This window comes from Petaurus breviceps, unplaced genomic scaffold (genome assembly GCF_028583685.1).
Source record: "Petaurus breviceps papuanus isolate PSGF00001 unplaced genomic scaffold, PetGlider_PUasm1.0 90845, whole genome shotgun sequence".
Lineage (NCBI taxonomy): Eukaryota > Metazoa > Chordata > Mammalia > Diprotodontia > Petauridae > Petaurus > Petaurus breviceps.
Window position 1 is genome coordinate 9,350,695 of NW_027187359.1, and position 71,486 is coordinate 9,422,180.

The window sequence follows — 71,486 nt, forward strand, 5'->3', positions numbered from 1 at the left end:
AAATTAAGGCAGTGAGGGGAGGGAAGGAACCGAAAGCAGCTGAGGATAGAAAGGACTTCACCTTTAAGCTGCCTTAGAGGCTCTTAGTATAGTGGGAAAGAACTCTGGTTAGGGACTTGAGGGACCTGGGTTCTAATCCTATCTTTGTCTCTTACTACGTATGTGACCTTATGTAAGTCACTTACCCTCTTTGGCCAGTTTCCTCAGCTGAAAAAATGAGGTGGCTGTGGTGGTTGGACTATGTAGCCTGTGAGGTCCCGTCAAGCACTAGGGTTGTGAGACTCTGGGCCAGGTCCAGAAGAAGTTTACTTCACCAGACTTAGGAAAAACAAGACTCCAAACCAAAGTATTTACAAAACATCAAATGTTAATTTACAAAGGTATTTTCTGACTCTCGAACTAGGAAATCCCTCCCCCCCACCATAAAAAAAAACTATATATATATATATATATATATATATTTGCTTCTTGGTTTCTCAAGAGTTGGGGGGTGGGGAGGCAATAAATAGTTACAGGCTCTGACTGCATTCCTGTCTCTGTTGGGCTCTTGCATAAGTGATTGCCTCCAGAGGCAAGCAGATGGGCCCATACCACCACCACGACCCAGCTGAGGCCTCAAGGGTTGGAGGGAGAGGGGGTGCAAAGCCCCAAGATTCTGGCAGCTGGGGCTTTGGCTTTTTTGTCAATTCTTACACGGATGGTACAAGATAAGGGTGTTTCTGTCCCTGGGCAGCTGAAGCCAGCCATGGCGGCCAATCTCCCCAAGACAGGTGATTGCAGGAGTTGGCTGCTGCTGCTGCCTGCTGCTGGCTTTCAGCTTTCCTGACAATCTGATGTATTTATCTATCTCTTTATTTTTGAACAAATGAAAGGGATGGCCAGAGTACTGGTTTGTCCAACTACATGCACATATTCTTCATGAAAGTTGAATAGGGAGAATCGTGAGTGAACTTTTAAAAATTCAGGGTGGAGTGGGTCAGGATTTGGGAAGTCTCACGAAGGAGGAGGGGTACCTCGTTTCAGAGCTCCCACCTACCCACCCCCCCAAAAAAGGCCTCTGAAAGGTACAGTCTCATTTTTCTGGTAATTGATGTTCTTTTGCCCTGCAACTTGGGCTGGTCCTAATTTGCCTGGGACTGAGGGCAAGAGTAGACGAGACAGGCAGGCATGTTATCTCTTGTCTTTCAACAGCTTCTAGGTTACAAAAGAGGGAGTTCGTGTAGAAGTGCACGCATGAACATTAGAGAGAGAACAACATGTGTGCATGTGTTTTGGTTGGACATGCTTATGTGCTTAAGGGGAAATGTGTGTGTGTGAGTGTGAGAGAAAGAGACAGAGAGAAAGAGAATGAAAGACAGACAGAGAGACAGACTGAGAAACCATTTCAGGAGTGAGCATTGAACCCCTTAGAGAAAACCCAAAAGACAGATAATTGAACCAAGCAAAAAGGTCTACAATACACTAGTGAGATGAATCAAAATGTGAATTGACCCTCTGGTGGTTGATGTCAAAGACAGACCTGACCCCTTTTCTAACCCACCATCTGGTGGAGAGCAAAGCCTGGACTTGAAAGCCAAAGAAACTGGTTTCAAATCTGTCACTCTCTGTGTGACCTTGGGCAAGTCACCAACCAAGCCCTTCTATGGGCCTCAGGTTCCTAGTCTCGTAAAATGAGAGAGTTAGACTTCAAAAGCTTGGGAGGTCTCTTCTAACCCTCAATCTCTGATCCAGTTGTCAGGTGGGGTTTGACCACCCAGTAACCTATAGTAGGTGGCAGGGATCTTCAGCTGGCAAAAACCTGGGCTGCACCAGCCTGGAGCCCAGTTACAAGTGTTCAGGACAGAACCATGAAAAGGAGGTGACCTTATGTTTCAAGAGACAGTAGTGCTAGCAGGATTCTGAGAAGTGATTCTTTTTCCCCATTGAGTTGCTTCCACCTGTCTTTCCAAGCATATGCTGCCTTGACCTTTCTGCATCCTGAGTAATATTCTTTCCAACCAGCAGGAGAGGAGAGACCTGAGCATGGGTCTCTTGATATCAAGTCAGAAAGTAAAGTGATGGGCCACTTCAGAGGGATGGTTTAAATAACCTTTTCTCATTCCCTTCCTAGTACAATTTAAATCCTTCCCCCCACCAAAAAAACAACAACAAACAAACAAAAAACCCAATAGCCCAAACTAATCAAAGGCAGAAAGCCTAACAGTAAATTTCTTTTATTAAATTATTTTTCCCCAAAGACCTGTCTCTCCCTCCCACCTCCCCATCCCTGTAAAGAAATCAAGAAAAGTAAAATCCCTTGTTTCAAACATGTATAGTCAAGCAAAACAGATTCCAGCCTTAGCAATGTCCAAAAAAAGTGTCAGTCTGCATTCTGAGTGTAATACCTTTCTATTCAGAGATAGGGAAGCCCATTTCATCATGAGTCCCCTGACATGTCACTGTGTTGATCAGAGTTCCTAAGACTTTCAAATTGATTGTCTTTACCATATTGTTGGGGACAGCTAGGTGGCAATAATAGAAAGAGGCCAGGCCTGGAGTCAGGAAGACTCATCTTCCTGAATTCAAATATGGCCTCAGACATTTACTAGTTGTGTGACCCTGGGCAAGTAACTTAACCCTGTTTGCCTAGTATCTTTGCCAAGAAAACACCAAAAATGGGGTCATGAAGAGTTGGACATGACTGAATAACAATAACCAAATTGGTGTTATTGTACAAATTGTACTCTTGGTTCTACTCATTTCACTCTTCATCAATTTATACAAGTCTTCCTGGGTTTCTCTGAAACCATTCTCTTCATCATTTCTTAGATCACAATAGTATTCCATCACATTCAGACGCTATAATTTGTTTAGCCATTCCCAATAGATGGACACCACCATCAGTTTCTAGTGCTTTTCCATTGCAAACAAAATTGCTAAAATTATTGTTGTACATATAGGACCTTTTCCTCTTTTGTTCACCTCCCTAAAAGAATTTCTGCTAGCTTGTGTGTTCTTGGGCAAATCATAGGAATGTCGATCCAAACTGGAAGGAAACTCTGAGGTCACCTAGCCCAATCCTCTTCTTTTACAGATGGGGAAACTGAGCCCCAATGAGGTGAGATGATTTGCCCAGGTCATAATTAATAGTACAAGGGTTCCAATCTCAGGACTCCTGAGTTCTTTCCTCTTCTCTGGACCTTTAGTTTCCTTACTTGTAAAACAAAGGGATTGGAGTAAGTGATCTCCAAAGTCCTTTTTTAGCTCTGAAATTCTAGAGTAAATTCTTTGTGGTAGAACTTCCCTTATTAGAATTCAGCAAGGCTAGGGCGTGGTTAGGTGGCACAGTGAATAGAGGACTGGCACTGGAGTCAGGAGGACCTGAGCTCAAATCTAGCCTCAGACACTTAACACTAGCCATGTGACCTTGGGCAAGTCACTTAACCCCAACTGCCCTGCCTTCCCCCTCCAAAAAAACCCCAAAAGCAAGAATTCAGTAGAATAGAGTAGAAAGAGTCCTTGCTCCAGAATCATTCAAATCCTGCCTCTGATATTTACTGCCTGTGTGATTTTGGTCAAGTATTTATGGGGCGGCCAGGTAGCACAGCAAGTAAGAGCACCAGCTCCAGTGTTGAGAAGACCTGGAGATCGAATCCTGGGCTCAGATACTTAGCACCCACCCAGAAACACCTGGCCGTGTAACCTTGAGCAAGTTACTTAACCTCAATTGCTTAGGGGTGGCCAGGTGGCTCAGCGAGTAAGAGCACCGGCTCCAGTGTTGGGATGACCTGGAGATCGAATCCCCAGCTCAGACACTCAGCACCACACCCAGAAATAACTGGCCGTGTAACCTTGAGCAAGTTACTTAACCCTGATTGCTCAAAAAAAAAAAAAAAAAGTAATTTCATTTATGTGGTTCTTATTTTCCTCATCTGTAAAATGGGGGGGGGTCGGAGAATTTGACCTCTGAAGTCATATCCGGCTCTAAACTGAGGTACACACAGTAGGAACTTAATAAATCCTTTTCAAGTAGAATTGAAGTGAACTGGCTCTGTTCTTTTTTTGGTGAGGGGGGGGGTCCCATTTTTAGCCCCATCCCTTAGTTATTTACTATGGGGGAAAAGACAGGCAGATTTGGAAGGTGAGTTTCTGTTTCCTGGCAAAAGAAACAGCCCCAAATTGACAGCCATATCTGCAAGGAGTTGGTTGGACTAATTACCTCCAGAGAGGGCCTGTTCTCTTCCTGGAGGCAGGGACACAGTCACAGGGATTAGGTCAGGCGATGCACCTGGGGCCCACAGGGACTGTAGGAGGAAGGAAGAAGAGGAAGGTAGAGTTTCCGCTGGGAGGCTCATGGCAGAACATGGCAAGAGCTGGGACTCTTGGGATTTAGACGTCTTCATCTGAACAAGTGGCTAAGCAGAGCTCAGGTCTGATTCCCCTGGGCCATCTGGGATTAGGGATGGGATAGGAAGTACTTTGAAGAATCGGAAAGGAAAGTGAGGTTGGATTCAATTCTCTGTGTGAAGAGAGGGAAAGTGATATTTAGATGTGAAATTTAATTTGCATCTTGAAGATGGGAGGTACCTAACAAAGCAGCCAGTCCATCCCTTTGCCTTCAGGTAGGACTGAACCCTACAGAAAATTATCTTGGGGCAGCATGATGGTTCTATGGCCTAGAGTCAGGAAGATCAGAGTTCAAATCCAGTCTCAGAAACCTACTAGCTGTGTGACCCTGGTCTAGTCACTTAACTACTGGTTGCCTTAATCCATTGGAGAAAGAAATGACTCCAGTATTCTTGCCAAGAAAACCCCATAGACAGCATGGTCCACGAGGTCATCGAGTCAAACACAACTGACCAACAACAATGGAGTCTTTCTCAGACAATCAATCAATCAATCAATCAGCAAGCATTTATCAAATGCTTTTGCTGTGCCTAGGATGTAGGTGCTGGGAGATAAAAAGATAAAAATGAAATAATCCCTGTCCTTAAGAAGCTTCCATTCTACTACTCAGTGGCAGAGCCTCTAAATTATTTCTGCACAGGAAGTTTTTCCTTATGTCTAACCCGAGGCCCCTCCTGTTCCAGGCTGAAAACATTCTAGGGTAGTTGGCTTCTGGGGCAGAATCATTCCACCCCAGCCTCAGCCTTTCCCTGTGATAAGCTACACAACAGTAAGGGAGTGGACTCCTAATTGCTGGGGTGGGAATGTTTGCCTTTTGCTAATGAAAATAAGTGAAGGAGATACTACTGGAATGCCCAACCCAGTCCAGCAGTTCAGGCAATAATCAGTGTCCCCAACAATAAGACCTTGTATTTGCCCATATTTGTGCCCTACTTAGAAGCACACCTCTAGGCACCAGCACATGGATAGGAGGCCAGGGTAATGTCTACCTTCTGCTCTGGCTTAAAATCTAATAAGCAACTTGGAGAGGAAGATCTGTTTTTGAAATTCAATTCCAATTCAATTCAATCCAATCCAACAAATATATATTAACTGCCTACCTTATACAAGGTACTATACTTAAACCTAGGGAATACAATAATGAAATTCAGTTCCTGGCTTCATGGAGCTTCCATTCTATTGGGTGTAAACATGAGTTATGAAGAAGCAAGAAAAATGGAAAGAGTGAAAAAAATATGCTTCAATCTGCATTCAGAACATATTTTTTCACTTTGTCTTGCCTTTTTTTTTTTTTTTGCAATATGGCCAATATGGAAATATGTTTTGCATGACTTCACAAGTATAATGGGTATCATATTGCTTGCCATCTCAATGTGGGGGGCAGGGCCTGAAGGAGGGAGGAAATTTGGAGCTAAAAATACAAAAAAATTTTAAAACTGCATGAGCTATGACTATTATTTGGCTCTGACACAGGGTACAAAGGCCCCTCCAAGGGTCCTTATTGCCTGAGAAGTTCTTTCTTCTCCTTTTCCCAATTCTAAGGCGTAGCATCCCTGGGCTTCTTCATGCTCCTAGGCCTATGATATCTAAAATATATAGGAAGCCTGGACAAAGATAGGACCAAGAGTCGTTCCCGAAAGATGGTCGAAGGGTATAGCATCTGAAATTCATAGACCTAGAATTACAAGGGACCACATAGCCCTACTCCTTCATATACAAACAAGGAAACAGAGGCTCACTGAATTTAAGTGATCACACAGGTAGTAAAAAGGAAAGATAAGACTTGAACCCGGGGTTCCCTGACTCCAAATGTAGCGTCTTCCCAGTCTACTATACTGTCTCTCCACAGGAACATTTCTCAAAAGAATTGCAAACTTTTTTTTTTTTAAGAATTGCAAACTTTAGGGGCAGCCAGGTAGCACAGCGAGTAAGAGCACTGGCCCCAGAATCGAGATGACCTGGGATGGAATCCGGGCTCAGACACTTAGCACCCACCCAGAAACACCTGGCCATGTAACCTTGAGCAAGTTACTTAACCCCGATTGCTTAAAAAAAAAAAAAAAGAATTGCAAATTTTAACAACCTTATCATATTATACAGCCACTGGGGCTTAGAGATCTACTGTGCCCTACTGGAAAGTCAGAGAGGGTATGGGGGAAGATATGGGATAGAGCAGATTGGGGGAGGGGATATTCAGTGGGATCGCTGTTTTGGGGTGGTGGGTAGGAGAAAAATGAGAAAATTTGTAACTCAAAATCTTGTGGAAATGAATGATGTAAACTGAAAATAAACATAAAGTTTAATTTTAAAAAAACAACCTTATCATAGATTGCTCCAAATCATAAATAACAGGAGAAATGCAAATTTAAAAACAAAAGCAACAAACCTCAGAGGGTTTTCCCCACCCCAGAAAATGGGCAAAGATTCCCTTAAACAAAGGAAGAGTCAGTGTTGGAGAGGCTGTCACTGGGAAAGACTGGCATGCTACTCTACTATTGGTGGAATAATGAATTCATCCAACCATTTGGAAAATCAGAAATGCCCACACCCTTTGATCTAGAGCTCTCTCTGCTCAGCACCTACCTAACACAAGGAGGTCAATAATAAAATGAAATATCTTTTATATATCAAAGGAGAAAAGAACATGCCCCTAGGCCTTGTCAGAAGAGAATTGAGGGGACAAGGTGGGATCTCTCCCACCATTCTCTACTGGGAAGACATTGACCAGAGAAAGAAAAGCTGAAACCTACCCAGATTAGCCCAGCCCATGGGGGCAGAGTCCAGAGCACTGGGCAGCCAGGCTGCTTTCCCATAGACACACAAAGAAGCAATAAATCCTCATAGCACTTTCTCTGGACCTTTTCTTAGCCCCAATCATAGTTATTTACAGATATTTCTTATTCCCTAGATTTTAAGCTTCTTGAAGGCAGGAACCTTTTTTAAAAAATCTTTTTATCACTAGAGCCTAGCATAGTCACTTTTCCATAGTAGATGGTTAATAAAAGCTGATTGGATTGAATTGGATTTCCTATTTCATCATCTAAGAACATTTGTGAGCTATTTGTCTTCCTGCTTAACTTCCTTCCTTCCTTCCTTCCTTCCTCGAACAGCTCATACTCTGCAAGTACTAAAGAATCACTGGCAGGAAATGGTGAGATTTAGTCATTTCTGAGGACAAGGAAACCAATGTACCAGAGTTGCTATATTTGCCTGGGGGTGGAGGGGAGCATGTGGGGTGGTGAGAGGAGGAAATGACGATTGGCCGCTGGTTCTAATGAGGATAGCTCACTGACCCACAACTGTAAACTCACCACTCCAGAACTCTATTCCCTGCAGGTGTCAAATCCCAGGGGAGCCAATGCAATCAAAGTAATCCTGTATGTGTGTGTGTGTGTGTGTGTGTGTGTGTGTGTGCATGTGCCTGTGTTAAAAGCTCATAGATTTCTATAGCTGGAAAAGGTCTTAAAGCTCACAGATTCACAACCAGAAGGTGCCTAAGAGGCCATCTGGTCTGACCTCTTCATTTTACATACAGAGAAATGGAGACCCAGAAAAGTTAAGTAATTTGCCCAAGGTCACACGGCTATTAAGTGCACAATGTGATAGCTGAATACAGATGCACAGAATCACAGATCCAGAGCTGGAAGGGTCCTCACAGGCTACCTGGTCCAGCCCTTTCTCCCTGCCTCCATTTTACAGATGACTGAAAAGGTTAAGCACCTTGTGAAAGGACTGAAGTGTAAGCGTCAGGAGGTAGGATTTTAACTCTGGACCTCTCCTGACTCCAAAAGCACCCTTCTAGCCACTTGCGCATGATTGGGAGCCCAGGGAAATGCCAACCTTCTGTTCTGACTTTAACTCTAACCAGCAACTTGGTGAACATTTAAAGATGTAAATTAGAGAGCAGGCCAGCACAGGTGTGGCTGGCTCATTCTAGCAGCTAGCACAGTGTCATAGACCAAAGGGTGAGGTGTCTAGTGATGGGGCCAGAGGGAGAAGGCTGACATTCAGCCATCCTTTCTATTCTTGGCCCTTCTCTGAGCCACTCACTACTGATTTTGCTGTTGTTCACTTGTTTTCAATCCTTTTCAACTCTTCATGACCCCATTTGTGGTTTTCTTGACAAAGATACCGGAGTGGTTTGCCATTTCCTTCTCCAGCTCATTTTTACAGCGGAGGAAACTGAGGCTCAGTATTTTAAGTGACTTGTCAGAAAGTTTGCCAATAATAAGAGGTAGAAATAGGATCTGGTCACAAAGTTCTCCAAAGCCAGGGTGTAAGGGTTATGGGATTTAAAGATCTTCCATGCCCCATTGGACTTGCTGACGTAGCAGGAAGGGGCGGAGCAAGAGAAAGCGGAAGCCAAGCTAGAGTTCCTGCGGTGGCTGGCGGTGGTGGCGACCGCAGCAGCAGCAGCAGAGGCAGCGGCAGTGCAAAGCCCTTTTTGAGTTTGCCAGAATTTCTGCTAAGGACTCCTGCTGAGGACTGCTGGGGGCCGGAGCTGCTGGGAGTGCGCTTCCCGGACGCTGGGTGGTTGCTGTGAGTGAGGAGAGGAGGACCTTTGCCTGAGCTAGCCTGTTCTGTTTTAAAGGCTTGAAAATGTGGGTGCTTTCTACTTTATTTACCTGTGCCAATGTCATAACTACTCTGATGGCTTTCACTTTCTGGTTTTGGGACTCAGTCTTTTGGTATCTTAATAAATTTTCTAGCTTATTCCCCCATATGGCAAGCATGATGTATTTTGTGATGGATAATTATATCAGCATATCTGTAATCTCCATAGGCATTGTGAATATGGCATTGCTGATACACAGGGACAATGCTTTTGACTTGTGCCATGCCCATCAAAGAACTTTCCCTTATTTTATTCTTTCTAAGGCCCTTAGTAATTCTGTGACATGGGCATGGCAGGTATTATTATCTCCATTTCACATGAGAGGGAGGGTGCTGTCAGATAAAAACAGGGGCCACTAAATCATATGGAAGGATCCCATGGGAGGTATATTGACTCAGAAAACCACTGGTTTATATGTTCCTTTTTAAAAAAATTAATATATCAACACATTAAAATCAGATAGGAATCACATTTTCATCTGGTTTGGGCCACACTCCGTAGTGTTGTGGGCCTCAACTGGTCTCCCCATGTATGACACATCTACTAAAATGGATAGAGAGATGTCCTCAGAGCTGAGCTATGATTTCCTGGGTTAACCACTTATGATATATAGTAGCTGTGTTATCCATAGACAACTTCTTAGACAACCTCTCAGTGCTTTAGGAAATTAGGACCAGGAGGGCTGCTAGGTGGAGCCAAAGTGCACTGAGTTCCAGGCCTAGTCAGGAAGACTCATCTTCCAGAATTCAAAGCTGGCTTCACACACTTACTGGTTGTGTGACCCTAGGTAAATCACTTAACTCTTCCTCAGTTTCCCCATCTGTAAAATAAACTGGAGAAAGAAATAACAAACCACTCCAGTATCTTTGCCAAGAAAACCCCAAATGGGATCGCAAGCCAGACATGAATGATCATCTAAGGCTGTGAGTTGCAGAGAATATACTTGGTAGCAGGGGGAATTTCCACACCTGAGAGTTAGTGTCAGTGAAATCACAGGTCTTTAAAGGTGAGGAAACTAAGAGACTCCAGAGGGGTTGGGGAATGTGCTGAAGCTGAGGTTGGAGCTCAGGGCTCCTGCCTCCTAATCTGCTGTCCTTCCCCTCTGTACACTGGTCTATCTCTAGAAAGGGAACTGAGAGGAATTTTTTCCCTGTTCCTCTTCTCTGGACACGGCAAACATTCCAACCACGAGTAATTTTTTTTTCCTGACTCATAAAGATATTTCTGGATATGGTTGCTGTTTATCACAGAGATGCATCAGGCATAAAAAAAATCTTCGTAAAGAAATCCCCTCTTCCCACCCTAAGTCCATCTATTGACAGAGTCAAGTGGATTCTTGGAGGAGTTGAATGGGCCCAAGTCTGGCTGTTCAGTAGTAAGGACTTAGTTTGCATATGGTTTGTGGGAGATTTTGCATCTAATTTAAATATGTTTGTATCAATTTCACCATCTGATCTTAGGAAAATTTCACTGCTTTAATGTTATTGTTGCCTTTAAAGTTATCTTTTTTCTTTTAAATTTTCTCCTTATCTAGATTCCTGGAAAGAGCACTTACATTTGAAGTCACTAACCTCTTTGAGCCTCTGACACCTTATTTGGGATCCTGACTTGGCCATTTAACTACCCATGTGACCTTTAGCTAATCATAGTATCTCAGAGCTGGAAAGAACCTCTAGTTCTCATGGGAATGAGAACATACTTGACAATTGGTCATTTAGCCTTTGCTTGAAAATTTCTGGGGACTGGAAGCTCAAGACATTCCTTTCTGCTTCTGGATAATCCTAATTGTTTGAGACAGCTAGATGCTTCAGTGGATAGAGCACTGGGCCTTGAGGCAGGAAGACCTGAGTTCAAATCCAGCCTCTGATACTTATTAGCTGTTTGACCCTGGACAAGTCACTTAACCTCTCTTTACCTTAATCCACTAGAAAAGGAAATAGCAAACCACTCCAGTATCTTTGCAAAGAAAACCCCATACCAGTCATGAGTCTGACCAGAACTCACAACCACTGTTTGATGAGAAGTTTTTGCAATCCACTCTAAATTTGCCTTCTAGGCAAATTCTGTCTATTGTTTGTTGTTCTGCCCTCAGGCAGAGATAGCTCTCCAAGATTTGGAAGGCAGCTATCATGTCTTCATTGTCATAAAATCATGTTTCCTGCTAGAAGGGACCTGAGAGGTCATTTAAGGAAACCTATTCATTTTCAGATAAAGAAACTGAATTGTATAGAGAAGTAAAATGACTTGCTCACAAAAATATAGGAAATAAAAGATCAGAGCTGGAATTTGAATTGAATCCTTTGATTCAAAATCCAGTATTGCCCCAACTCTTTAGAACAAGGGAAACAATATATACAACGATTTCAACAATGCAAATGGAAAGAATTTTTAAAATTAAAAAGAATTTTGTGTAATTAAAATGACCTAGCTGGGGTCAGAAGAAGAGATGAAAAAAGAACCTCAGTCCCTTTTTTTGTAGAAGTGGGGGCCTATGGGTGTGGAACATTATATACACTTATCAGACTTGGTTGATGTGTTGATTTGTTTTGCTGAGCTTTTTTTCCTCTTTCTCTGGGTAAAATGGCTCTCAGGGTAAGGGGGAGGAAATATTTGTAAATGAAGGAAATATCAAAAAAAGATTTCAATAACATTTAAAATTTTTTTTATTTAACCTCTTAACTTTTATTTAACCACTTAAAGTGACTCTCTGAGTTTCTTTCTTCATCTGTAAAATGAGACTTAAGTTGGATTAGGTGATTTCTAAGTTCCCTCCTAGTTTTAAATCCTAATATGATACTTAAATTCCACACATCAAATAAGGAATGAACTTGGGGTAAAAGCCATGTGTGTTAAACCTGGAGCATCAGCTTTTTGTGAAGCCCTACCCTTTTCCTTAGAACTTGAAGGCTTAGGACAGATTAAGGTAGTCCTCAGTAATTTATGAAAACTTTCTCTGAGAGAAACCTTTCCCTTTTGGTAGAAAACAAAAAAAAATGTGGGATTTCAAGAAGAATGGAGAGAAATTCAGGGATCATAAATGAATGAGAATTTATCATTAGGAAGATGTGGAGATGTTTAGGGCATATTTCTGAGATCCACATCATGGAAAGCAACTACCATGCTCCCTCACAGACCATTCCTTGGTGTTTCTGCCAGAGACCAAATTTTTTGGGTTGACAATTGAGTTATCTTAGTCTGGGCAGTGAGAATGATAGGAGCCAGTAAAAGTCAACAGAAATCTGGAGACCTGGATTCCAGTTCCAGCTCTGCTACTGACTTACTGTGTTATATAAGACAAATCACCTCCTTCCTCTGGACCTCAGTTTTCCCATTTGTAAAGTGTGGAGAGCAAACTGATCTCCAAAGGACCTTCAGGTCTACCATTCTATGATTTCCATGACTTTAGGTCAGTTTGAAAAAAAATTGATGAGAAGTCATCCTTTCCCAGTTCCTTTTCCTCCTTACCCCATACATTCCTTCAGCTGGGATTTAGTTAAAGAAGGAGGGTACATTCATTTATTCATTCACTCAACAAATTTCTTGAATACCTTCTTTGAGCTAGTCTGACTAGAAGTTGTCTAGAATTTTTTTTTTTAAGGAATCTCTACCATAAGGATTTTAAAATCTATCAAAGCAGAAAGCTATACTCACACCTAAGGTGCTTAATTGATTCTAGAAACATATAATGTTCAGTGAAACAATGCTATTGGGATCATGTATTCCATGAAAGGAAGTGTGGAATAGTGAATAGAGTATTGAACTTGAAGGCAAGAAAATCTGAGTTCAAATCCTACTTTTGGTACTTTCTAGCTGTTGTGACTTTGGGCAAGTTACTTAAACTCTTTGAACCTCAGTTGTTTGTAAAATGGAGATAATAACGTCTGTAATAAGTACCTCCCAGGGTTATTGAAAGGCTCAAATGTAATAACATTTGTACGTCAATATGGTTATGAGAACGACGTTCTAATAATAGCTGATGTTTACATAACCCTTTAAAGTTTGTGGCTCTATTGTCTTTTAAGTTTCACAACAACCTTCTAAATGATGAGCAATCTGTGGAATTAAAGTATGATTTGCTTATAATGTATTAATTAGGTCGTGTCGAATTTAGGTAGCATGTTCCTTTACTGTATAATACATAAGTAAAATGCAAGGCACCCTTCCCTAAGTAGCAGAAAGATGATACAAGCAAACTTCTAGGAGGGTTCTGAGCTGCGATGGGATCCCTTATGGTTGGAATGATCAGTCCTCGAAGGAAGAAAATAGTAGGGAAAGAAGGGACCAGCAAAAACAAAACAAAACAGGTGTGGTAAAGTGCAAGATGACTATGGAGGCTAAAGAGTAATCCAGTACGTCTGCTGTGCCAAAGTAGTGTGGGGTAGCAGAGGGATGGTAGTCTGAAAACAGACGATAGCCATACCAAGGCTACGGGGAGTATGGGTTTTACTTAATGAGCACTGATGAGCCATGGAAGGCTTCTCTTCTGAGCTATACCTGGAGGGACAAGGGGGCTGCAGGTTGCATCAGCACCGGTTCCATGATGCCCTGTAGACGTGTCTGGGACTCCCCAGCTTTACCGGAACACACAAGAAAGAAAAAGGACCAGGGCGGTGGTGTGCGATGAAAGCAGAGGGTGGGCATTAGAGACAACGTCTGGGAGGGAATGGTTAGAGTCAGGGGGCGCAGCACCCAGCTCAAGTACTCGGTCAAGGTCTCCAGTGGCAGCCTAAAAAGCAGCTTTCCCCTTCGCAGGTATGACTGGAAAGGGTGTGTGGGTGAGACCACGCAACATCAGGCTTTTTGAAGGTGGAGGTGGGGGCGAGGATCCCACGGGGAAGCAGCGTCTATCTCGAAGAATCGGAAAACTAAAGCAAAACTAAAAGTGATCGTGGTCTGCCGGCTCACGCGCGGCACAGGGGAGGGGATCAGACAAGTGCTTGGGCCAAAGGACAGCCTCAGTCCCAAGCCCTTCCTTCACTCTCCTCCTCCGTCCCCCTACCCCCCATGAATTTGGTAGGGTCTGGGTGGGAAGTCAGTTTCTGCCGCTGCTGCTACCAGGGACTAGGCTAAGGCTTTGGTGGCAGAAGGGGAACGAAGGCGGGGAGATGAGTGGAAAAATCGCGATTTTTTTCTCCGTTCCCCCCCGCCCTGAGCTTTCGGGGGTTTGCTGCCGGTGAAGGAGCTGATCCGTTTTGCGTCAAAGATCTGCATTTACTCATCCTTCTGGGAAAGTTACATAAATAAGCCAGCGAGGCCAAAAAGCCAAACCAAACACAAGCAAGAAACAAAACACAAGCAAACCCCTAAACCTTTGTTTCCACTGCCGCTGACATCTCTCCTCCTCCCCTGCAAGCTCTGAGACCTGGCTTGCCTCCTTCCAAGCGTGCTATAGCCTGGGTAGGAGGAGACGAAAAGCACTCTCTCAGAGCTGGCTGGGTTAGGGACAGAGGCACGGCCCGGCCGGGGCCCGCCCCAAACTGGCCTGGGTTGGGACTAAATGGGCGTTAGAAATGTAAACAACAGCCCCGAGGGAGCGCTGGGCCGCATTCCTAGGTTTCCGCGGCTGGGGAAGGGCTTAAAATGCTCCCGACCTCGCGTCCAGGAGAATGCTCGGGACAGAGAGTCCAAAAGGCCCAAGCTCTATTAAGACTGAAGACACTTTCCCCTCTCCCCGACCCCCATCACACACCTTGCACAAATAAAGAAAACTAGCTACGAAAAGACAATCACAGATTAAGAAATCATTTATATAGCGCCTATTTGTGCCAGGCACCGAGCTGAACCCTTTACAAATATTATCTCATCTGATTAGCGTCTGAAAGGGATCTTAAATGGGGAAACTGAGACTCAGAAAAGTTAAGTGACATGTCCAAGGCCACACAGCCAAGCAGCGGCGGATCTGGGATTTGAATGACTACAGATGCTGACTACAAATGTTCCCATTGCACAAAAGATTGTCAGGCCCAAGGAATCAGTGAGAATTTTGGCTCAAGAGCCCAGGCTCCCAATGTCTAGTTCTTTGGAGGAAAGAGACGAGGACATGACCTAGTCTACATCCCTCCTTTTACTCTCCCCCCCCCCCATCAATTATAGTTTGGGATTTGCTTATGACGTATTATTAGCACGTATCAGATGCGTTCTAATTGTACTGCATTGAAGCAACAGGGATGTCATTAGAATCATTCATTCCATCTCTGAGGATCCTAGGAAGCAGTCAATCCAGCTGCAAGCAGCTGGCATCACTCAACCCCGCACCCAGGTTCTACTGCGTTCCGCCGGAGCCAAGAACAGCACTCTGGGAGCGCCCGAGTGAACCAGTCCCCGGCCCCACCCAGGACTGCAAAATGCTTTGGTCTTTGGACCTCCACCTCTCAGTGGCCCTGAACACAGCAGGCAGCCAGGCACCAGACAGCTCTCTCGGCCGCGCCTCACTACGTTCCCTAAGTGTCCTTTGTCACTGTAATTAAAACAAGAAAAGAAAAGAAAGGCTAAGCCGAAACCTGGTCGGACGAGGCCCCTCTCTGTTCTCCCGCCCCAGTTCCCCTTTAAGTGGAGTTCTGAAGCCTCTGGTAAGCTGGGGAGCAAGGGAATCCCTCTCCCACCACGTCACCCTAACCAAGGAAACCCGCACTCACGTCCTGCAACGCAAATGACCATCTTTGGCAAAGTGCGCCAATGGAACAGACCAAAGCGAGCACGGGAGGAGGGGGGATGGGGGGGGGAGAAGTGCCACAAATCCACTCCGGTGCGGTACCCTCCCGGGGGGGGGAAAGAGAAGCTCGAGCTCCGGGCGTGCCCCTCCCCCCTTCAGCCCCTTTCTCCTGTCTCTACGCCCCCCGCCACCTCCTTCCGTCTTTCCTCACTCCGGGGTGTCCGAATGGTGTCAAGTGCCCTTTAGCTGAAGAGGGGATAGAAAGAAAGAAGCCTCTTCTTTCTTCCTCCTCTCTCTTCCTCCCTCCCCTTTCCTCTCCTCCTCCTCCTCCTCCTCCTCCTCTCTTTCTTTCCTCTCCTCTCCTCCCCTCACCCGCCCGCTCCTCCCCGCAAGGTGGGGTTTGGTGAGCTGGGGGTTGACGTGAGTGAAAGATCCACATGGTACAAGGGGCTGGATAATAAAGAGTGTGGAGTTGAACTAATGCCATTGCACTGAGTCATCCCAGGCAGGCAGAGCTCTGGGGCTCGGAGCGCAACATCGGAAGAGAGACAGAGAGAAAGAGAGAGAGAGACAGAGAGATTGAGAGAGAGAGAGAGAGAGAGAGAGAGAGAGAGAGAGAGAGAGAGAGAGAGAGAGAGAGAGAGAGAGAGAGAGAGACCCACTGAGACAGGGACGGGGCGAGGCAGGGAGGGGGAGCTGCAGTTGCAATCAGGAAAGAGAAAGACAAGAAAGGAGAGAGGGAGAGAGAAAAAAGAACCCCACCGCCACCTCTCGCATGCCGGGGAGAGGGCAGGGAAGCCTAGGTCAGGATCCGTAATTAAAGGAGAGCGCAGCTCTGCTCTAAAAGACCGAAGCTCCGCTCGCTCTTGGACTTGACACTAAGCAGCCGAGAGGACCCCTGGCAGGAGGGACTGAGCTTTTGCTCTGTGTCCATTCAAAGGAAAAAGATTTTCCCTCCCTTTGGGTGGTATTCGAGGGGAACCTTCGGACGAGTGGGGAAGGTTTTTGTTTTTTGAAAGCATTTTTTTTTTTCAGATTATTACCGTTTTGCTAAGTGTCAGAGCCTCTTTGAAACTCGGGCAGCTATTCGATCCACAGGAAGTTTATTCTCAGCCTCTTTTTTTTTTTAAAGGAGGAAATAGCCGCAGAAGTTTCTCAAAGCGAGCTTTCTTAGCTGAATGTCTACGGCTCCCACTGACAGGGCTCGCTAGTTTGGTTTCCAGTCTTATTTTTTCTCTTTACTCCCCCTGCCCCATTTTTCTTTGCGGACATAGATTCCGTTCCCCTTCCCCAAGGATCCAGGTTCCCCCCGCCCCCAACCACCCGCTCTCCGGTTGAGAGGGGGAGGGCGAGTGGGAGGGCCCGAAGGGAGGGTCAGACTTTGGGGAGAGAGAGAAAGGGCCAGGCGGCCAGCTGGTGCCCGGCAGAAGTTCTGAGCGCGCCACTCCAGGGCTCGTCGCAGTCGACTTCAGGCTTCTCGCCTCTTCGTCCCCCCCCCGGGAGCGTTTGGAAGCACTCGGCCTGGGGGTGGGGGGTGGGAAGGGTTTAAAAATACTGAGACTACCCCGAGAGGAGATCGTCGGGGGCGAGAGCGCTCCAGCAAGTGCGAGGCGGGGAGGAGGAGAAGGAGGAGGAGGAAGAGGAGGGTGGGGGAAAACAAACACCCTGTTTCCTCTCGGGCTCCCACCGCGGATCATGTACCAGGATTATCCCGGGAACTTTGACACCTCGTCCCGGGGCAGCAGCGGCTCTCCAGCGCACGCCGAGTCTTATTCCAGCGGCGGCGGCGGCCAGCAGGTAAGCAGGAGAGGTCGCTGGCTTCCTGGATGCACCTGGCGGGGAGCGAGCCCTTCCTTTTCCTCTTTCCCTCCCTCCCCTCTGCCAGACAGCCTTTTTAGTGCCTTTCTTTTTTCTCTTTTGTCTTTGGGCCAAGAACCTCAACCCAGTGCGTTTCTCGGGGTCTCGTTTCTTCGAATCTCTCCCACCCCCTTGCCTTTTTTTCTCCTGGGGAAAAAGGGGAGCATGTAGATGTGAAGCGCTGACAATGACTTACCACCTACTCCATCATCCCAACTCTTTCCCTAGATGGATATGTATGTTCCTCCAAGACCCCATCCCTTTGCATAAAATAAGGTTAACCCAGGGCTAGCTTGCTGACTTCTTGGTGTTTCCCCCGTCTTCACGGTAGAATCCCCACAGATGGACAGAGGAAGGAAAACATCCACCTTCCCCAGAAGCCATAGCTTGATACCCGTAGGGATACCCCTCCCTCCCTTCAGCCATGTTTGTAGGGAGACCCCCTTGATGGAAGAGGTTGGGATCCAGGGGATATTCTTTGGACTACTAGTTGGGGAGCAGCATACTACAGAGGAAAGAGTGAGGGGTTGGGAGCTGGGTTCAAATCCCAGGTTGCTACTTTGTGCTTTTGTGACATGAGGCACATAACTTTAGCCCACTGGCTCTTGGTTTCTTCAGATCTAAAATGCAGAGGCGGGACTAGATGACCCGGAAGGCTCCTTTTAGCTTTAGATGGAGGATCTATTCAGTTATGTGCTGAGGTGAGTGAGGGTAAGTGGTTAGAGGTCCAGGGCATGGCAGGAGTGAAAGGCTCATCATCAAAGAGTCTGACCCATGCTGAACTAACTAGCCTTTCCCTAAGGCAGTGTGCACCAAAGGGATTCAGCCTGTGTCATGCCCACTGTGAGAGGGGTCCACCTTTACCTTCAGCCTCTCTCACTTCTCACCTCCTCTGTAGAGTCTTCTCCATACCAGAAAAGCCCTGGAAGTGGACCTTTTTGTGGGCAACAAAGCTTTATTGAAGGGAGAATGGAGAGAAAAGTGGGGGAAAGGGGCAGTTGTACCAGAGCCCTCTCTGGTTTTTTGGGTGGTGCTCAGTGCTGAAAAAGCACGTAGTTGGTATATTTTTAAAGTAGCTCAACTGGTTTGAAGTCGAACAATTGTGTATATGAAGCTGTGCTTGCCTATAAAAACCAGAAAGATAGTGGTGGTGGGGGGCCCCCATGGAATATTATCTTCACATAGACCTTTACATGTGTGGGCTTGCCTTATGCATTGCATTAAGTCATGAGGAGGCCCACCAAAATTCAGAGTAGCCTCTTCTTCTCTGGGTTTCCATGTCTTCCTGAAGAGTTGTGGAATACAGACCAGAGGTTGTCATCCTTCTGATCTGAGATATATATGGAAGGGGTTGTGGGAAGAACCATAAAAAGAGGGTTAGGAGAACTCTGTCTTGGACTTTGGGGGGAAGAGTGGAAACATAATGATGTTTTTGTACCTATGAAAGGATACTTTATTCCAAAGTGATATTCAAACTGGTGACATTCCACCCCTTAGTAGACCTATGCATGGTCTCTAATTCTACTTTCCCTCCTCTTCAAAACAACAGCCAAACACACACACACACACACACACACACACACACCCCTCTACCCCTTCCATAGACTGTATAGTACAGTCTTATGAATACTGTGAACATTCAATTGTTTTACTTACTTAAATCCAGTAAAATTAAACTAAAATTTCACCTGAAATAATTACATACCTTGTCAAAAAGGTACCATTGATTTCATACCCATTTCTACCCATGGGCTGGAATAATTTGCTCTCTCTGCCTTCCCTCTCCTTCCCTCCAATATCAAATTTGCCCAGCTCTAGAGCCGACCACCTTGTGATCCTACCCATTTAGTTTCTCCTCATTTCTTCCCTATCTACTTTTGCGTTGTTTGAGTGGGGACGATCATCTTCAGTTTTACAGTCATTTTGCTAAACCTATTTCTGACCTAGTTGGGATGGGATGAGAAGTTAGAGCAGTCAAAGAATCATTTCCAGTTGGATAATGTGTGTCACTGAGGCCTTGGAGCCCATGATATAAATTGAAGCAATGCCTTGCTGTGGATCAAAATCCAACAGAGAAACAGCAATAGGAAGGAGGAAGAGAAATTACTCCAACCGAGCATAATGGAGACTCATTAGCTAAACAGCAAGCAAGTGTTGGCTAATTCCTAGCATGCTGTAACACATGAAGGTTTTGCAATTGATAATAACCTGGTATACTGCTTCTCTCATATGGCCTGCCAGTTCTGCTCAGCCATCCGAAGTCTGAGGCGCCTTTCAAACCAGAGAGATTTTCAAGGTAATTCGGGCATTAGACAAGCTCTGGAGCCACCCTCTCCTTTTATAGTTCTGGAAGATTTTTTTTTTTTTGGTTTGGTCACTAGGGTTTTTTCCATCATGGTTGCAACTTCTGTGCAAAACCATATTGAAGGTAGGGAGTGGTTGCTGGGCTGGCCTTAGTTACTTCACAAGTAGGTGCTAGGGCCCTCTCAGAGACACAGGCTGGCAAGGCTCATGGTAAATTACTGTAGGCCAGAGAACCCGCCATCACTTTATTTCCCCTAGTTTACTTTAGTCTGGGACATGAATGGTGGGAAAAGGATGGACAGCTGCCTCCTTTCTGGAAGCCTCAAAAGACTAGGTCAACTGAGTTGGGTGGTTCCTTTCCAAGTAAGTCTCCCCTCAGCCGAATTTTCCTAGCCTCTTGCTTCTTGGGGTACAAACCTTCCTGGTAGCACAAACATGTTTCCCTAATACAAATAGCAATCCTTTTCCACCCATCTCCTTCAAAGGACTTGGGCTGACTTAGCACAGGACCATGCAGGAGAGTGACATTTTCTCCAGAGAACTTTTTTTTTCAAGTTTCTCATCTTGAATGTGGCTGGAACTTGAAGCATGAAAAATATTTCCTGCTCCAGTTCTGATTTTATCCCCCAAGATTGCTTGTCTATCATTCTTTATCTCTCCCCCCCCACTCTGTTTTCTTTTTATATGTATTTAGGGAATTTTATTTTTCTTCTTCTTCCTCCCTTTCCTAGGAAAACACCTCCCAGATCTGTATGCCTTCTCTGCCTCACTTCTCAACACTTACGGTCTCTGGGAGGGAGCATTACGCAATCTAGCCAGTTACACAAACATAGGTTATTTCATAACTTGTTTTCATCAGCTGGGCCCCCTCTTTATTAAAAAAAAATGAGCGCACTCGAGAGCACACACATACACACACACACGCACACACACATAAAAGACAACAAAAACAAAAGCCAGAACTTTTCCAAGGTTGACCATTTCTCAGACAACTTAGGATAATAAATCAAGGGCACAAGAATCCTGTTTTCCTATCAAGGAATACTAGAATCAATCTCCTCTCCTCACAAACTCCCCTTCTCCTCCTCCCCCTCAGTCCCCTCACCCCATGCATACACGCACACACACAATATTTCCCTGGGAGTGAACTTTACCAACAGTACCAGGCTGGGACATTCCTAAGTTCAAACAACTTTACCAGAAATGACTGAGATTCCCAAGGCATCGCCAGCCATACTTCTTGAGTGCCCCCTAGGGGGCACTCTTAAGAATGTCCCTGGAAATGTCTTCCTTGGAATTCCAAGCTTTAACTTGATTCTCAGAGCTCTCCTGGACTAGTTTTTAGAGGGAGATAAATACCAATATGCTCAATCTGTCCTTAATTGGGAAACTGTTTTCTATTTGAACTGTATCTCCCAATGAAAAATGTATTCATTAGGTTGGATGTACCTGGTTGAAACAGATATTTTCTCGTTTGGGTTACCAAAATGTATATGGGTACTATCACTCATTTTCCACTGTTACTTTTCTAATGACATTGAAATAGGGACACAGAAAGTTTTTTCCCCTGAATTTGGCGATGGTGGTAGTGAAGGTGCATTTTTTTGTGCCCTGATCTGAAAAAATGTTATAAATTAGGATCAGATAACAATGTTGTCCAAGGAATTTGGTCTGTTCTGTTGATTCTTGGTGGAAGTCAGCTTCACTTTATCATCAAAGTGAATGGATGTTTTTTTTTCTCCTCCTCTCAGAAGATAAATGTAGTTCTCTAGAGTGGGGGCTTCAGTCCTCCAAACTGAAATTTTAATTAATTTCTATTACTTGACTCCCCTCCTGTTGAGGACCAACTTGCTGGCATAAAAGGCATGATTGTAAAGCAAGGAGATTGCTTCTCTAAGTAGTAAATCAAAACTTTGACCTCCCAGAGTGGTTTTCAGAGCAGTCCTCTGGAGAGGCCTTAATCTACTGATGCCACCTTGTTTCTATAGTATTCAGCACATTCTTTTGGATGACCTTCATGGGGGGAAAGAGGGTAGCAGAGAAGGGAAGCAGCAGTAAATTCTTAACCTTTGAGGGTGGTCTCAAACCATTGGAAGCTGGTGAAGAAGGAGAGTGCAAGATATAACTGGCAGTCTCTGGTCAAAACATGAACTATGGCTTAAAAAGTGATATGTCTGAGCAGTGGCAACATTGTGAAGCTAAGTATATAACCTCCCAAAGTTATTGCTTTAGGAGATAGCCTGTTATAGTGGAAAGGGCTCTAGGGGTTCACTTCCCAGCTTCTTCAGTTAATACTTGTATGCCCTTGGGCAAGTAATTTAATCTCTCTGCGCCTCAGTTTCCTTGTCTGTTAAAATGTGGGCGTTGGACTAGCTGAACTCTAAGGTTCTGTTCAACTCCAAGTCAACCATACTACTTTAAAAGGGAATGCTCATTTGCATGTGTACATGCTAATTCTAGTGGAATGTTAGCTCTTGAAGGGCAGGTACCCTGAATTATTTGTCTCTGTTTTGCCCCTTAACCCCAGCCCCCTAGCATGGACCTTGGACATGGATGGCACCTAATAAATGCTTGGCATTGAAATGCCCCCTTTCTTGATAGTCTTGCCGTATATGTCTCTTGTGTGGTATATTCTGGAGGCTGTAGCCTTTGTGAATGGTGGCAGTAACCATACATTCTGTAACCCTATACTTCTTTGACTGGCTGGCAATTTTAATTTGTTGGGTTTGGAGAGGGAAAATGCAGTATACAGCTTTTCTTGGTCCTCCCCACTCTTTCTGAGACCTACAACGTGGCAGAATTTGCCTCTGTGCTCAAGAGAGAAGAAAAGATGGGCGTTTTGTCAGTTTGTCAGCTTTAGGATAAGTGAGACGAATAATAGATGCTTAGTTCATTCTTACTGACTTGATTGGAGTAGAGAATATAGTCTCTGCCCTGAGCTAGCCTAGGCTCAGTGCCTTCTCTAAATGATAGAGAATTCAATCACTCATGACTAGGTTTTGTTTTCAGAAAGTTTTTGATCCAATGGGTCTTCTTATGGTTTTCTTTTCAAAGAATCTTTGGGACAAAGGGACCCTAAAAGAAGGGCTATGCAAATTACCACAGTGGTCATTAGCTTACTCAATAACTGTTCTTAATGTAAGTGGTAGTAATGTAACGTAAGCTATAGACCTAGTATTAGGAAACTTCTTCCCAGATAATTTCTTAGTCTCTTCAAAAGGTCATAGAAAAGAAGTGAAATACAGTGGAAAGTGTGTGTGTGTGTGTGTGTGTGTAAGGGTGTCTGTGAGTGTGTATGTGTGTGTGTGTGTGTGTGTGTGTGTGTGTGTGTGTGTGTGTGATTTGGGGCAAGTCAGTCATTTAACTTCCCTAGACTTTGTTTCCTTATTTGTAAAATGAAGGGGTTGAACCCAATGACTTCTAGGCTTTATTCCAACTTGAAATCGATGATTCTATGATCCTTCATTCTGATAACTATGCACAGAATTAACTTACCACCAAATATGTCAGCCCTGAAATTGGGAAGAAGTAATTTATGGGGGTAGCTAGGTGGTGAAGTGAGTAGAGCATCGGGCCCTAGAGTCAGGAGGACTTGCATTCAAATCTGGCCTCAGACACTTAACACATTTAACTAGCTGTGTGACCTTGGGTGAGTCACTTAACCCCAACTGCCTTTAAAAAAAAATAAAGAAGTAATTTACAAATCCCTGCATCCTGGCATGGTGGAAAAAACCCTGGTTTTAGAGTAAAATTTGAGATCCAAATCCTGGCTCTGCAAATTCCTACGTGTCACCTTAGGAAAACTAATTCACTTTTCTGGACCTTGGTTTCTTGATCTGTAAAATGAGAGGATTGGACTAGATGTGCCTCATCCCTTCCAGCTCTAAATTTATGCTTTTATAATTTTAAATGATTGTAGGTTTCCTTTCTTCTTTTCCCTGCCTTGCCAAGATGGCAAAGAGTACAAAGGAAATCAATAATATGGCATACAAAACATTTTTTTTAAGTCCATAGACCCCAATTTTAGAAATTTCAGAGGAATTTTAGAGGAAAGATGGAATAACTTTTCCTAAAATGACGTTTACTTGTTAATTTAAGTAGGATGATTTAGTTCAATTTTATTTAATATAAATTTAATGAAATACCTACTATGTGCCAGGCACTGTGCTACCTGTGTGAACTTAGGTGCCTGGGATTCAGAGACAAAAATGAAACAGTCCCTGCCTTCAAAAGCTTACATTCCACTGTGGAGAAGAGACTGGTAAGAGGCAAAATATAATTCCTTGTAAGAAAAAAAGAACTTCAGATATATGAGACTCTAATGGAGGATTGAGATACAGGGTAGGATATTCCAATTATTCTATCAATAAGCATTTATTAAATAACTACTATGTTCCAGGTACTATACTAAATGCTGGGGAACCAGAGACAAAAATGAAATAGTCCCTGCCCTCAAGCAGCTTATATTCTATCAGGGATGAATGGATGGAATTTTATCTAGCTACTATGTAGATAGTGTAATTTACCACTTGAGGGAAAGAAAAGAAACTAGAAAACATTTGGATCTGGATTTACCCAGAACCTTTCCTAGGGGTGGTTTTTTTTTTATAATAAAGCAAGGAAAATGAAAAGATACATGAGGAATTCATCCTCATCCTTCAGAACTGTGTGCTTACGTCACCCCATTCATTTCCCATGAAGATAGACATTTGCCCTGAACTTCTTAGGAAGCTGGAGAGGGGATTCATGGGGGAGGAAACACAATTCCTCACATACATCCGTGAGTCCCTCCCAGACCCATAACCTCAGGAAAAGACTGGGCAGCTTTGGTAAGAAAACACTTAGGGGCATTGCGGCATTAATGGAAAGAAGATGGAATTGAAATCAGATGACCTTTTTTTTTTTTCCCCAGAAATTGCCTCTATGAACACAGGTTCATATCCTGGCTCTGCTATCTACTACCTATGTGACTTGGGGCAATTTTATTTTCTAGGGTCTCAATGTTCTCATCTATAAAAGGAGGGGGGTTGAACTAAATGACCTTTAAGGTTTCTTCCAGCTCCAGATTTATGAGTTTATAATCCTTGGATTCCTGACTTTTTTTTTTTTTGTGAAATAGACCTCTTTGGCAGTCTGGTGAAACCTATAGACTCCTTCTCAGAGTAATGTTTTAAGTGCATAAAATGAAATAAAATACATAGGAAAAATACAAAGGAAATAAATTATACTAAAGTCCAAAATATTTTTTTAAAAGTCCACAGACCCCAATTTCAGAGTCCCTGCTGTAATTCTGTTTGGAAGCCTGGTCCAAGATGACATTCCAATTATGAAATGCCAAAAAATGGGTATGAACCAAGACCAGCTGTCCTGGATTTGCATCTCTGATGCCATTTTTTACCATCTCAGGTGACTTTATCTAGGACAAGTCATTTGTTTATTTCAAATAAGATTCCAAATCCCGACCCTTGATCAGTACTTGAATAAGGTGACAATAAAGGCATTCACCATCTAGAACAAACTCAGAATTTGAGAGCAAATTGACTAGTAAAATACAGGACTCCAAATCTTAGAATCCCTGAATCTTCCCAGTTGGGAAGGAACTCAGAGGTCATCTGGTCCAATCCATAGCTGATCTGGAGTCCCCTTTAGAACATCTCCAAGTGATGACCCAACTTCTTCTTAAAGACTTTATAGTCACCTGGAAGCACACTGGAAGACAGCTCTAGTTGGTAGGAAGTTCCTTCCTGAAACTTGCAGCTTTCATCCACAGCCTTCCAGGGCCAAGCTGGACAAGTCTAATCTCTTTCACATGACAGTGTTCCAGATACTTAGAGACAGCTATCACGTCTGTCTTCCTGTGGTAGTGGGGGGGGGGGGTCTGAGCGAAGCCGGCGGGGGGGGAAGGGGGAGAGGGAGAGAAAAAGGAGAGAGGAGAGAGAGAAAAGCAGAGATGGATGGAGGAGAGGGAGAAAAGGAGGGGGAGAGGAGGAAAAAAGAGAGAGAGATGGAGGGAGAAAAAAGAAGGGAGAAGAAAGCAGGGAGGGAAGATAGTGAGAAAAAGAGGGAGGGAGGGAAGGGGACAAGAGAGACAAAGACAGAGAGAGAGCGCTATAGATATGGATATCTGGATCCAAGACAGTAGTGTGAGTTCTCAAGAAAGGTAGCTTTCCCTAAGGCTCAGACTTACTCTTCATCCTTTGGACTGCAGTGACCTGTCTGGCAGCTCCACTGCATGCATCCTCAGGTGCTGACAATAGGCCCAGTGATGTCATTTCCATACACAGTTTGGGTGGAGGTGGAGGTGGGTCTGAGCCCAGTATTTTCAGCCAACACCCAGCCAGGGTATTTTTTGGATACTGGTCTATCCAGGAGTTTATTAGGGCCTCTGGAGCCTGAAGATGAAACAGCAGGAATAGGCCTGTTGACCACTGGATGCTTTAACTTCCTCCTCTTGGTCCAGAGTCTCAAGAAGCTTAGGGAAAGGAACCAGGATGCTGTGGCCTTTGGGACATGCTGACTCTTGTTTTTACTTCTTCCTTTTTTGTTTCTGAGGATGTTATTTCTCCAGAATTTCTCAGGGCCTTAATAGGTGCTATTTTATCTTTTTGCTGAAGCTTCTAAGCCACTTGGAGACTGTCAGAGTACCCCAGGGTATGTTGCCTACTGTATAGCATTTAACACAGTGACCAACACATAGTAGGTGTTGCAAATGATTCAGTCTTTGAGCTGGAAGATGACACATGTTTGGGCACATGTGGCACACTAGAGTTCCATGGCATCTTCAGGGCTGTCCAAAGAAGGAAAGTTCCCAAGTAATCAAAGGTACCCCCAGGAAATCAATTCAACTCAAATCAGTTCAATTCTCCAAACATTTTTTAAATGCCTCTGAGGTGCCAGGCACTGTACTAACCATTGAGGGTGCAGAGACAAAAATAAAATCAACCTTTCCTTCTACATTTATAGCAGCAGCACCTAGTACATAATCATGTCGATTCCACTGTTCTGCACCATTAAATCTTATTTTAGGTTCCCCCCGCCCCCATAGACTTCCCTGTTAGTGTAGCACAGTGCCTTGGCACATAGAGGGAATTTAATAAATGCTTTTTATAAATGTTGAATATGAAGGAACTTGACCTCCTGCTGAGTTAAGTTGCCCTCCTTAAGTGGTCTGTTGATGCTAACTCGTTCCTGGGGATGCATGATTTATTCTCAGTGTGGCATTATTGACCTGATTCTAGGGTCATGTTTGCACAGAAGGATGCCAGGATCATTTCAGGGACCACAAACTGCCAATCTCACCACTTCTCTCCTGCATCATCGTAACTTCCTGGCTAATGCTTTCAGAGTTGGGACAAGGCACATCTGCCAGATCTAATTTAGACTTTTGTGTGTCTCCCAGAAAAGCTCCTCAGAGACAAAAGCCTTCTTTATCAGGGCCCCAGGCCCCTCTGGGGATGGGACATGGCTTTTCTTGCAGTTCTGTGCCAGGGTGTTATCCAGATGGATTTACCTCCTGTCTGAAACAAGGTGTACAAGCATTTCAGAGGCCCTCATTACCTACAACCTTGTTTTTACTGCTGGCTTGTTTTGTCTAGACAGGACCAATTGCTGCAAGGAATCTGGCGGACAGGATCTCTGGAATACATTTAGTAGACCTGCTGTCTACAAAGCAAATCAAAATGCCGGTAGCAAGCCTAGCCTAACTTTTCTTGGGGGCCTTATGCCTCTTAGTCCCAATTTTCCAACCTCTGGTTTTCTCCCAGGAGTTCAATGTGTGGAGGTGGGGGTTCCATTCTATAAGAAAGTGGAATATACTTTCTTTGAGGAAGATGCTTTCCTCAAAGCCGATGGTTCTCCTGAGATCCAGAGGGATCAGAGGGATTGAACCACTTATCTCCAGATGACCCCAAGAATTGTTAGTTAAAAGTAAAGAAGTAGAATGTAAGTTTGGGGCACTTCCCCTCGAAAGGAGGAAGAGGAAGCAGTTTTCCCAGTAGTTGCTTGCAGCATGGCATGACCACTGATGTGATTTTGGGCAAGCCTTCTCTCCGTGCCTCAGTTTCCTCTTCTGTAAATTGAAGGGCTTGAATGAAATGACCTTTGAGGTTCCTTTCATCTCCTATGAGCTTAAGAAGGGTGGAGTCCTGGATGCTACAAGTTGAACACAGTCACCCATATACATATACACACAGACTCTCTAGCTCATCCTCCCGAACATCCTTTCTCCCGCTTCCTACTTGTTCTCGCAGGGGAGAATGATGCCCACTTGGCTTCCTGACCCTTCTTTTCCTTCTTCCTAGGCTCAGCTTGTGCCACTTCCTACATGAAGTCTTTTTGGATTCCTCCAGTAATTGCCTCTGCTGCCCTTTGAAATTTCTTTGTGTACATTTTGTACAGATTTTGCACGCATTTATATTTAGCTGTATTTGCATTATTTTCTCACAGTATTATGTAAGTTTCTCGAGGGCATGAGCAGTTTCATTTTTAGTTTGAATGCACAGTGCCTAGCACATAGTAGATACTTAATATATATCAGTTGAATAAATCATCTCTCAAACCTAGTCATCTTTGCCCTTAGTGTTCCTTGTGGAGTCCTAAAGGGTAGGATCTTTTGGCACTGGGTCCTTGGGGCAGTCACATTCTTCTCCAAGCCAACTAGTTCATAGGATCCTATCTATAGAAAAGGACCTTTAGGGGCCCCCACCTCCCTCATTTTACAGATGAAGTAACTGGGGTCAAAAAAGTTGAATGATTTGCCTAATGTCACACAGGTAGCAAGTAGCAGAGGAAGACTTTAACTGGGGTCCTCTGACTCCAAAGCCATTGCTCTTTCCTCTGAATCACATCACCTACCTTAACTGAGGCAGGATTCAAGCCCCCGTCTTTCTGAGCCCAGCCCTCCTCTGTCTGCTGTGTCAACCAGCCGCCTCTAGGTTGGCAGTCTTTAAGCCCTGCGGTTCCTTGGTTTGAAATGAAAACATTCTGTCTTTCCATCTCCTAGATCTCCATTTCTACTGAAGGAACCTAGGAAGAGTTGGTGGATGATTTTTCAGGGCATCCTTGGAAGGAGCTGTAGCAGTAGGTGATTCTGTCCACTCTGGGCAGACCAGAAAACACACACACACACACACACACACACACACACACACACACACACACACGGATGCTCTGGTCACCAGTGAATTACGGAGTCCTGAGATGGGTCATCTAGCTAAAAGGAGAGATGCTTCCAAGTTGTGGGCTGTCTGAATCCAACCCAGGAAATCTATGGAGATCTTTGGCAGGGTCAGGCTAGATGCCAGAGTGTGAGCTGATTCAAGGACAAAGCAGGATGTAGGTGTGTTGTATTTTGTTTATCCCCCAGGTGAATTGGTCAATCAATGAGCATTTATTATGTACTTATTAACATGCATGGTACTGTACTATAGATGGGGGAGTTGCAGACAAAGATGAAGTAATCTCTTCCTCCCTCAGCAAGCTTCTTTTCTGTCTGTTAAGAGATTCTATACGTTAGATATTAGAATATTTACAGAGGCTTAGGTGAAAACATCAGGAGCATGAGGTTTTCTGGTTATTTTTCACCCCTGAAGGCTAGAAATTTGGGCAAAAGATTCCAACCGCTTTAGGCCTCTGGTTATAAGTTGACCGGGTTGTTCGAGATGACTTCTAAGGTCTCTTCTAGGTACTAAATTCTGTGGTACTGTAATTTCTCCTTTCCCAATTGCATCCCTGAAGATGTTGAGTTCTTTCTGTAATGAAGAGCCATGTTGTTTCCCTTATTTTTAAAATAGATTTTTTCATAAACCATACCACACACACAAAAAAGTTTTATGGTGTGGTACAGCAGGGGCAAGGTAGAGACGAAAAGAGAGTGATCTTCAAAACATTCTGGCTACGGGACTTTGGACAGACAAGTCATTATACTTCTCTCAGGGGCCTCAGGAAACTCTCTAAGACTGTTAATTTCCAATTTGTATCAGTGGAAGAATTTTTCACACTGGGGTTTTCCCACGCTAATAAAAATGGAAAATTTGAATATTTTTATTATCATCTGCATTTTTTGGAGGATGAGATAGGAGACAAAGAACATTTTATACCTATAAAGTTTCTCAGGAGAAAGAATCTCCCAGGTAACCTCTATGAGGATGGATATATGGATAGATGAGTAGATGGATACATTACGTGTATTCTGGCACAGATGAACAGAAAGGTAACAAGTATGGAGTTTGTAAGTAGAAAGAGCTGCCCCAGGACCCTCTCCCACAATGCTGATCCTTCAGCCCAACAGCTCTCCATCCTTTTAGGAAAGTGGTACATTCTGAAGGCTTCTCTCATTGGTCACTGGCCACAGAGTTCCTGCACCTAGGGGAATGATTGACAGCTGTGAATCCCAAGCCTCTCTGAACAGCCAAGCAGGAGGCCCTTCTGCTGAATACCACGACAGCTTGCCTGGGTGAGGTGCAGAGAGTGCCTGGTTGTGTGCATACTGATGGGCTGCTGCATCTATTTTAAAAGTCAGCTTTGGATGTGTTGACAGCCTTATTTCTCTGTCACATTCCTATAGTTGGGCCGCAGACTGGAATGGAAAGACTCGTGCCCAGGCAGGATTCCTTTGCGTCATGGATGCAGCAGACTGTTTAAAGCCTCTGGGTCCGTCCCATCTTGGGTCCTGCCTCCTCCTGGTTTTCTCATCTTGGTCTCACTTTATTTTGTATGTCTTTTTTTTTCTTCCTCTTAGAAATTCCGGGTAGATATGCCAGGATCTGGCAGCGCCTTCATCCCCACGATCAATGCCATTACCACCAGCCAGGATCTCCAGTGGATGGTGCAGCCCACAGTCATCACCTCCATGTCGAATCCATACACCCGCTCCCACCCCTACAGCCCACTGCCAGGCCTAGCCTCGGTCCCAGGACACATGGCTCTTGCAAGACCTGGGGTGATCAAAACCATCGGCACTACTGTGGGCAGGAGAAGGAGAGATGAGCAGGTAAAACATGGACTTGTGAAAATGAACCAGGCAAAGGAGCTTGGAAAGCCTTGTCAGGGTGGGCATCTTTCTATGGAGATGGAGAAGATGGGACTGGGAGACCTACAGCTTGCTAGCACAGTTCTTGACTAGTGTGGATAGAGCATTGTACTTGGAGTCAGGAAACCTGGGTTCAAATCTAGCCTCAGTTACTTATTAGCTGTGAGACCCTGGACAAGTCACTTCATTTCAAACTAGCCATGATTTCTTAGTCTGTAAAATGGAGCAAAAATCACAGATTTGGATATCATCATCATTGTTATTGTTTCCATTATTATCCCATATTCATTTCTTGGAGGATGAGACAGGGGAAGAGCATTTTATATTTTTGAAGCTGTCAGTAGTGCCTTTGATAGAATGGAAAGAGAGCCAGATCTGTAGTCAGAGGACCTGGGTTCAAATTCTGTCTCTGAGGCTTCCTGTTTGTCCTTGGGTAATTTCCCTAGGCCTTACATTTCTCATTTATAAAATCAAGAGATTTGATTAGATGGCCTCTGAGGTCATAAGATCATAGACTTTGAGATGGAGGAGACCCCAGGGACTCACTAGACCAAACCATTAATTTTACCATTGAGGAAACTGAGGCCTGAGGAAGCTCTTAGAATTGCCCAAAGTTACACAGATGTTCATTGTCAGAGATGGGATTTGAACCCTCATCCTCTGACTAGTGGATATTGGTTCTGTGAGTCTGTAAACTGGTGCATAAAGTCAGGGAGCCAATGGTCATGCAGCTGGAAGTCGTCACAGCAGGCCCTCTTTCTGCTTTGAATGGCTTGACTTCAGCATCTCGGTAGGATGGCATCATCTATTTGAAGGAGGAGATAGAGGATGGGCCCTATGGCTATGCCTCTGAGGGGGATTCAGGGCTTGTTAACTGATGGACACATCCACCTATGGGAGCCCATGCTTTTTAGAGGGGCTGGCTGGCCTTCGAGTTTGGCCTCTCAATTGGACTGGGGTTGGTGAATATGCAGAGGGCAGAGCCCTACAGTGTCTCCACGCCCCTGAAGGATCCAGAAAATGGTCACTGTTTGAGCATTTATGGAGCTCCTAGAGAACTTTCAAAGTGTGTGTCAGGCTGATTTACAAGCTGCTTTCTAAGTATCCTTATGAATGGGATCAGCATCAAATTTTCCATGTTCCAAAGGAAAAGGAGGCACAGGTTGGAGATTTCAGTTGAACACATTGTTTACCAGGGTCTGGACTTGCATCTGCTTGTGACCAGTGGCTGGAAGGGGCCTGAGAGGTCATCCAATCTCCATCGCTATCATTTTATGGGTAAAGAAAGTGGTAGGCTCACTGCGGGGAAGTGTGACTCATCAGAGGAGATGCAGGTGGTATGAAAGCAGGGGTCTGACCCTTGTCCCCTGATTTCTCTCTTTCCACTGCTAAAGGTTCTGATAGTGCTCAGAGTAAACTATGGTTGAGAAGAATGCTGTCACTGGAGTGTGGGGACCCAAGTTTAAATTTTGCCTTTGACATTTACTACCCTTTTGACGAGGGGTGGGGAACCTATAGTCTCAAGACCACATGTGGCCTTCTAAGTCCTCAGGTGTGGCCTTTTGACTAAATCCAGGTTTTATAGAACAAATCCTTTATTAAGGGGATTTATTCTGTGAAGCTTAGATTCAGTCAAAGGGCTGCACTTGAGGACCTCGAGGGTCACATGTGGCCTTAAGGCTGAAGTGCCCTACCCCTGCTTTTGACTTTGAATATGTCACTTAACCTTAGGGGCCCTCAGTTTCCCCATTTGTAAAATGATGCCTTTGGATGAGCTGGTGTCTGAGGTACCTTCCAGCTCTGAATATAGGAGGTTATGACAAAAGAAAATAAAACTTTTTTTCAATTCAGTTCATTCCAGAGGCAATAAGGCATAGTGGATAGTATTAGACATGGCAATAGGGCTTGGAATTCAACCTAGCCTCCCACTAACTGTATGTAGCTCTGGCCAACTCTCTTAATCTTTTTGATCCCCAGTTTCCTCATTTCTAAAAAGGGGCAAAAATAGTGTCTACCTGACCTGGTTATTGTGAAGATCAGATGAGAAAATGTATATAAAAGGAATCAAGGAAACAAACCTTTATTCACACCTACTGTGTGCTAGGTGCCAGGCTGAGCACTTTACAGATATGATCTCTTTTGATTCTCACAACAACCCTGGGAGGTAGGTACTATTATTAAACTCATTTTACAGTTGAGGAAACTGAGGCAGATGGAGGGTCAGTGACACACAACTAGTAAGTATCAGAGGCCAGATTTGAACTCGGGTCTTTCTGACTCTAGGCCCCATGCTCTATTCACTGTGCCAGCTAGCTAGTTGTCTCTAAAATGCCAACTTTAAATTACTATATACCTATGAGGGAATATTATTATTAAACAAATATTTCTTAAGTACCAACAATGAGTAAGGTACTGTGCTAGATACTAGAGATATGAAGACAAAAATGAAACATTTGCTGCCTCCCTCAGGAAGCTTACAATCTTTGAGGGTAATATAACATTTTTGTTGTTCAGTCATTCAGTTATGTCTTACTCTTCATGACTCCATGGACTATACTGTCCATGGGGTTTTCTTGGCAAAGATACTGTAGTGGTTTGCCATTTACTGCCCTAGTGGATTAAGGCAAACAGAGGTTAAGTGACTTGCCCAGAGTCACACAGTTAGTAAGTGTCTGAGACTAGATTTGAACTTAGCTCTTCCTCACTCTAAGCCCAGTGCTCTGTCTGTTGAGCCACCTAATATAACATATACACAGATAAATAAATGCAAATTAATTAGAGTAGAGAGAGAAAGAGAGAGCATCTACAACTAGGGTGGGGTTCAGAAAGGCTCCACAGAGGAGGTGATATCTGAGTTAAACCCTGAAGGAAGAAAGGATCCATAAAGGCAGAGATGAGATGAAAGTTCCTTCCAGGCATGGGGGCCAGCTTGTGTAAACACTGCCCCAGGAGCCAATGGCTTGGAGGCATCTTGTCCTCAAAGCCTGGCCACATGGCTCCCAATTTGGTCCCCTGTCACATTGCATTGGCATTGCTAACTTGTACAGAGCACAGCAGACCAGGGCAGTCATCCCCATCTGGCAGACTAGTGTGCCTCCTTGGGATGCCCACTTTACTAATAACATCCTCTTGGAGAAGGATCAGCCCCAGGTCCTTCTTCACTCTGAACAGCTTAGGAATCTGTCCTTTCATTGAGAAAGGGATAGTGGTCATCTGGCCATTATCATTGATAGTTTCAGTGTTATTTGGAATTGTAGAGCTTGTTTCTCCCAAGAAACCAGTAGTTTCCTGGGAGACCATAGATGTATCCCAGTAGGGCTATAGGGAGGGAAGCTAGGTAGTGCAGCGGAGAGACCACCAGGCTTGGAGTCAGGAAGATGAGTCTCTGCGAGTTCAAATGTGACCTCAGACACTTACTAGCCATGTCAAGTTACTTAACCCTGCTTACCTCAGTTTCCTCACCTATAAAATGAGCTGGAAAAGGGAATGGAAAAACACTCTAGTATCTTTGCAAAGTAAACCCTAAAAGTCACATTTTAGAACGGACATTCCTAGGGTGGTCAAGGACCTCAGGATCGGGCTATGTGAGCATTGTTTGAACAAACTGGGGAGGGGTGAAAGGGAGAAGAGAAGACTTGACTGGGGGAGGTGGTATATGATAGCTGTCTTCAGTCATTTGTAGTGCGGAAAGAAAGTAGATTTGTTGGCCCCCAGTGGGAAGAATGAGGAGCAAAGAGGGGAAGTCCCAGTGAGAAAGGTCTTAATTTAGTGGAAGTAAATTAGAACTGGCTATTAGAGCTATCCAAAAGTGAATGGGTGGCTTTGAGAAGCAGCAGGTTCCCCTCACTTTTGGAGGTAGTGAGCTCTGCCTCACTAGATGTGTCTTAATCAAAGTCTTGGATGAAAACTTGGCTAGGGATATGGTAGCAGGCATTCCAGGACTTTGTGGTCCTGAGATCCTTTTGAGCTCTGAGCTCAGACTTTTTGTATTTCTGTGATCTATTACAGTGATTAAACACTGTGCAAGTCAGACAGGGCAGCTCATATTAATCAGGCTTCATTCACTAAGTGCCCTGATGTTTCCAGTGAGGTCTCTTGTAATTGAGCCACCCTTTAGGATCAGCAATCATAATAATGTCTCCTATTAATGTGCTTTTCTCCATGGACCTCAAAAGATTTTACAGACGTTGTTGAGCCAGACTCTCCCAGGACGTAAATGACCCCAGGGGTGAGTCAGGCGCCCTGGGAGACGCATTGACTCTTTAGGGCTGCAGGGGACCATGGCGGGAAGATGCTGAATAGCATTTGCTTCCTCTCTATGAGTGATGCCTAACTCACACTAACACCCTAATACAATCTGGCTGGAGGTTTTTATTTGTTTGTGAGAGGAAGGGAAGGAACGAGAGGCATTTTCTGATGTTCCGTCATGAGCCAGGAACTCAGAACCATCACTCAATGGGAAGAGTAGAAATATCACCAGACTGGTAGTTAGGAGACCGGAGTTCTGGTCCCAACTCTGTCCCTAACTGGGTGGGTGACATTGGACAAGCTGCTTTCACTTATTCAAGCATCAGTTTCCTCATCTGTAAAGTGAGGGGATTGTCTTTTAGCAGAAACTTGTAAAAATAATAATAATGATAAACAAACAAACAAAAGCATTTGTTAAATACTTGGTAGGTGCCAGGTGCTAGAGATATAAAGTAAAAAACAAAATGTTTCCTGCTCTCAAGGAGCTTACATTCTATTGGGGGAAACAACATGGTTGTGTTAGATGATCTCTAGCTTTGTGATTCTATTCTAGATCTAGGATCAGAGATCTAGAACCAGGAGAGATTCTAGAGGCCATATAATCCAAACTCCTCATTTTACAAATTAGAAAACAGGATTAGAAAGGTCAAATGACTTACCCAGGTTCACCCATATAGTGTGCAGTCCAAAGTGGGATTTGAACCCAGGTTCTCAGGCTCCAGAGTCCTCTATTTTCTCTATTTTTCTGTCCTAGCCTATGCTATTTTATCCTATCCTGCCTGTCCTTTCCCATACAGTTTTCCATTCCATTCCATCTCATAAGGCTCCCTTGCTTCAAAGTAAATGACTCTTACACTAGACCCAGTTTCCTCCTGATCACCCCAGGAAGCATGAGAAGGGATCCACAGCAGAGGAAATGCAGTTCCATCCTGGATATCAGTGAGTCTCTCTTTCCTCAAAACATAACAAACACCAGGAAGGAATGGATAAGTCAGCTTCATTAACAAAATCCCCAGGCCCTCCTGCCTGGCACCATGGAAGGAATGTTGAATCTGAAGTCAATTATTCCTTTGGTGACCTTGGACAAGTTACCTTTCTCTGACCCTCAGTCTCTTTATCTATAAAAGGGAAGGGTGGAACTATATGGTTAGACCAAAGTTCCTTCTGGTTCCACTGCCGGCGTCCTAGGATCCTATTGCCCGGTGGGAGGGGCGCTGCAGCAGGAGCTGGGGCTGGCACCTGCTTGTGTTTCAGGAGCTTGTTTTCTAGAGGCCTGGGGCTCCGAGGGGAGGGTTCGTGCAGTGTGTGGGTGGGTAGGGCCGTAGTGCTGACACACACACGCTCTGACAGTGTTGATCTCATGTTCCCTGGATACTTCCTATGTTGACAGCTCCCACAACTTGCCGCACACCTCCCAAGACTGGGGTTTTAGAAGGAGGGGGTGGGGAAGTTGGGAGCAGGCCTGGAGACCTCTAGGCCAGAACTCTTCTAGGATCTAGGGATTCAGGGAAGGGAAGAACTGAAATGGTAGTGAAGATGCTGCCAAGGTCATTGCTTTGTACTGCTTGTATTTGAACATTTCAGGGATGTAGTGTTTTGTTGGTGTGGGGGTAATCCCTTCACCAACGCAGATGACAGCTTCTCTCGTACTTAGTAGATGGTCTTTGAGCCTCATCCTACACCCGGCTTGGTGATGAGCCTGTCTAAGCTTAGCTAGGATGCTGCTCACACAGCACATAGAACATGATGCCTAGTCATAGTAATAAAAATAATAGTAATGATTTATTTGGGACCAGACCTGTGATTTCATTGGTATAGGGAACTCCCAGGAATTCTACTATACCACAATATATTGGCAATAGTTCTGTAGTTAATGGTCTCAGAGGGGCACGGAGAATTTAAATGATTTGCCCAGGGTCGCATGGCTAGTGTCAGAGGTAGGATTTGAAACCCTACCTTTCTGTCACTATCCACAATGCCATAATACCTCTCTAATAGTAATGATAATCACACACATATTTGTGTCATATATAAATAAGTATGTGTGTCTCTATACAGACGTATGCACACACACAGCTTAATAGTTTATAAAGGGCTTTTATATCCATGATCTCATTTGATGATGATATTCAAAAAGGTTGGCATTTGCAAGAACCTGAAGAGATGAACAGCTCTGAGTCTCTTTTAGGAAGCTTTGGGCCAACCCATGTTAGGGCCATGTGTCTATGTGATCTGGTGAGACTACTTTGCTACCTTCTGTATAATACCTAAATAAGACCAATATTGAAGAATTACAAACATAACAATAATGTTCTTGCTGCTACTAAACTTGTTTTAGCCTGGTTCCCCCCAAAAGTCGCCAACCTCACATAGAGGTGAAGACCAGGAGTGAATATTTTGAGACCTTGGTGTTGGCCCTCAAAGCCCCTTCCAGCCCAAACTCAGGTGCCAGAGGAGGATGCCAGTGGGTGATTAGAATTCTATTGTAACCTGGGCCCAGGTAGAAGGGACCTCAGAGGTCATCTGATCCCATCTAGAAAAGGTTTTGTTTAATGAATTAATCAACAAGCATTTATTAGGTGGCTGCTATGAGCCAAGTACTATGCTAGGTGCTGGGGAAACAAAGTCAAAACTCAAACAGTGCCTGCCTTCAGGGGAGAACTACTCTACTGTGGGGAAATAATACATCCATTAATAAATATATATTGAAGAAATGCCAGATACCTACCAGGTCGTGTAGAGACAGAGGGTGCTAGCAGTTGGATGATCTGAAAAGATTCTGTGTTGTCTGTAGTGAGCTGAGTGTACAAGGAAGTGAGGTGAGATGAGGAATTGCATTTACAGATGTGGGAGATGGTCAGTGCAAAGCATGGAGAGAGGCAATGGAGAGTCTTGTGGGAGGAGGAGCAAAAAGGCCATTTTGAATAGAGAGTACTCTTTGGAGGGCCAGGTTTGGGAGAACTTTAATTATTTTTAGCCCTGGAGCTTGCTGACTATAGAAGTATGACATGGTCAGATCTGCCCTTGAGGAAAATTACATTGGCAGCTTCATGGAGGTTGGAGGGGAGAGAGGAGAGGCATCCATTAAGGGGTTGTTGGAATAGTCCAGGTGAGAGGTCATGAAGGCCTGTACTAAGATGGCGGCTGTGTGCGTTGAGACTGGGGAGAAGAACAACAAACGTGAAGACAGAATCAACAAGATTTGGCAGCTGAGTGGGTGCGTAGGGGGACAGAGCGTGAGGAGGCTGGGATAACACTGAGGCTGTGAGCTTCAAAGACTTGTAGGATGGTGATGATTGAGGGAGTGCTCCAAATGGCTATCGTGTGTATGGAAAAGGCCCCCACCTGGCAGGTAGAAGACCTGCTTCTGAAGCTTTTCCCTGCCGCTTACTAATTGTGCCATCTTGACAAGTCACTTGACTTAACTTGGACCCAATGTCTTTGTCTATAAAATGGGGATAATAAGGCCTGCCATGCCTGCCCAACAGGGCTGGTGTGCCCTCAGATGAGATGATGGATATGACAGCCCTTTATAGTAAACTTTAAAGCACTCTATACAGAGGAGGCAGTGTGGTACAATGGAAAGAGCCTTGGTTTGGGAGTCATAGGATTTGAACTCGTATCCTGTCACTAGCTGAGTGACTGTGGACAAGTCCCTTTGCCTCTCTGGGTCTTAGTCTGGATCAGAATACTGAAGTTCCTTCTAGCTATAAATCTAGGAGCCCAGGGTCTGGTATATGTAAGGCATTATTACCATTACTATTACTATTGTGATTATCATTCTTGTTAGACACCATTGGCAGCTTATTTGGGGAGTCTCATCACCAGGTTGACTGCTAGGGGATGGATTTTTTGCTGTAAATATCTGCTGCTCTAGCAGAAAGCAAAAGTATATATGTGGAGAATAGGGGTGGGAACAGAGCTTAGCCAGAGAAAACCCTTAGGCAAAGCTTGTCATTGAGTCATTTCGGTCATGTCTGACTTTTGGTGACCCCATTTGGGGTTTTCTTGGCAAAGATCCTGGAGTGATTTGCCGTTTCCTTCTCCAGCTCATTTTACAGATGAGGAAACTGAGGCAAACAGGGTGAAGTGACTTGCCCAAGGTCACACAGCTAGTAAGTGTCTGAGGCTGAATGTGAACTCAGGTCTTCCTGACTCCAGGCCCCACACTCTATCCACTGCACCATCTAACTGCCCCTAAGGGTAATCAGAGAGCCAAATAGTCAAGTCAGTGAGCGTCTATTTAAGCTAGACAACTGAGGAGGCTGCAGTAGACAAGGGGTCCCAGATGCTCCTGGGTGATGTTAGTATTGTCTCTTCTCACCTCCTCACACTGTGTGCTTAACTCTTTTCACCTTCCTCTGTACCTGCAGAGTGCCTTCATGTCAAGGCAATGGCCTCACATATTTTCTTGGAGATATTTTTGCCTGATGGAGGAAGAGGGATGCAGTCTAGTACCATCAGTGCTGGGGTTTTGAGGGTCTCTACCTAAGTGAGAGTGATAAGGTCATGTACATAAATCATAGACTGCACAGGAGAATGTAAGCTTCTGGTGAACAGAGGCTGGATTGTCTTTGATTCTTCAAGGCCTACTGCAATGCTCAGCACATAGTAGGTGCTCATTAAATGTCTGCTAAATTGAATTTGTTGTATGGGGTCATCGTGTTTAGAGTTAGCTGGCCATATCCTCTGACTCATTGGTCAGTCTTGTTGCAGAGGATCATGAAATGAAGAATCCAGACAATTGTGGAGACTATAACATAGCTTTTTCTTTTTTATTCTCCTGAACTATCAAGGAATTGAGCCTTGAGTCAGATGTTCAATTCAGCATGTCAGTCAACAAGCATTTATGAATCGACAAGTATGTACAAAGCCCTGTACTAGGTAGATTCTGGAAACACCCTCAAGAAGCTTACATTCTTTTTTTTTTTCCCTTTTTTGGAGGGGGGAAGGCAGAGCAATTGGGATTAAGTGACTTGCCCAAGGTCACATAGCTAGTGTTAAATGTCTGAGGTCAGATTTGAACTTAGAGCCTCCTGATTCCAGGGCCAGTGCTGTATTTACTGTGCCACCTAGTTGCCCCAAGGGGCTTACATTCTTAACAAAAACAGCAACTGAAGAGCTACTGAATGCTTTTGTGTTTACATCATAGTCATTTCTAGAAATGTTTCTCCTTCCCTCCTCCCATTGAACCCTTTATCATAATGAAGAAAAACAGTTTGAATGTATGACAGTGTATACATGATTTTGCTTCTATGGTCCACCCACTTCTTTTTGGAAAGTGGAGGGATGCTTCATTAGCTGTCCAAGGAGTTTACGTTCTAATGGGACAGCTGTCATAATGGATGCTTTACTCCATCCTTTGACCAGAGCACCAGCTGCTCTCTGGGGGTGGGCAGCAGTCTCACACATCCAGTGCCCAGTGAGGATGATTCAGGCCCTGAGAGGTCACTCAATTGTGGCCATATTCCTTGAAAGCCATGTCCCCAACAGTGCCTGGCACCTTTAGCAGAGTGTTTTACTCAGTGAGTATTTGTTGATTAAGTGAAATCATGTATGCAAAGCATTTTATCTCCTTCAAAAAATATATAAATGTCAGCTATTATTATTAAAATCACCATTGTTATATTTTAATGAAAAAAGCTTTTGTTTAATCATGTCCAACTCTTTGTGACCCCATTTGGAATTTTCTTGGCAAGAGACACTGGAGTGGTTTTCCCCTTCTCCAGCTCATTTTTACAGATCAGGAAACTGAGGCAAGCAAGGTTTAGTGACTTTCCCAAGGTCACACAGCTAGTAAGTGTCTGAGGTCAAATTTGAACTCAAGACATGAGTCTTCTTGACTCCAGGCCCAGTGTCCTATCTACTTCATCACATAGCTGCACTGGGAACAATAATAGAATCGTGGATCTAGTCCTGGAAAGGACTGCTGAGACCTTGAACTCCAACTCCATTTTACACTTGAGGAAATTGAGGCCTAGACAGGTTGTGGATTTCCCAGTGTCAGAGGTAGTAAGGGACAAAGGTGAGAATTGGAACCCATTGCCTCTGACTGACTCCAGGTCCAGTCCTCTTTTCCCACTGTCCGATGTAGCCTCATTTGAGTTGAATCACACATATCTAGGACTTTCTCCCAGAGCATGTGACAGATCCTCTCAGGTGAGGGTCTAAGGAAGGTTTAAGTGTAGATAGTGTCACAAGGTCCTTTCTGACTGTCCTGATACATCTCCTATGTGCTGGACCCCAGTGGAACCAGGAAAGATTCCTTATGTTTTTCTTTCAGGATAGGGCTAGGTTCCTCATCTACCAAATGGGGATAATGAACCTGGCAGGGGTGACATGGGGGCTGGGAGGGATAATTAGTTAGAGTTTGGAAGAAGCTGCTTATGCAGGTGGGGTCAGACTAGGCAATGAGTGGAAATCTCTCCAGTGTGCATTCGCAGCTTTTACTCTTTGCTCTTGGCAAAGCATCAGGGGCTGACATGACAAAATATGTCATCTCAACACATCTGGTGAATCCCAGGGTCCATTTCTGCCTCATAGAGAACAGACCCTGTTCTCTTCTTCAGTATTGAACATCTCTCTCTTCACGTGTCTTTGCTTGGTGAGTTACTTGCTCCTAGCTGTGAAAGAGCCTTGAACTGTGGTCTCAAGTTAAACATCTCTCCCTGTTGAACCCCAGTCTAGCTTCCTTCCTATGCAATTTCTCCTGATTTCTAACTAATTTCAAATATTGGCTTCTGAAAAAACCATCTAGAGATTGGCTCAATTCTTATGGTTTTTCATTTCTAAGTTGTCTCCTCTCCTTTCTGTCCACACATCTAGCTGTCTCCCGAAGAAGAAGAGAAGCGAAGAATTCGGAGAGAGCGCAACAAGCTTGCTGCGGCCAAGTGCCGTAACCGCCGCCGGGAGCTGACTGAGAAGCTGCAAGCGGTAAGAAGTGTTGCTTGTGGTGAAGGGCACTAGGCTCCCTGCTCTAACACCTTGTCCTCTTTAGACCTCTGGAATTCATCAATCCTAAAAGCAAGTGATGGCGTGGACCTACACTAATATAAAAATTTCCAGCCTTTAAGAGCCAGTGTAAGCCTGGTTCTACCCATGGTCAGCCCACTATCCTGAATTTAGTCCCCTGCATTTCTTTTTTTCTTTTTCTTTTTGCCTTTTGGAGGGCATTTGGGGTTAAGTAACTTGCCCACGGTTACACGGCTATTTGTGTGTGTGTGTGTGTGTGTGTGTGTGTGTTAAGTGTCTGAGGCCAGACCCGAACTCAGGTCCTCCTGACTCCGGGGCTGGCGCTTTACTCACTGCACCACCTAGCCGCCCCAGGCCCCTGCATTTCTAAACACCTCCGACATTAGGGGCTAAATCTAGTAGAGCTTCTCTCCCCGTCTAAGATCGGTAAAAAGATATTTTGCCTAAACTCCATAGTTTGGGTTCCATTTTTGACAAAGATGAGTCATATTCCATGACTGTGCACCTTAAATTCTTCATGTCCTTTGTTGGCATAAACATCCTAACCTCACCCCACACCATGTCAAATGAGCCTTTCTCTGTGGTCTTGGCACTTCCATTCTGACCTTGTGAGTCACTCTCTCTAGCTCCTTAGTCACCCAAGCTCTTGGGTGTCCATGACCTTCCCCCCCTGACCCTTGATCTGACCAATCTCAACATCATCCTAGTTAAAGAGTCTATAGTTCCTAAGAAGAGAGAATAGAAGATCTGGATTGGTCCAAATCCTTCTAGCCTCATTCAAAGATGTCTATGGGAAGGAGAGTACATTCTAGGTACTAGGTCTCGTATGACATGAGAGATACCCTTACACATGAACAGCACTCTTTTAGTTTGCCAGGAAACAAAGAATCTAGAGCAGGAAGGAACTGGGCAGTCCACCAACCTCCTCAGTTTATAGATGAGAAAGCCTAGATTCGGAGGGTTGAAGGAACTTGCTCAGAATTACAGAGGTAGGAAGTGGGAAAGTCAGATTGTGAACCCATGTCCTGAGTCCAAATCTAGGGTTCCATCTACCCTGCCTCTGACTGGAATCCATGGGGCCCTTCAATGATGACCCTTTCACAAGTGAATTCTGCAGTGTTGAATTTTCAGGAGTAGATGGCAGGGCTATTGTCAGAAATCACATGAGGATGTTTCTTTTTTTCAAACCCTAAGTGAGGGGGCAAATCCATGATAACAGATCCACAGAAATGGGTAGAGAAGGTGGGGAGGGGGTGGAGAAAATGATGAAGCAAAGATGGAACCATATGATTTTGGATCATTGGATCAGGGCTCCAGAGCTTGAAGATTCAAAAGCCATCGAGGGCAAACCCTAATTTGAGAGATGAGGAAACTGAGATCCAGGATAGGTTACATGATTTGCCCAAGGTCACATGGGAGGCAGAGGTAATTCGTCTTTATCTTGGTATCTGGACATTGTTTTTATTGGTATCTGAAAACTTGCCACTTTCCAACTTTGTCTTTCGCCACAAATCCTAATTCTGATCATTCATAATAGATTTAGATTTAGAGCCGGAAGGGGCCTGAGGACCCATCTAGTCCAATTCCTTCATCATTTTACACATAAGAAGACTTTGGCCCAAAGATGATAAGTCACTTGCCCAAAGGTCACAAAAGGTAGTTATTATCAAGAGTGGGATTTGACTTCAGAGCCCCATTGCTTCAGTTTGACAAATATTAATTAAGCACTTGCTAGGGGCTGAGACTGCAAAGACCACAACAAAACAGTCCTTGCCCTCAGAAAGTTAACATTCTCCTGATCCTCAGAAAATCCTGACCCTCCAAAGCTAGAGTAAACCCTTGCAAAGTCCCACGTTCCTCTCTGAGGCCCTGTACCTTGCCCCTCCCTTCCCCTCACAGGTCCCTCGGCCACATCCTCCACAGGAAACCTCTCGTAAGCCCGTGACGCTTGTCAAACTCTTGAGACAGATGGAAACTTTTCTCCTGTAACTGTCCTTCACGTCCTGCTTTGTCTGACTCTTGTCTAGTACTCTTCTTTAAATAGTAGGAGTTTGCATTGGGTGGAGGTAGGGGGCATCATGTAGAGAGAGGAATAGGTTGGTATTTACTGCCTTAGAAATTTCTCGGTATACCTTATCTGGTTACATGATCTGCCTTGAAAGGTGAAGAACAGAAATTGACTCCTGAAATCTTGAGACCCATGCTGATGTAATTGGGGAGGAAATAAAGGGAAGGAAGAGACAATAAACATCCATATAGCACCTACTATACACCAGGCACTGTGCCTGGTAAGCTGGTAAGAGTCTTGAGGCTGGAATTGAATTCAGGCCTTCCTGACTCCAGGTACATATAGCACTCTTATCTACTACTCCCCCAGCTGCCTGAAAGAGAAAGTGAATTTGGGTTTGAGGATAGTAGTTGGGAGGGAGGATGGAGCATAGGAAGAAAAGGGTAGATTCCCAAGAGATACTGCTTTTTCAGGTCTCATTTTAAATATGCTGAACTTGGGAGGCACATGGGACATTGAACTGGAGATACCTCTGTGATGTATTCTATTGCTAGTACCTTGGGAAAGTCAATCATCCTCCCCAGGTCTCAGTTTTCTCATCTGTAAAATGGGAAGTTGGACTGGATGTCCTATGAGGTCCCTTCCACCTCTAAAACTATGATCCTGTGACCTCACTCAGGAAAGCATCGCCACATACTGGCAATGGATGTCCCGTGATTATCCTAGGAGACAACATTTCCTTCTCTTCTCCAAATGCCCTTTTCTCCATTTTGTGTGGACTTTGGAGACAAGAAATATCTTATCTTTTAGGTGTTTTAGAATTCTTAACTTTGGGTCCAAGATGGTGAGGTGGGATGCTGTTATTCCTTCATGTGTTCTTTCATTCATTCAACTAAAAGATTAATTAAGCACCTACTGTGGGGTAGGCCCTGAGGGAAGAACAAAGCTTAGATAACACACAGGATCATAAGATAAAGAATAACAGATCTATAATTTAGAAGAATCTCAAGATTGTCTAGTCCAATCCCTTTACATGATTTCTTCAAGATGGGAATTTACAGTCTAGCAAGGTGTTAGCTTAAGAAGGTACAAACACAGAAAATTGGAATGCATATATGACAAGTTCATTGAAGGTTGCAAACAAAGTGCTCTGTGAGGTCTTGGAGGAAAGTCATTACCAATGGTGATATCAGGGCAGGCTTCATGGAAAAAGTGGGATTTGAGTAGTTGTTTAATGGATGGTAAGAATTCAACAGGGATGGGTGGCTAGGTGGCACAATGAATAGAGCAGTGGCCCTGGAGTCAGGAGGACCTGAGTTCAAATACAGCCTCTTTTACTTTACTAGCTGTGTGACCTTGGGCAAGTCCCTTAACCCCAATTGCCCTGCCCTCCCCCCTCCAAAAAAAAAAAACCCCAAGAATTCAACAGGGAAAGAGGGGAGGGTGTGGCATTCTAGGCATAGGGAGTATTGCGTTGGGGAGGGCTAGGGAACAGTTGACTTCGGCTTAGGCGTAGGGGAATATAATGAGACAAAGATAAAAAAAGGAGGGTGGGATCAGGTCTCTCCTGATTCATCTGGGCAGTCTTGTTCAGGTCCAGGTTAAAATTAGATGCTTTTACAGGGTTCCTTCCAACTCTTGAGACTCCATGTTTTTTGATTGTTATGTGTGGGTCCACAGAAATTGTTAGTGGTCATTCCTAAGTCTGGACTTGAGACACTGTACAGCGGTCCTCTGGTATCAGGGCCTGAATTTCAGTCCTGACTCTCGATACTACTTGTGTGACCTTGGTCCTCAGTTTCCTCATCTATAAAGTGACCAGGTGACCTCTGAGGTTCCTTCCTGCTCTTGGTCTATGATCTTTTGGTCATATATTAACATTGAGAAAATAGAAGGGAAAACAGGGGTTCTTTCCTTTGACTTCACTCAATTTCTCTTCTCCCAACAGGAAACAGAAGAGCTAGAGGAAGAGAAGTCAGGGCTGCAGAAGGAGATAGCTGAGCTGCAGAAGGAGAAGGAGAAACTAGAGTTTATGCTGGTGGCACATGGCCCTGTGTGCAAGATCAGCCCTGAAGAGCGTCGGACCCCGCCATCCCATAGCCTGCAGTCCATGCGCCCCGGCAGCGGGGTAGGTACTGTTGTGGTGAAGCAAGAGCCCTTGGAAGAAGAGATCCCATCCTCCTCCTCTTCAGCCCTGGACAAGGCCCAGAGGTCCGTCATTAAGCCCATCAACATTGCTGGGGGCTTTTATGGGGAGGAGCCCCTCAACACCCCTATTGTGGTGACCTCCACTCCAGCTATCACCCCGGGCACCTCCAACCTGGTTTTTACCTACCCAAACGTGCTGGAGCAGGAGTCCCCCGTGTCCCCTTCTGAGTCATGCTCCAAGGCCCACCGGAGAAGTAGCAGCAGCGGGGACCAGTCGTCAGACTCCTTGAACTCTCCCACTCTCCTGGCTTTGTAACCCAGCTGGGTGCTGTCCTTCCCAGCTCTGGAGGGGAATGAAGGGAAGCTACCCTCCACCTTCTCCACTGTCTCCTTCCCAGGGACCAGCACACTGGCAATGAGTGACAGCAGAGAGAGGGACACTACAGGAGACTTTGGCTCTGGGGAGAATGAAGTGAACTCTGGCGACGAGGAGAACGAAGGACCTCAGGGCAGACCAGTGGATGAAGTGGGGCCTCCCTCATTAATCCCACAGGCAGTTCCTGTTACCTTCGAAACTTGGGAGAATTCTGTTTTGTGGACTCGTGTATCTCCCTGAAGTTGATCTGGACCATTGCTTTCCCTTTCTTCTGATATTGTATCTTGGAGTGATGGTTTCTTTCCTTGGCTTACTTTCCCCCATGGGGGCACATTCGGTGCTTCCCCTCCCACTCAAACCATTCCTGTTCAGCTTGATTCCCCTTATATCGATTTCTCTCCCTTTTTTGTTTCTCGCCCTTCTGGGACATTTCATGAGGGTGGTCTCAGCACTTAAGACTCCCTTGAGAATCTTTATTTGTTTCTGGAGGTAGGGCTGTGAGTAAATGATTTTCCTTGAGTCTGAAGTGTGTGGCTTGGGATACTGGGCCTAAAACCAGGAAACAGGCCACCAAAGGCTCCCCCAGAGACATGCCCCAGACCTACCTCCTGGCACTCTCCATAGAACCAGCCTCCCCCACCCCCCACCCCCAACCTGTTCCACCCTCTGTACAGAGCTAAAGAGAGGTAGTTGCTGTGGCTGTTCTAAGAAGAAGGTGTTCGTGGAGGCAGGAGATGAGAGGCACAGCTCCCCGTGGGTGCGTGCCTGCGTGTGTGCGTGCAGTCAGAGCTGGCTTTGCAAAATGCTTAATTACCAACCCAGGAATAGCGCCAACAAAGCCAGGAGGGTGCCAGCGCTGGCTTCCCCCTCTTCGCTGCTGCCTCGAACAGGGCGTCTCCCATAATTACTGCCTCTCCACTTGGTCCAGGGACCCTTCTCTCTCCTGCCTGCATGCCTGCCTGCCTGCCTCCGGAGGCCTCCCTCCCCTGGGAATCAAGGCAGCCCTCTCCAGGCTCCACCCTCTCCCCCTACAGACGCTCAGAGTGACGCCACCCACGGAGTTTTAATGAGCGTGGGCCAACTCTCCCCATCCCTACTGAGGCGGCCCCTCCCCAGCACGGAGGGGAGACACCACGATACAGCATTGGCCTAGGATAAAAAGGGAATGGGGAGAGGGGTGGGGTAGAGGAAGGAGGTAGTTGCTATGATGGTTTTTTGCAGCTCTCTGGCACCCAAGAGCAAACAGACCAATCTCAACCCCTATGCCCTTACTTGTCTCTGTTATTACACCGATGAGGACAGCTCCTGTCCCCTCTGGCACTTTGCTAACTGGTGGATTGAGAGTTTTTTCCGATTTAATCTCCCTTCCCCCCAACCTTCTCTTCTGGTCCAGACAATCCAGTGGTGAACACTTGTATGGGGTCACTGAGCTGATTTTGCTTATTCAGAGTGGGGCCAGATCTGGTTGATCCCCCTGACTGCGAATGGCTGAGATAAGCTTTCTCCTCCTGCTGCTGTTGGAGAGCAGAGAGCCTCATTTTACATGTGGGAAGAGAGTCATGGGCCTCCACTGAGAACACAGCTTCTGCTTGGCCCAGTCCCTTTCCCTTCACTCCCTTTAACTAAAGCCTCTGGTCCTGGGATCAGGTAGGGGATTCTTTTGGGTCCATTAACTTGGTTCCTATCAGTCCTCCTGATCAGTAACTAATTGATTCAGTCACCTTGGTAGGTTTTCCTTTGGTTTAAAAGAAATCCACTCCCACTGAGGCATTCCTTTGAAGGAGACCCACTTGTTGGCAATTAGGCTCCAAAGATTGGGTGGCGTTTTTTAAAACATTTATTTAAATCAAGCCCAGTGGGGGCAGGTTTTCTAAATTGGACACTGAAGTGAGCAATGAGACATTAAACTGCTTCATTTGCTCACCCAGATCACTTTACATGGCCATATCTAATACAGATTGAGCACCCAACATCCATTGGTCACCTAGGGAATTTGACATATCTCCTTTCTACTGGTCCCTTATAGCTGGGGTGAGGAGTGTGTGTGTGTATGTTGGGGGGTGATTGTTACATAAGATGCTGGGAAAACCTAGATTAGGAGGAGGATGGGATCTCATTAAAAATGCACATTTTTCTTAAAACAAAACACTCCAGTGCAAAATGCTTTAAAAACAATTTCATTTCCACATTGCCTGGCCCTGTTAGAAACTCCTTCCTGGTTGTCCAGGAGGCTCTGGGAACTTCATCCCCTAAGTGAACTTGAATATTTTAGGTTTCTGACTTCCACTTAAGCAAAGAACTCCCGAATGAGCCAAGACCCAGCATGAGGTGGTGGAAAGTGAATGAGGTATGCCTTACTCTTAAAGGGTTAATCATCTCTAGTTGCATTGGTGTCCAAGCTGGAGCCCTTTGCAAAATATGCATATACATATATATTAAATGAAGCTGCTCTTCTCTGGTCTTAAAAAATATCCTTTACTTCCCTCTTTGCCCAGGATTGATCTGAAGGTAGGTCAAAGTCTCTTCCACTGAGGCTACCCTGGACAATGCATAAGCATGGATCATAGAGCTTCATTCATTCATTTAACAAACATCTATTAAGTACCTATGTGCCAGGAACTCCACTAGGCTCTGGGGATACAAAAACAAGCAAAAATGGGCCCTAAGCTTGAGAAGCTTATGTTCTTCACATTTAGATCAATTGGGCAACAAACATTAAGTACCTACTGTGTCCCAGTTACTATTAGGTAATGGGGGTACAAAGACAAAAAGATAGTCCTTGCCTTCAGGGATGTTTGTGGAGTTGAACAGAAAGCCATGGTGACTTTGGGACCATTTGTGGGCCAAAGCTAAGTGACCCATGTAACACCTTCAGAAGGTCTTATAGCTTGAGGCCTTCTCTCCACTCAGGACCTGCTCTTCTGTGGGAGCTCTCTCAAAGATAATGGTTTTATTCAGGGAAGATAAAATTTGCACCTAAGTGATGATTAATATCTTCAATTTTCTGAGCACTTCCTTTCAGGGGAAAAGTCAGAGAGACTGATACATCTCCACACCAATACACACATATTTTTCCAAGCAGGAGTTAGTGTCAGGTCAACTGACTCCTAGAAAAGAGTGCTGAACTTGAGTTGATTGGGATGGAGACTGCTCTGTTTCCCAGGGTATAGGGTCAGTGAAGCAGCATTTCAGTCTGGAGTCAGACTGGGTTGGGAGCAGCTTTCTGAGAAGGCCAGGCATGTTCTGAGCCAGAGTATGGAACGCCCAGTCCTTTCTGCTGCCTGGCTGACCTCTCTTGAGAACAAGCTATTCTCTGGCTGGACTGAGGAGGGCCAACTGACCGGGAAAGGAGGGAGGATCTAGGTGAAGCTTAGTAAATTGCCAGGGCCAATTCCAAGAAAAGAAGATTGGATTTTGTTTTTTTGGGAAAAAAATAAACATTCTCTTCTGCCTGCCTGGAGGGCTGTACACATCCATTCTGGTCCAACGTCTTGAGTCATCCTCTCAAGAATCTGACAAACAAAACTAAGCAGAAGCTGCTGGTGATGTTTCTCTTTTCTGCCTCCACGGAGGCTTTGCCCTTCCTTAGGCTGCGGTCTTTCCCACAGCTCACGCTCTGGAGAAATGAAAGGTTTCTTCTCCTTTTCTTGAGGAGCAGTCAGTGCTGCTATGGTCCCCTGGATTTTACCCCTGGACAGTTTTCCTTCTCTAACTAGACACTCTGAGGGCTACTTGTTTTCTCCTTTCTACCTCTGAACTCTTCCTGAGATTAGAGTTGAGGGGACAGTGTAGTGCCCACTAGGGTTCCACAGTAATGCCTTCTCTCAGCACCTTTATTTTGGGGGTACAGTCTAAGACTAGCTTGGGATAGTCTAGGATACACAGCAAATTCAGGACTTGTTAGTACCTTGTTTGAAATGAAAGGGTTATCAATTATCAACTATTACAGTACCTGCTGTTTTGTCTTCCCCCTCTCCTTTTTTCCCTCCCATCCTTCTTCCTCATCCTCTTAATGAGGGGACTGGCCTACATGGCTTCTCTGATCCTTCACAGCTCCAAATCTGATTCTTTTCCTCCTCCTCCTCCTTTCCCTCTCCTCTCCCTCTCTTTCTTCCTCTTCTCTTGAAGTTGACATTTTCTATCCCTCTACTTTGCTTCCTCTCCTGAAAAGAATCATGGCTTTGGAGTCAGTCATTATTACCACCTTTGTGATCTTTGGGCAAGTCACAACCTCCTTAGACCTCAGTTTCCTCATCTGTAAAACAATAGACTGGTCTCTGAAGTCCCTTCAAGCTCTAAATCTATGATATAATGATGCTCCTGCTTCTCCTTCCCTTAGCACCTTTATTTTGGGGGTACAGTCTAAGACTAGCTTGGAATAGTCTAGGATACACAGTAAGTTCAGGACAAGACAGTTTTTGGCCAATACAATTTTATTTTCGATGCTTAACCAAATCTGTCTGAAGCCTTCATCATAAAGGCCTGTTTAGCCCTCTTTAAAAGCCAATATCTCCTTATTGGCAAGCAAATGTGTGTGTGTGTGTGACCGCTCCAACAAATAAAACCCAATCTAACCACCACTAACAATAACTTCCCATGCTCCTTCCCCCCTAAAAATTAAAAAAGGGGGTTATTTTGTGTGTTTTTATTTCCTGAATCCCCTAGCATGCTAGCAACAGCAGGATCTTAAAGGGGTGGGTCAAACATTGGGGGATGGAGGGAGAACACAAGCTACATTTATTTCATTATTTATTAAAATGTTTACATTTTCTTTGTGTTATTCTAAACCTGACTATAAAAAGAAAGCATTAAAATACTCAGTTCTGGGGATTTTTTTTTTTTGGTAAGATTTTTTTAGGCTGATGATGCTTTTTTTTTTCTTCTAAAATGGTTTGTGACTTGTGTTTGTATAAAATGTACAAAGAGATTTTGTGTCTAAAAATGGATGGTCATTCCTTTTGGGGCAGAGGTCAGGAAGAAGTCCAGCATGGTATGAAAATATGATCAGAGCCCTGTCCGCTAAAAATTGTTTTCTCTCCCTGTGTGATTAAAAGTCAATTCCATTTATTCTAGTTTGTGGTTAATTAATAGTGAAAAAGAAACTACTCGTCTGTGTATAGAGAATAGGTATCAGGGTGTCTTTTTTGGCAAGGGGAGGAGAAAGGAATTGTATATATTTTGATATATGTTCAAAATAATAAATCATTATGTATTAGAGATATGTCATTGACAGACATTAAAGCCTGCTTTAAAGATCTTGAAAGGCAAAACAAGTCAAAGAAGATTCATACAGATTTATGGGGAATTGAACTATTTCTTGAGCATCAGTTTAGGGTTTTACTTCTTTTTTTGTTTCCTTCAAAGTGATAGTGATTTTTTGCCTGGGATGAGGCCCAAGGCAGGGCCTAGGGCCTGTGCTCACGCCTTTTGTGTAGGTAGTTGTGAAGATCAGGAGCTTGCTCAGCCCCTGAAGCATCTTTGGCTGTGTATGTTTTTTGTTTTGTTATTTTACTGTAATACAAACCTACAGTATTTGCACTAAACAAAAAAAAATAAATAAAAGAGAAAGCTTGTTAGAAAAAGCTTGCTGCTATGGAAGAAAGAACATATTGAAAAGTTTTTGTTTTGTTTTTTGCTTTTTCAATTTAAACTGAGTAGCATTTTGTAGAATAAAATGAATTAAGATTGAAGTGCTTGATGGTTTTTTTCTTTCTCATCCCTCTTCTTGCCTTTGGTATTGCCTCTAGAGTTTTATTTTTTCCTTTTTTTTTTTTTACACATCCTTTCTCCATGGTGAAGTTGTCTATCTTGGGTGGAACTGGACTGGTAACTGGACAGCAAAAATTCAGCAATTCAATTCGGAAAATATATGTGTTGGACATTGTACTAGCCCCTAAGGGATAGGAAGACAAAAAAGTCCTTACCCTCAAGGAGCTTCCATTCTGCTAGGGGGAAACAATGTCCAAACAGAGAAGTAAATACACAATATACAGAAATCATTTCAAAGGAGGACACGCTAACAACTAGGGAGAGTGGGATCAAGAGGAAAAATTGGGAAGAAAAATGAGGATGATGCAAGAAAATCATGAAAAGAGAGTCAGCAACCTGACTGAAGAAAATGACACCTTAAAAAACAGACTAACTCAAATGGCAAAAGAGGACCAAAAAGGCAATGAGGAGAAGAATGCCTTAAAAAGCCGAATTTGCCAGATGGAAAAAGAATCTCAAAAGCTCAATGAGGAGAATCATTCCTTCAGAATTAGATGGGAGCAAATGGAAGCTAGTGACTTTACGAGAAATCAAGATACTGTTAAACAGATCCAAACAAATGAAAGAATAGAAGGCAATGTGAAATATCTCATTGGAAAAACCACTGACCTGGAAAATAGATCCAGGAGAGATCATTTTAAAATTATTGGATGACCTGAAAGCCATGATAAAAAAAAACGAACCTAGAAATCATCCTTCAAGAAATTCTCAAGGAAAATTGCCCTGATGTTTTAGAATCAGAGGGCAAAATAGAGGTTGAAAGAATTCACCGATCACCTCCTGAAAAAGATCCCAAAAAGAAAACTTCTAGGAATATTATAGCCAGGTTCCAGAATTCCCAGATTAAGGAGAGAATATTACAAGCAGCCAAGAAGAAACAATTTGAATATTGTGGAAACACAATCAGGATAACCCAGGATCTGGCAGCTTCTACATTGAGGGATCGAAGGGCTTGGAATATGATCTGGATATCAAAGGAGCTGGGATTAAAACCAAGAATCACTTACCCAGCAAAACTGAGTATCATGTTTCAGGGGAAAATATGGTCATTCAATGAAATAGAGGACTTTCAAGCATTCTTGATGAAAAAACCAGAGTTGAATAGAAAATTTGACATTCAAATACAAGAAGCAAGAGAAGTATGAGAAGGTAAACAGGGAAAAGAAATCATAAGGAATTCATCAAAGTTGAAGAATTTATATGCCTACATGGAAAAACGATAATTGTAACTTATGAAACTTTTCTCAGTATGAGGATAGCTGAAGGGAATAGAAATGTATGTGTACATATATATATATACATACATATATATGTCTATATAGGAGGGTATATGGGTGTATGAATACATATGTGATTGTGTGTGTACAGGTATACATAGATAGAGGGCACAGGATCAATTGAATACGAAGGGATGATATTTAAAAGGTAAAATTGAGAGATGAGAGGAATATAATGAGAGGAGATGGGGAGAGACAGAATGGGATAAATTATCTCATATAGAAGAGGTAAGGGAAAACTGTTACAATGGAGGGGAAGAACAGGAAGGCAAAAGGGAATGTCAACCTTACTCTCACTGAATTTGGCTTACAGAGGGAATGATATACACACTAAATTGGGAATCTTGCCCTACAGGAGAGTAAGGAAGAAGGAGATGAGAGGGAGGATGATGGAGGGGAGGACAGGTTGGGGGGGAGGGTAGTTAAAAGCACACACTTTTGAAAAGGGACAGGGTCAAAGTAGAGAATATAACAAGTTGGGGGTGGGATAGGATGGAGGGAAATATAGTCAGTCTTTCACAATACATCCACTATGGAAATGTTTTGTGTAGCTACACGTGTACAACCTATATTGAATTGCTTATCTTCCCAGTAAGGGTGGGTGATGAGGGAGGAAGGGAAAGAATCTAAAACTCAAAGTTTTAAAATTAAATGTTTAAAAATATTATTATTATTATACATGCAACTGAGAAATAAGATATATAGGCGCTAGGGTATGGAGAACCATCTTGCCCTATCAGAAAGTTGGAGGGGGGATGGGGGAGGATATAGGAGAGAGCATATTGGGGGAGGGGGTATACAGTGGAATCGCTGTTTGGGGGTGGTGGGTAGGGGAAAGACAGGGAGAAAATTTGTAACTCAAAATCTTGTGGAAATGAATGTTGTAAACTAAAAATAAACGAAATTTAATTTTAAAAAAGAATATGTCTAACTCTCATTATAATATTCATTTTCTCAGTAATTTTTAACCAATCAGAGTTTATTTCCATTCTCAGGAACACCCACTCTTCCAAGGGCATACAAGCATTCGGTGGGATACATGAGGGGTCTTTGACATTTGAGAATGTCACTAAACCCTTTTATTAATTATATGCTAGCATGACCAATAAAATGATTAATTATCCATAAACTATGTCTCTCAAACTTTTAAAACATCACACTAAGTATTTCTATTCTTTTTTTTCAGCCTACCTTTGCTGAGGAAAATGAGCATTCAGAGCAGCTCTGTTTACAAATAATCACAGAATGACGAAACACTTATGTTGATAACTCCATTTTAAATTCTTGCCTTTGCCCCTCACTTAACATTTCTAGGAAGCAGCTAGGTGGTTCAGTGGATAGAACACTGGACCTGGAGTCAGGAAGATCTGAGTTCAAATCAGGCCTCAGACACATTAGCTGTGTGACCCTGAGCAAGTCACTTAACCCCTGCCTTAATCTACTAGAGAAGGAATGGCAACCGTGCCAATATCTTTGCAAAGAAAATTTCATAGGCAGTATGATCCACAAGGTCATGAAGAGTTAGACATGACTGAATAACTGAACAACAACAATATTAATACTTCAGAATCCCTTGAAGGTCAGGAGAGAGTGTGTCTAGATCAGAATTAGGTTAGTTACTGCCTACCCCCCTCCCCCCGCAAAAAAAAAGATGGTTTCTCAGACTATTTCCACTTCTTAACTGCCTTTTTCTCCCTTTTGTGTTCCATTCACTGAGCACAGGTGACTAGACATATATCCCGAGGTGAGTGTTTACAGCCTTGGTGGCAACCTTATGAGTTTGAGAGGTGGTGAGCTCCTGGATCCGGGTGCCAGTAGTCAAGCAGGAGGCGACTTCTGAAACACCTTCTCAAAGGAGATGAACACTACCAGAAGATGAGTCCAAGTCATTTTCTACCTTGCCAGAAGATAGGCACCTTGAATAAATTGTTCCGACAGTTCAGAGCCAACGTAAAGGAGAAATACCTGCTTTACAATCCCACGAAATGATTCATATTTTGATGTTTTAAGTCTCAACCTCTTGGGAGAGTATAATGGGAGTTATGGGTAATTGTATCATGATTTAAGTATCCATCAGTATATCCTGATGAGTTTTCTTGGTGCATTTCTTTTGTGGTGGAGAAAACCAATAGCTTTCCTATTGAGGCATAATTATCTAGAGAATATAAGAAAAACTAGACTCTCTTTTCAAGGGGGAAGATTTCCCCAAGACTAAACCCCAAAACACTTGAACACAGAGCCAGGCTCCTGAGTAGGAAGGAGAGCTGTCTTAGATGTAAATACCCTCAGGCCCAGGTTAGCCAATGTGCCTGTCAATTCAATGTGCCTAAGGACCTCAACTGAAGGAACTCACAACCTTCTGAGGCACCTTATTCCATTCACAGAGAGCTCTAATTAATAGGGAACGGTTCCTTACATCAGGGCTAAATTACTGGACTTTTTTAAGCAGAGGCTGAAGAGCCTCTGTCAGATGTATGTTGTGGAGTTCTTTTTCAGGTATGGATTGGACCAGATGGCCTTACCGAAACCTCTTCCAATTTTAAAATTCTGTGATGCTGTGAAGGGTCTGCTCTTGAGATATCTAAGAGAGGGAAAGATATCAAAGGAGTGAAAAAAGTCACAGGCCATATTATTATTCCAAAAGATGACATTAGCAACTACTAACCCATATCCCTACTTTTTAATCTCTGAAAAATCTTTTTGGGAAATATACAGGAATGCATCAAGAACATCCATCCTCAATGAAAATATACGAAGAGAACAAGCCACCTTTTCCAAATTATTTGGGCACTGGCTCTGGATTCATAGAACCTGGGTTCAAATCTTGCCTCTGGTCCTCACGATCTGCTGGGACCTTGTTTAAGTGGAATTTGATCCCAGGTGTCTTTTGACTCTAAATCCAGTGTTCTCCCCATGATACCACTCTGCCCTAGACTTTAAGACCCCTACAGGGTCTCAACTCACAGTTTTAAAAGTTCTAAAGGGATCAGTGGAAAAAGTTTAGAAGTCCTGCCTTAGAGTACTCTATAAATATGAATTTTTATCTTTAATCTTATCAGTAAGGCCTATTACAGCAAAAAAAACCTTTTTTTTTCCTTTTTGCATGCCTATAGTATACAGTAGGTACTAGAAAAATGATTATTGAATTAAAGTATAATTGGAAAGCTAAATGGACACCCAGCATTTCAGTTGGATGGTTAGCATGGCGGAATGTTGCTTTGGCTGAGGATGCCACAAGGGCTCCTCCCTGCCTCCTCTTATAGTAGAGGAAACCCAGGGCCTAGATTCAAAAGACAGGGATTCAAATACTACCTCCAGTCCTTACTAACCACAAGTGTCAATTAGCCTGAGTTTTCCCCATCCCTTATAAACTGAGGATAATACTACTTACCTTGCAGGGGTGTTTTGAGGAAAGGGCTTTTTAAAAAGTCTTAAAGTACTATATAGAAATGAGTAATTAATATTAGGCTGGGCCTGATTGGTGGCATTTCTTGAAGGTAGGGATAAGGGTGGGGACTGACATAGTCTATAAAATCAGAGGTTGACCTAGATGGCCTCTCTGAGGTCCCTTTCAGCTCTGGATCAGTGAGCCAGCCGTCCTAACATTACCCTCTCCTGGGCTCACCTTTTCTAACCTTAATGCATACTCTTTTACTCTGACATCTTGGTTCCACCCCAATGCATGCTCTTAAGTGGCACAAAGGTCACAAATTATTGGTTGGTAAGGTAAGAGCAGTTCACAACCTGGGAGTCCTGCTGGACTTTCCCTTCCTCCCCTCTTCAAGGTTTCCCTTCAAGGCTCCCAAGCATGGGATCCCACTCAAGGCCTTTTCCCATTCCCCCAGGGGATAGTGCTCCCCCTCTGGAAGCTTTTTGTATATGTTTTGTGTTTATTTCTCTGTGTTTACTTTGTGTTTCCCTAAGGTGGCAAGGGCCTTGAGGGCAGGGGCTGTTGTTTTCTTTAAATATTCAAATTCCTACCACTTAACACAGTGTCAGGAAAATACTAGGTGTTTAATAAATGCTTGTAACCTTGTGGTGCATTAAATTCAAATGGGGTTTCTAGCAAAAAAGGGTTTGGTTGTAGAGAGAGGAAAGGTAAGGAGATACCTTCATAGGCTGGAATTCAGTACATGTGCCTGTTCAAATCCATGAGTTTTTTTTTTTTGGAGGGGAGGAGGCAAGGCAATTGGGGTTAAGTGACTTGCCCAAGGTCACATAGCTAGTAAGTATGTATAAAGGTCGGATTTGAACTCAGGTCTTCCTGACTCCAACCCTAGTGATCTGTGCCATTACCTACCTGTAAGAATTGGCCTTTAATAAAGATTTGGGGACTGCCTCCTGGTACATTAATTAGTAAGGCCTGGTCCCAGCTTTGTATCATGCTTGATTCAAGGGAGAGAGAGGTCAAGAAATTATCAGAACAGAATTAATTTTTTTCCTTGTGAAGATGCATGCATGTATGTATGTATGTATGTATGTATGTATGCACCAGGCTAAGTGGGGGTGGATGGCTAAGACAAAAACAGCTCAGATGCCATGACTCTCCAGGCACTTCCAATCACTCTTCTAGGCCCAAGTACATCAATGCCTGGGGACCAAGGAGAAATGTGCTTTGGAATCCTGACAGCTCTGCAGGAGTAGGAGAGAGGTGGCTGGTTGGTGGGCATGAGGGCTCAGTAATATGGTCTGTCTTTCAGGGTTTGGGGAACCTGAGGACCAGGAGGAGAAAATAGTGCTCTGCACCCTCGTCACCTCTACCTCCAGCCCCACATCGGTATAGCAAATTCTCAGCTGGGCTGGGAAGCCTACCTAGGGCTTATTACTATTTCTCTTTAGGGTTTGCCGTGACAAAGATGCAAAGTGCCAATTTAGTTTTTTGTCAGGGCCAAAGAGGTTAGCTTAGTGGTAGGCCTGGTCTTGAAGTCAGAAAGCCTGGAAATAGCAACCTTGCCTATCTCCTTTTGCTTTTCTCAATACAAATCACCTGACTACAGACCCTTATCTCCACTCTCCTGGGTTATTGCAATAGTCACCAAACAAGTCTTTCCACCTCTACCAAACCTGCCCTTTCTGATACCACAGCCATGCATGGGCATGGATCTTTCTTATGAATGGATCTAGTTGTGTTATTCCTCTGCTCAAAAATCTTCAGTGGCTCCCTCTTACCTCCCAAATAAATGTTAAACTCTTTTGCCAAGGATTCCAAGCCTTCTACATCCTTCATCTTACCTTCCTAACCTTGTCTCATACTACTTCAGCCAAAATGTATTTCTCTCTATCCCCAAAACATAAGATCATACCACATGAGGAGTGACTGAAAATACTGGGGATTTTTAAAAGCCTCACAAAGAGAAATCTGTTGGCTTCAAGTATTTGAGGAAGGGTTAGATTTGCTCTGTGTAGCTCTGAGAGAAGAGCTAGGAATAATGGGCGGAAGATGAAAAAAGGCAGATTTAGGTTCCGTTTAAGGGAAAGCAGCTTGACAACTACAGCTAGCTATGACCTGAGTTTTCTAGCCTCCTGCCTTTGCCTAGGTTGTGCTCTCTGTTTGGAATCCCTACTCCCTCCTCACTGAATTCCTGCCTAGCCTTTAAAGCCCAACTCAAATGCTATCTCTTCTGGGAAACCTTCTCTGATTCCTTCTGTCAGCAAATACCCTTTCTGCTTGGGACCCCACCTAATACTTGGTTTTGCAGCCAGTGAATGTACCCAACACGTGTTACTTTGCACGATTGTTTCTTTTGTGTTTATGTTAATCCAACCTCAGGTGCTTATCCAACTGTGTGGTCAGGGCAAATCACCAAACCTTTCCGAATCTCTTTCCTTGACTGTAAAATGGTAGTAATAATAGCACTCACTTCTGGGGGTGTTACAGGGATTGAATGACAGAATGTAGGCAAAACACTTGTGTTTTGTGGGCCTTACAGCGTTCTCCAAGTGAACTACTATGATGGTCATCATTGTTCTCTCCTTCCTCTCCTCCTCTTCCTCCTAGGCCAGAAGCTCTGTGAGCACAAGGACCCTGTCTTATCGAAACTTTGCATCTCCCCCAGTCTTAGCCCTGGGGTTGCTTCAAAAATATTTAATTGAAATGTCAAGGTACCTTGTGGGAGAGGGAGCCAGGGTCTAAGCAAAACCTCCCCTCCCAAGAAGGGGAGACCCTGCCTCAGCCTGAGCAGAATCAGAACCAAGCCTTTTCATAAACTCAGAGCTGATTTCAGTTTCCAGTAGGATTCAAATGAGAAGAAAAAAAATCTCAGTTCTGTCTCCTATCTTTTTGTTATTATTATACAGTTGTTTCAAGTCATATCCAATTCTTGGTGACTCCATTTGGGATTTTCTTGGCTCCCAAGCTCTTGGCAATGCTGTCTGTCCCCAGTCCTACTATGAGCTTGGCATTCAGTCTTCCTTCAGGAAGGCTAGAGGAAGGCCTACACAAGTCTGAGCTGCCCGGGAGACTCTGCTTCTTGGCCCTTTTTGGCTCTGGTCATTCACTGTCCATGTGAGAGCATCTGATGCCTTGTGAACCAGCCTTAGAGTTCCTTGAGGGGTTCAGATCTTCTCCTTTCATGTTCCCACACCCCAAGCTCTTGGTATATAAGGATTATCTACCCAGGCCTGACTGACTCACTGAGCAAATGAATGGTCAAACAGAATCAATGACTTCCAGTAAGATGTAAACTTCAATAGGGAAGGGACTGTGATAGCTTGGACTTTTCATCCCTAGTACCTGGCACAGGGCCTGACACATAGTGGGTGCTTTAATAAATGTTTGGTGCACTGAATTGCACATCCTTCGGTGCCTAATGAAATTGAGTTCATCACTGGGTGTGATGAACTCAATTTACTCATAAAGAGATCTTGTTTTGAAAAGGGCATTCTGTGCTTGCCAAGGAATTACAGTTCAATTCTAGGAGGTCTTCCGGGGAGGAGGACCCATGGCAGCTTCCTTCCCCGGAAAGGATCAGGCCCTCCTGGGAAGTGATGTGACTTGGCTGTCGGTGCTAAGACACTGGGTAGCAAAGACCAGGGCACAGCATGGAGCTGCGTGTGTGTATTCGGCCATTGGTGAGGCATGTATGCACAGGTGAGGCTGCCCAAGAGGAGATAAGATTTGTAAAGTGCTTTGCAAACCCTAAGTCAATATGTAAATAAAGTCCCAACTATTATATAATTATGTTGTTATTATCCTCATTAGCCCATGAGTTCCTTGAAAGCAGGAATTGGGTTTTTTTCCTTGTTTTATTTTATTTTTTACTTTTGTATCTTCTGTGCTTAACAGAGGACCTGCCACATAGTAGAAACTTACTAAATATTTGTTGACTGACAGTGAGTGACTGATTAGTTCCTAGTGCCTGGGTGGAGTCGTCTTGGAGGTGATTGTCCACAGTTCCTAGGATCCATTGACTTCTCTTTTAGACACCCCCACCCCCCACACACATATACACATATACATACACACTCCTTTTGTAAAGAGCTTTCTCTACCTTGGCCTTTCAAACAGGACTGGTCCCTCAGCTAGGGATCTGAATACACACTCAGTTCCATGGGAGGTGTCCCAGTTCAGGGACTCCCCTGATCAGTGGAGCCAGATGACCTTGAAGGACCCTTCTACTTCTAGAGGTAGGGTCCTCTGACCCCTACTAAAGTAGGACCCAAGCTGAAGTGGCCCCCAGGGACCATTCAGTCCAACCCTCTCATTTTGCAGTTGAGGAAACTGAAGCCCAAAGAGGTTAAGTCATTTATTTGCCTAAGGGCCACCAAAAGTGTGTAGGGGTTGAGAGCTGAACTCAGGAACTCGACTTCAGAGAAAGTTCTTTTTCCATTGTACTCTGCTACCTCCAGAGGCTTGTCCCCCTCTGCTGAGGCACTGGGAGCCCCTGAAACGGTTTCAAAAATTCTCTTGCAGAACTGAGAAAGGTGACAGGTTGAATGGCTGTGGCAGCGAGGGGAGTGTGTGTGTGTTGGGGGGGGGGGGGGTGATTGGGTCCCTTGCTGTGGCACCGAATGATTGGGTCATGCTCACATGCTGTGGAAGACTTTGCCAAAGAGGCCACCTGAGCTCCATTCAGAAGTTTATTTAGGCCACGGTGCCAAGGTCGATGTCACATTGGATAGACTAGTCATTAGACAGGCAGCCCAAGCAGATGGGGAAAGCCTTGAGCTTATCTTGCATACTGATGGTCAAGTTACTGATAATATCAGAGGACAGGCAATACCTCAGAGGGAAGCTCAAGCGTTGGGATATTGCAGCAGACTAGAAAGAACACTGGGTCAAGAATCAGGAGACGCGGTTCTTTGTGTTTCCTTACAGCCCTCTGCTGCTAACTACGCTATATGAGCTTGGGACCTCCTTGGGCTTCAGTTTCCTCATTTGTAAAAATAAGGGGGTCACACTAGCCCTGGAATCAGGAGGACCTGAGTTAAAATCCGGCCTCAGACACTTGACACAAAAACTAGCCGTGTGACCTTGGGCAAGTCACCCCCAATTGCCCTCCAAAAAAAAAAAAGAGTCAAAGGGAGATGCATTGCAGACCCCTGGGACCACCCAAGCAAAGGGCACAGGGGGACAGTTAGCAGGCCAGTTTGCCTGAAATGGAGAGTATGTGAAGGGGGAGAATATGGAACGACACTCTCATTTAACAGCAGAGGGAATTGAGAAAAATGAAATTACTTGCTCAAAGGCAGGATTTAAACTTAGAACTCCTGACTCTAAATCTGGTCCTTTCCTCTCCTCACTGTATCATTTGGGGAAGCCTCTCTGCTCTGTGTATATACAGTAGGTCTTTGGTTTCTTCCCCACTCCCTTTGCCCAGTCAGTGTCTCCCTGTAATCTTCCTATCCTGTATTACTTTAGATTAGTTTCCAAACCAGACAACTTGAAGTCCTGGGTTTAAATCTTACCTCAGACACTTACAAGTTGTATGACACTGGGCAAATCACTTAATCCACCAGCCTTGGTTTCCTCAACTGTAAAATGGAGATAATAATAACATCCATTTCTTAGTATTATTGTGACGATCAGATGAGATAATATACATAAAACACTTTAAAATGTTTTATAAATGTAAGTTGAATGATTATGATAATTATTTTGATTATTATTCCATTGTCCCCTATGGGGTCCACAACCCATTGCTGTAGGTTACAAAGAACCCCTCTCCTTTTGTTTCTCTCTCTCTAACAGGATTGGTGAGCCCTCCTCCCAAGCCACTAGGAAAGCCTGGTGAGTACATGAGGTCTCCCTCCCAACAGAGCAGAAGTCCCTTGTCTTGAGATGGGAGGGCTGAGGTGAATGCTATTTATGTTGTCCCACTGGTCTGGCCCATTTTTGCTTGTTGAGTCTGCAGGTTCCAGAGGGTGTGATGCCCTAGAGACCTATCACATCCTTTGCTTATCACCCACCAGGCATTATTCCCCACCTAACTTCTATTTAGGTGGAGGTCATTTTTAATTCCCCAAATTAGGTTGGGCATTAATGAGTGGGGGAAGGTAGAGAGATGGGGAGCACCAGCTGAATCACAAGTTCTTGGAATGTCATGGCTGGAAGGGACTGTGGTGGAGAGAGCAGTTCAATTAGAGGCCGGAGACCCAAGTTCAAATCCTGGCCCTGCCATTTCCTAGTGGTATGATCTTGGGCAAGTAACTTAAATTCCCTGGGTCTCAGTTCCTTCATCTGTAAAATGAAGAGGTTGAACTATATGACCTTTCAGGCCCCTTCTGACTCTAGCTCAATAATCCTGTGACCCTGGACAAGTCAATCAACCTCTCTGAGCCTCAGTTTCCTCATTTCAGGCAAAAAACATTTATTAAATTCCTACTATGTGCCAACATGGTATATAATGCCACACATTAGGGATACAAATACAGATAAGAACAAAGAGGGTACCTGCCCTCAGAGAACCTCAAATCTACTGGAGGAAGGCAACACACAAAAGGAAGCCAGAAAATGTGGGGCAGGCAGGATAATGGAGAAGTCCAAAAGCAATGTAGCTAGTAGGAAACAGGAGGAAGATAGTGCTGAGCCCCCTCCTTAAATAAAGGCCTATGGCCCTGTCCTTCAGTCAGAGGGTCCAATCAGAAGGAGCAGAGGGTACTGTTGAATTGTGAGTTCTGGGGTGGCTAGGTGACACAGTGAGTAGAATGCCAGCCACGGAGTCAGGAGGACCTGAGTTCCCATCCGGCCCCAGACACTTAACACACACACACACAAACTAGCCAGGTGACCTTGGGCAAGTTACTTAACCCCAATTGCCCAGCAAAAAGCAAAAAAAAAAAAGATGTGAGTTCCAATAAAATGGTGGCTTTAATAGATGACATTATATAACCCAATTTCATTTCAACAAGCATTTACTAAGGGTAAGTCACTGTGGTGGATCCTGGAAACACAAAGACAAAAATGTGAAAATCCTTGCTTTTACTGGGCAATGTCTATGTAATAATAGAAACTAATATTTATATAGCACCTACTATGTGCCAGACTGAAATTACTGAACAACATATGCCAGACACTGTGCTAAGTACTTTATAAATATTATCCCATTTGATCCTCACAACAACCCTAAGATGAGTGTATTATTATCCTCATTTTGCAAATGAGAAGATGGAGGCAAATAGAGGTTAAGTGACTTGCCCAGGGTAGTAGGTGCCTGAGGCTGGATTAGAACTCAGGTCTCCCTGACTCTGGGCATGACATTATATTTCCACAGTTCTTCTAGATTTCAATGCTACAATCACTGAGAACCTAAGACCTCCCATTTTAAATGTGAGGAAACTGAAGCACAAGAAAAATTAAACAATTTGCCCACAGCTACACAGATAGAGCTGGGATTTTAACTGAATGACAGATCAGGGTCTTTTCCTTCCCCACACTGGATTAGATCCAGGACCTCTCAGCAAACAGGGCAATCCTCCTTCTGCTCCCACCTAGATGCCTTTCTTTGAGTGCTCTCTACTCTTTCGGAGCACACTAGACTACACAGATCCATATCTCAGCTTTTTAGACAAACAGGTGTCTTGTGACCACGGATAGAGATCTCCTCCACCCTCAAATACCTGATGTCACCAGGAAAAGCCCAGCTGCTGTAAATGTCGGCATGTCTCCACCCGTTTAACCCCAATCTGGTTAATCCTGAGTTAGCAAAAAACAGCAAGCTGAGATGATCCTGTTGGGTTAGGAAGCCCCAGTCTCTTCCTCATGCCGCCAAGTGCCACTGTGTCTGGGTGATTGTTAATATTACTGTTTCCACGTACCTACTGTCTGCCTCTTGTTGGAAGGCAATGGGGGAGGGGGAATGGGAGGCATCTTGCCTTCCAGTGATGTGGGGAGTTTGTCAGCCTCTCTGGGAGCAGAGGACCCTTGGCAATGAGCAGTCCATTAGGTGCTGGGTGGTGCTACCTTGACCCAGGCTCAGTGGCTGGCTTTAGAAGGACAAGGAAGGGAGCAGAGGGCCAAGCCATCCTGGGAGTTGTACAGAAGCCGAGTGTGTGGGCAGGTTGGCCAGATCCAGTTGGGGCATGTCCTTGCCCAGAACTGGTAGAACCAGGACTCCCCTGGGGCAGCTGAAAGGCACACCAGCTTTGGAAGGCCTAGGTGGGGGGTGGGGGTGGGGGGGGAATCTGGAGGTGTGTTTGTGCAGCTGTAAGCTAACTAGGGAAGGGCCAAAATCAGGTTGGCACCATGTTGAAGAGGCCAGGCTTTCCTTAACCATCTGTGAGGAAGGATGCCCTACCCAAGTCTTCCCACTCTCCTACTTTACCACTACCACACTAACCCCCACCCCTTTGTACTTCAATTTCCTCATCTAGAAAAGAGAAATTACAAGCCCTAGTTTTCAGCTGTCTGTGGGGACCCACATTGTAAGAATGAATGAATGAATGAACGAATGAGCTAATGTCTGCAGCGTGTTGTGTTCTCCCCTGCTCAAAGAGAAGCGTTCTCCAAATAGGATGAGTCTGGGTTTTTTTTTTTAATTGCTCGCGATGCTCTAAATATTCCCCCAAGGGAAAACTATAGACTCAGCCCTGTCTGTAGGGCCTGGCTGCGACCTTGGACCTGGGCTGTTTTTTGAACAAGTGAGAATGCCAACCAGGAATCCTTAGCCCTCTGAGGCCAGAAGGCCCCAGCCTGGATTAACTCTTTCAAAGCCTATTGTTCATAGTGGAAGAAAACACTGCTGGCTCTGTGCATTCTGGGTAAGCCAGAAACCCTGGCAGGGCGTTTGCTGGGGCTTAATGAGAAGGGTGTGCCGGGCTAGGAGAGCTGTTAGGAAAGGGGGTGGGCTCCACCTACACTAGGTAGGCAGGCTTTACACAACAGTAACCTGTGCACCAGAGAACTGGGCTGCACTGTTCAGTCAGGTGTTTATTTTTTAAAAGCAAACAAGGAACTTGGGGGAAAAAAATTGAGGCACTTAAAAATATATAGTATATTAAAAAAAAAAAACCCTGAACTTTATCCCACTGGCAAAGGTAATGTGGATTGTAACCACACCTATTTTAAAAGGAGAATAAGATGTGTTCCTTCTCTCCATGTGTGTTGTATTTTGCTTGTTGTTGTGTTTTTTTAAGCTAGTGTTTTCCAGAGGAAAGGGCTTTACAAAATCATTCTGTGATGGTAAGTTTACAATGGCCTCTTCCTACAATATAAATCACCAAGGCAGAATAAACCTGCTGCTTTCTGGATTGCTATATGCAAGGCTGACTTTATATGAGCTGTTCACTTTCCTTCTCTGATTTATTAGAGATAAAATAACAATACATAGGAAACAGCCACATAGAATCACATATGTAGGCCTGGCTGTCATTGAGTAGCTGTGTGGCTATAGCCAAGAATCAGTATGTCTCCAGGTTTCAGTTTCCTAAACAATGTGGTATAGAATTCTGGGCTTAGAGTCAGAGAGGTCTGGGTTCAAATTCTGACTCTGACACTTAGGGCACAATGGATACAGTACTAGGGAAGACTCATCTTCCTGAGTTCAAATCTGGCCTCAGATACCAGGTGACCCTGGGCGAGTCACTTAACTCTGATTGCCTCAGTTCTTCATCCATAAAATGAGCTGGAGAAGGAAATGGCAAACCACTTCAATATCTTTGCCAAGAAAAGCCAAATAGGGTCATGAAGAGTCAGATGTGATTGAAATGACTGACCAACAGCAACAAAAGCCTAGACGGGTTAAAGGAATTGTCCAGGGTTACATTGCTAGGATGACCTTGGGCAAATCACATAATCTCCTGTAACATCCATTTTCTCATCTATAAAATGGGGGTAATGATATCTGTAGCACCTGCCTTGCAGGGCTGCTGTGAGGAAGACTTCAAGGAGATAGGTGTGCTAATTCTCTGCAGATTTTAAAAGTGCTACACAAGTATTAGCTATTATTATCATTTGAAAAATGAGAATTTTGGCATGGATTGTTTCTAAGACTGCCTCCAGCAGCAGAGCTCTGAGGGCTCCTCATCACAAACACTGGCCTTCCCGACCAGTTTGGTTTCTTCTAGTTATGAGGCTTTTAACCAGTCCGAATATAGTCCAAATTTTCTGGCTGCCAAAAAGGTTTTGGTCAAGTCGTTCCTCAAATAAAATCAGCAGGCATTTATTAAGCTCCTACTGTTTGCCAGGCCATCCTATACTAGATACCCATATATTAAATACCTTTTGGTGATTTGGGAACTCCATTATCCCCACTTGGGACAAGGGAGACACAGGCTATCCTAAACTACATTTTGTCAATTTTCTTGGAATTTTCAGGTGGGAGCAATGACAAAGAGAGAAACGTACCCTGTTGGAAGCAGGGTCCCCTCACCCCATCCCAGGATCAGGTCTGTGGGAGCCTAGAATCTAAAGGGCAGCATTACTACTTTCAGATAAAAGCTGGAGAAGTTTGGCAAGCGTCCACGATAGGGAATGTGAAAGGCAGCACCCCATAGACAGGGAATAGTGCTGGACTTATTCTCTTGAGAGATTCCTGGCTCCCATACCTGTATGACCCTGAGCAACCTCCCTGACCCTCAGTTTCCTCATTGGAACAATGGGGATAATCCTCATAATTCCTACCTCACAGGGTTGTTGTGGAGAAAGCAGTTTTGTAAGGCTTAAAGAGCTATATAAAGGTGACATGTTATTATTCAAACCTGTCAAGCCTCTTTTCCCCTCCAACCTCTTAGCAGAACTAATTCATCTATGATGGTTAAATTCAAAGTACTCCTGTTAATGACAGTGACAATGACCCATTTTCACAGAAATGAGCAGATTTCCCTTTTAAGTTCTATAGGATTTAAGATATACAGGCAATGGGGTATAGAAATCCATCTTGCCTTACAAGAAAGTAAGGGGGGGTGGTGGGGATATCAGAGAGGGCAGATTGGGGGAAGGTATGCTTGCCATCTGGGGTGGGGGGTAGAGGAAAGATGGGGAGAAAATTTATAACTCAAAATCTTGTGGAAACGAATGTTGAAAAATAAAAATAAATAAGTAAATCCAAGTTATATAGGATTGCATGACAGTATGGAGCATGATGCATGAAGGCATAGACCAGGAAAGAGAAACCGTATCAAAGTTAAAGGTAAAAAAACATACCTTGGCAAGCCGGCCCCACCCTATCTTTCCAGACTGATCACTCCCTGCCCCTGTGCCCCCCAGCCATGAACACCATGTTCCAGGCAGACTGGCCGACCTACTGTTCCCCATTCAAGGCAGGTGCTCTATCTCCTGCCTACACACTATCTCCCATGCCCGGAAGGCCCTCCCTCCCCACCTCTGCCTTGCAGCATCCCAAGCTTCCTTCAAAGCATGTTTCAAGACCCACTTACTGAGGGAGGCTGTTCCTATCCCCTCCCCTCCCATGGTGTTCACTATCTCCTCCCTCCTCCCCAATACTTTGTCTTCATTCTGTATTTATTTTGTATATTTCTCTGAGCACTTGCATCATGCCCCTCCTCTCCAAAAGCTCCTTGAGCACAGGGAATTTTTTATTTTTGTCTTTATATTCCCAGTGCCTAGCACGGTACTTGGCCCATAATATGCATTTGGTAGATTTTTGTTGCATTACATTGAATCATTTTTGGTTTTGTTGTTGTTTAGTCACATTTCACTCATGTCCAACTCTTCATGACCCCATTTGAGGTTTTCTTGACAAAGTTACTGGAGTGGTTTGCCATTTCCTTCTCCAGCTCATTTTATGGATGAGGAACTGAGGCAAACAGAGTTAAGTGACTTGCCCAGGGTCACGAAGATAGTAAGTATCTGAGGTCAGATTTGAACTCAGGAAGATGAGTCATCCTAACTTCAGGTTTGATATTCTATACTCTATCCGCTGTGCCACCTAGCTGAAAAAACTAGGTAATTTCAAATCATTGTTCACTCAATACTCTGAATTTTCTGTGGACTCTTTGAGACAAATCTGTCTTTTTCCTTTACTGATCCAGATGTTTATATTTGATGTGCTCTATCCATCTACCCTTCTACCATGATCTGGAAATGTTCGCATCTAGGAACATTTGGTCTTGAAAGTAAGAATGCAGTGGGGATTCTGTAATGAAGGCAAGAACAAGTAGGCCTGAAGGGTTTCCAAGTGTCATTAAGGGGCTTCCTGTCCAGTTTTATGTTGGACGAGGTGACCTTTAGGGTCCCTTCCAATTTCAGTGTAATGGGTATTCCACACAAGTCTGGAATCATTCTGGTTTTGTGTTCAAAGTGTCTTGAACCCCCATCCAATGCCTTCTGAGGTGAGGACTGGGTGAGTTTCACTTGCAATACCTCTCTCGCTTGAGTTTTTTAAAATTACATTAATTAATTTATTTTTAGTTTTCAATATTCACTTTCATAAGATTTTGAGTTTTTAATTTTCTTTCCTTCCCTTCCCCCCAAGACGGTGTGCAATCTGATATAGGCTCTACATATACATTCATAATAAGCATATTTTCATATTACTTATGGTGTGAAGAAGAATTAGAACGAATGTGAGGAACTTAGAGAAAGAAGAGATGAAACAAAACAAAATAAAACAAAACAAGAGAGAGCAGAGAAGATAGTCTGCTTCCATCTGCATTCAGACTCCATAGCTCTTTCTCTGGATGTGAATAACATTTTCCATCATGAGTCTTTTGGAACTGTCTTACATCCTTGCATTGCTGAGAAGAGCTATGTTATAGTTAGTCATCGACTGCACAATGTAGCTGTTACAAGGTTCTCCTGGTTCTGCTCACTTCACACAGCATCAGTTTATATAAATCTTTCCAGATTTTTCTGAAATCTGGCTGCTCATCATTTTTTATAGCACAATTGTATTCCATTACATTCATTTACCACAACTTGTTCAGCCATTCCGCAGCTGATGGGCACCTGGCCTGAGTTTTCTTGTGGCTCTGTCTGCCCATAACTAACCATGCCTCACTGTTTCTCAGTTCTGCCTTGTGCATGTCCATCAGCGTGATCCTGGACCTTCCTTGATACTGATATTGCTCTCTGGTTGCGGGGTTGTGATTGACTCAAGGTCTTCTCTCTCCTGTTTCTCTGCCTCTGAAACTTCCATTCTCCTCTTCTCCTCAAGCTGCTGCTGCCATCTCCTGAAGTCGTCACATGCTGCAATGGATGCTTCTTCTTCCCTAGGAGAGTGTTGAGAGTATAAATCTGCCCTGGGCCAATGTGCCTTGGGGCCAGTCAATACATTTTTAACCCTTTTGTTACTAAGATCTTTGCCACACAAAAGGGTCGACCAGATTTCTGTCAAGACCAAAACTTCTCATTTCCCTCATAGAGAAAGCCTTAGCTCTCACTTGCCAGCTGAGTTAGGGCTAATTAATTCTTCTCACCTTTTCTCTGTCTTAGGTCTCAAGATGTATCCCTTCTCCCTTTAGTACCATACTTCCTGCTAAGTTGTTCTGAGGGTAGTGAAAAACACATACCCCATACCTTTCTTCATTTGCCATTTTAACTCTCATCATGCTCCTGGCAGCTAACATCAAGGCCTTAGAAACTATTTTGAAGCTTCCACAAGACTCAGGCACTAAGTAACCTTGGTGAAGGACGATTGGAGCTGACAATCCTTGTCCTGCACTTTTGCTGTAATGGAAAAAGTCTCTGTTAACCGCACTCTAGGATTCTACAAAATATATTTGGACTCCAGAGACTAGTGGATCTGCACATTCACTTGTGAGAAATACTAGTATGAGGGAACTCAGACAGTCATGGATGTCTCATTATTCACTGACAAAAGACTGGAAATAACGTCTCCTTGAGGATGGGGAACACTGAACGAGGGTCTTCAGGTGTGTGACAAGGGTGGAAAGGCTAGGCCCAACACTGCAGAGAATTGCTGAAGAAAACATGCCTTCCTTACTGCTTCCAGGAGGATGCTGGGACCATGGGCTTTAAATCTACAATGTGGCCTGGTTAAGCTATAGCTGCTACAGTCGCTGCAGGCCAGGGCCAAAGCCCAGCAGCACAGGAGTCCAGGTGGACTTTGTTCAGGATCACTGTTGCTTCAGAATGTTAGGGACACTGAAGTGTCAGGGGGCTGGACCAGATGCTCTCTTAGGTTCCTTCCCATGAAAGTGTTCCACAATCTTGTAGTTCTCCAAACTCCCAAATCAGTCTGCTTTCCACTCTCCAGTGTTGCCTCACCTTGTACACCCCACTCTACTAGGGGAAGAACGTTAGTCCAAGAGCCTTAGAACACTTAGACTTATGTTCCTTCCAGGGCTCTTCTTGCCATGCCTTTAGCAAACTCTTTGCTTCTGTCGTGTCTTCTTTGCTGTTCTAGACTCCCAGGGAGACATGAGCTTCAGCTCTGAAGACAAGTTTCCCTTTCTTGGTTCTCATTCAATAAGCTATGTGGCTATT

At 44.2% G+C, this 71,486-nt stretch overlaps 1 protein-coding gene and 1 long non-coding RNA gene across 3 annotated transcripts; one reads left to right on the forward strand and one right to left on the reverse strand.

The window, feature by feature from the left end:
• Positions 1–14,729: 14,729 nt before the first annotated feature.
• LOC138149156 (uncharacterized) lies at positions 14,730–15,988 on the reverse strand. Its single transcript, XR_011165247.1, has 2 exons — positions 15,637–15,988; positions 14,730–15,458 (listed from the first exon to the last, which is right to left on the reverse strand). It is a non-coding gene; the product is annotated as an uncharacterized lncRNA (long non-coding RNA).
• Positions 15,989–16,133: 145 nt separating this feature from the next.
• FOSL2 (FOS like 2, AP-1 transcription factor subunit) lies at positions 16,134–52,285 on the forward strand. Of its 2 annotated transcripts, none has more exons than XM_069072120.1 (4): positions 16,134–17,450; positions 30,553–30,804; positions 41,917–42,024; positions 46,020–52,285. In XM_069072120.1, exons 1-4 carry the CDS (start codon positions 17,349–17,351, stop codon positions 46,533–46,535), a joined length of 978 nt encoding a protein of 325 aa, XP_068928221.1. In that variant the 5' UTR covers positions 16,134–17,348; the 3' UTR covers positions 46,536–52,285. The 2 variants fall into 2 exon arrangements, with proteins under 2 accessions (XP_068928221.1, XP_068928222.1); XM_069072121.1 differs by lacking the exon at positions 16,134–17,450 and adding an exon at positions 17,500–19,806.
• The last annotated feature ends 19,201 nt before the right edge of the window (positions 52,286–71,486 follow it).

What these genes read in the sequence shown, in the direction of transcription:
- FOSL2 (XM_069072120.1), top strand. Translation starts at nt 17,349, where the DNA reads ATGTACCAGGATTATCCCGGGAACTTTGACACCTCGTCCCGGGGCAGC. An exon ending in GGAGAAGGAGAGATGAGCAG is followed by an intron (nt 30,805 to 41,916) that starts GTAAAACATGGA and finishes CCACACATCTAG; the next exon opens with CTGTCTCCCGAAGAAGAAGA. An exon ending in TGACTGAGAAGCTGCAAGCG is followed by an intron (nt 42,025 to 46,019) that starts GTAAGAAGTGTT and finishes TTCTCCCAACAG; the next exon opens with GAAACAGAAGAGCTAGAGGA.